Below are 72089 nucleotides of genomic sequence, written 5' to 3'. Positions count from 1 at the left end.
TTGAGCCCCCGCACCAACTAACGGTGCGGGGGAAGCAACTCCGTACCCCAGAGCTTACCAGCAAAAAGAAATCACATGTTAGCAAGCTGGACTAGACTCATCATACACAGAAATCATATTGCAGGCAGATGAGCAAAAAATATTCAAACAGAACTTAGCTTATCCTGAAGAGGCAGAAAACGAGATAATCAGGAGTAATCAGAATAGCACTGAATACATTGACAGCCGGCAACAAGTGGAAGTGAAGCAGAGCTAAATAGGAGCCTCCCTGGTGAATAACGAGGCAGCTGATCCAGCAGACCCGCAGGATAATAAACCAAACCACCAGGGGGAGCCAAAAAACCAAAGTCACACAATACCATCTGTGACCACAAGAGGGAGCCTGAAAACGGAGTTCACAACAGTACCCCCCCCTTGAGGAGGGGTCACCGAACCCTCATCAAAACCCCCAGGGCGATCAGGGTGAGCCACATGGAAGGCACGAACCAAATCGGCCGCATGAACATCAGAGGCGACAACCCAGGAATTATCCTCCTGACCATAGCCTTTCCACTTAACCAAATACTGAAGCCTCCGTCTAGAAATATGAGAATCCAAGATCTTCTCCACCACGTATTCCAATTCTCCCTCAACAAGCACAGGGGCAGGAGGCTCAACCGAAGGAACCACAGGCACCACATACCTCCGCAACAACGACCGATGGAACACATTATGAATAGCAAACGATGCCGGGAGGTCCAAACGAAATGACACAGGGTTAAGGACTTCCAAAATCTTATAAGGACCGATAAACCGAGGCTTAAACTTAGGAGAGGAGACCTTCATAGGAACAAAGCGAGAAGACAACCACACCAAATCCCCAACGCGAAGTCGGGGACCCACACAGCGACGGCGGTTGGCAAAGCGCTGAGCCTTCTCTTGTGACAGCTTCAAATTGTCCACCACATGATTCCAAATCTGATGCAACCTATCCACCACAACATCCACTCCAGGACAGTCAGAAGACTCCACCTGACCCGAGGAAAAACGAGGATGAAACCCTGAATTACAAAAAAAGGCGAAACCAAAGTAGCAGAACTAGCTCGATTATTAAGGGCAAACTCGGCCAATGGCAAAAATGTCACCCAGTCGTCCTGATCAGCAGAAACAAAACATCTTAAATAGGTTTCCAAAGTCTGATTAGTGCGCTCGGTTTGGCCATTCGTCTGAGGATGGAAGGCCGACGAAAAAGACAAATTAATGCCCATCTTAGCACAAAAGGTCCGCCAAAATCTAGACACAAACTGGGATCCTCTGTCGGAAACAATATTTTCAGGGATCCCGTGCAAACGAACCACATTTTGAAAAAACAGAGGAACCAACTCGGAGGAGGAAGGCAACTTAGGCAAGGGCACCAAATGGACCATTTTAGAAAAACGATCACACACAACCCAAATGACCGACATTCTCTGAGAGACAGGGAGATCTGAAATAAAATCCATGGAAATGTGCGTCCAAGGCCTCTTCGGGACAGGCAAAGGCAACAACAAGCCACTGGCACGAAAACAGCAAGGCTTAGCCCGAGCACAAATTCCACAAGACTGCACAAAGGAACGCACATCCCGCGACAAGGAAGGCCACCAGAAGGACCTAGTTACCAAATCTCTGGTACCAAAAATCCCAGGATGGCCTGCCAACACCGAAATAACTCTGCTGGTCCATCTATCCGGGACAAACAATCTCTCCGGTGGACAACGGTCAGGTCTATCCGCCTGAAACTCCTGCAGCACTCGTCGCAAATCAGGGGAGATGGCAGACAAAATCACCCCTTCTCTGAGGATACCAGCTGGCTCTGAATCACCAGGAGAGTCAGGCACAAAACTCCTAGAAAGAGCATCAGCCTTCACATTCTTCAAACCAGGCAGGTATGAGACCACGAAATCAAAACGAGAGAAAAACAATGACCAACGAGCCTGTCTAGGATTCAGCCGCTTGGCCGACTCGAGATAAATCAAATTCTTGTGATCAGTCAAGACCACCACACGATGCTTAGCTCCCTCGAGCCAATGTCGCCACTCCTCAAATGCCCACTTCATAGCCAACAACTCCCGATTACCAACATCATAATTCCGCTCGGCAGGCGAAAACTTTCTTGAAAAGAAAGCACATGGCTTTATCACAGAGCCATCAGAGCTTCTCTGCGACAAAACAGCCCCCGCTCCAATCTCAGAAGCATCAACCTCGACCTGGAAAGGAAGGGAGATGTCTGGCTGACATAAGACCGGAGCTGAAGAAAACCGGCGCTTCAGCTCCCGAAAGGCCTCCACAGCCGCAGGAGACCAATTAGTAACATCAGAACCCTTCTTGGTCAAATCCGTCAATGGCTTAACAACACCAGAAAAATTAGCGATGAAGCGACGGTAAAAATTAGCAAAACCCAAGAACTTCTGAAGACTCTTAACAGATGTAGGCTGAGTCCAGTCATGAATAGCCTGAACCTTGACTGGGTCCATCTCAATAGCAGAAGGAGAAAAAATGAAACCCAAAAAAGAGACCTTCTGGACTCCAAAAAGACATTTTGAGCCCTTCACAAATAAAGCATTGGCACGCAGGACCTGAAACACCATCCTGACCTGCTTAACATGGGACTCCCATTCATCCGAAAAAACCAGAATATCATCCAGATACACAATCATAAATTTATCCAGATATTCGCGGAAGATGTCGTGCATAAAGGACTGAAAGACAGAAGGAGCGTTAGAAAGTCCAAAAGGCATCACCAAGTACTCAAAATGGCCTTCGGGCGTATTAAATGCAGTTTTCCATTCATCACCCTGCTTAATACGCACAAGGTTATACGCACCACGAAGATCTATCTTGGTGAACCAACTAGACCCCCTAATGCGAGCAAACAGATCAGATAACAATGCCAAAGGATACTGAAATTTGACCGTGATTTTGTTTAGAAGGCGATAATCAATACAAGGTCTCAAGGAACCATCCTTCTTAGCCACAAAAAAGAACCCCGCACCAAGAGGGGAGGAGGAGGGGCGAATAAGTCCCTTCTCCAAAGACTCCTTTATATAACTCCGCATAGCAGCATGCTCCGGCACTGACAAATTGAAAAGTCGTCCCTTAGGAAACTTACTACCAGGAATCAAATTTATAGCACAATCACAATCCCTATGAGGAGGTAGAGAACTGAGTTTGGGCTCATCAAATACATCCTGGTAATCTGACAAAAACGCAGGGACCTCAGAAGGAGTGGATGAAGCAATTGACACCACAGGAGCGTCGCCATGAATTACCTGACAACCCCAACTTGACACAGACATTGCTTTCCAATCCAGGACTGGATTATGAGTGTTGTGAATTAGACTTTTTTGGCTCCCTCTAGTGGTTACTAGTGATATGACTCTGGGATTTCCTTCCCTCTGTTTGCACCCAGCTGGGTCGTTACTTCAGGGGTGTTGCTATATAAACCTCCTGGAACCTTAGTCCAGTGCCTGGCATCGGTGTTATCAGACACATTCTGTTTGCTCCTGTTTGCTGGTCCTGGTTCGTGCAAAATTTAGCTAAGTCTTGCTTCCTTGTTTTTTGGGTTATTTGTTTGCTATCATTTTTGTCCAGCTTGTACTAAATGTGATTCCTGACCTTGCTGGAAGCTCTAGGGGGCTGGTGTTCTCCCCCCGGGCCGTTAGACGGTTCGGGGGTTCTTGAATTTCCAGTGTGGATATTTTTGATAGGATTTTTTGCTGACCATATAAGTTATCTTTCTATATTCTGCTATTAGCTAGTGGGCCTCTCTTTGCTAAATTCCTAGCTCATTCTTATGTTTGTCTTTTCCTCTTACCTCACCGTTATTATTTGTGGGGGGCTTCTATCCAACTTTTTGGGGTATTTCCTCTGGAGGCAAGAAAGGTCTTTCTTTTCCCTTCTAGGGGTAGTTAGCTCTCCGGCTGGCGCGAGACGTCTAGGATCAACGTAGGAAAACGTTCCCCGGCTGCTGGTATTTGTGGTGCTAGGATTAGTTATATGGTCAGCCCAGTTACCACTGCCCTATGAGCTGGTTTTCTGTATTTACTGACTTAGCATTATTCCTGAGACCCTCTGCCATTGGGGTCATAACAGTATGCCAGGCCAATATTGAATGTTTAAAGCATTGCAGAAGTGGGATAATAAGAAAGGAAATTCTGAGGTTTTTTTTTTTTCCCTCCTTCTCTTCCTCCCCTTTACCTTTGAGTGGCGTGTGCTTGCTGCAGACATGAATGTGCAGACCTTAATTACAAGTGTTGACCAGCTGGCAGCTCGTGTGCAGGGTATACAAGATTTTGTTACCAGTAGTCCTATGTCTGAACCTAAAATACCTATTCCGGAATTGTTTTCTGGAGATCGATTTAGGTTTAGGAATTTCAAGAATAATTGTAAATTGTTTCTTTCTCTGAGACCCCGTTCATCTGGAGATTCTGCTCAGCAAGTTAAAATTGTTATTTCTTTTTTACGGGGCGACCCTCAGGATTGGGCTTTCTCGCTAGCGCCAGGAGATCCGGCATTGGCGAATATTGATGCGCTTTTTCTGGCGCTCGGATTGCTTTGCGAGGAACCCAATCTTGAAATTCAGGCAGAAAAAGCCTTGCTGGCTATTTCTCAGGGTCAGGATGAAGCTGAAGTGTATTGCCAAAAATTTCGGAAATGGTCCGTGCTTACTCAGTGGAATGAGTGTGCTCTGGCCGCAAATTTCAGAAATGGCCTTTCTGAAGCCATTAAGAATGTGATGGTGGGTTTCCCCATTCCTACAAGTCTGAATGATTCTATGGCGCTTGCTATTCAAACTGACCGGCGTTTGCGGGAGCGCAAAACCGCTAATCCTCTGGTGGTGTTGTCTGAACAAACACCTGATTTAATGCAATGTGATAGAATTCAGACTAGAAATGAACGGAAAAATCATAGACGTCAGAATGGGTTGTGTTTTTACTGTGGTGATTCTACACATGTTATATCAGCATGCTCTAAACGCCTAACAAGGGTTGTTAGTCCTGTCGCCATTGGTAATTTGCAACCTAAATTTATTTTGTCTGTGACTTTAATTTGCTCTTTGTCTTCTTACCCTGTTATGGCGTTTGTGGATTCAGGTGCCGCCCTGAGTCTTATGGATCTGTCATTTGCCAAGCGCTGTGGTTTTGTTCTTGAACCATTAGTAAATCCTATTCCTCTTAGAGGTATTGATGCTACGCCATTGGCAGAAAATAAACCGCAGTTTTGGACGCAGGTGACCATGTGCATGACTCCTGAACATCGGGAGGTGATTCGTTTTCTTGTTCTGCATAAAATGCATGATTTGGTCGTTTTGGGTCTGCCATGGTTACAGACCCACAATCCAGTCCTGGATTGGAAGGCAATGTCTGTGTCAAGTTGGGGCTGTCAGGGAATTCATGCTGATTCCCCGCCGGTGTCTATTGCTTCCTCTACTCCTTCGGAAGTTCCTGAGTATTTGTCTGATTATCAGGATGTATTCAGTGAGTCCAGATCCAGTGCTCTGCCTCCTCATAGGGACTGTGACTGCGCCATAGATTTGATTCCAGGTAGTAAATTTCCTAAGGGAAGATTATTTAATCTGTCAGTACCTGAGCATGCCGCAATGCGTTCATATATCAAGGAGTCTCTGGAGAAGGGGCATATCCGTCCATCCTCTTCCCCTCTTGGTGCGGGATTCTTTTTTGTGGCTAAGAAGGACGGATCTTTGAGACCTTGTATTGACTATCGGCTACTGAATAAAATCACTGTAAAATTTCAGTACCCTTTGCCTCTCTTGTCGGACTTGTTTGCCCGGATTAAGGGTGCCAAGTGGTTCACCAAGATAGATCTTCGTGGTGCATACAACCTTGTGCGCATTAAGCAAGGTGATGAATGGAAGACTGCATTTAATACGCCCGAAGGTCATTTTGAGTACTTGGTGATGCCTTTTGGGCTTTCTAATGCTCACTCAGTATTTCAGTGCTTTATGCATGATATTTTCCGGAAGTATCTGGATAAATTTATGATTGTTTATCTGGACGATATTCTGGTTTTCTCTGAAGATTGGGACTCACATGTGGAGCAGGTCAGGATGGTGTTTCAGGTTTTGCATGAGAATGCCTTGTTTGTTAAAGGCTCAAAGTGTCTCTTTGGAGTACAGAAAGTTCCCTTTTTGGGGTTTATTTTTTCCCCTTCTGCTGTGGAGATGGACCCAGTCAAGGTCCGAGCTATTCATGAGTGGACTCAACCCACGTCAGTTAAGAGTCTTCAGAAGTTCTTGGGTTTTGCTAACTTCTACCGTCGTTTTATCGCTAATTTTTCTAGCGTTGTTAAACCTTTGACGGATATGACCAAGAAAGGTTCTGATGTTGCTAACTGGGCTCCTGCAGCCGTGGAGGCGTTCCAGGAGTTGAAGCGCCGGTTTACTTCGGCGCCTGTTTTGTGCCAGCCTGATGTCTCACTTCCCTTTCAGGTCGAGGTGGATGCTTCTGAGATTGGGGCAGGGGCCGTTTTGTCACAGAGAGGCCCTGGTTGCTCGGTAATGAGACCATGTGCTTTCTTCTCTAGGAAGTTTTCGCCTGCTGAGCGGAATTATGATGTGGGCAATCGGGAATTACTGGCCATGAAGTGGGCATTTGAGGAGTGGCGTCATTGGCTCGAGGGTGCTAAGCATCGTGTGGTGGTCTTGACTGATCACAAAAATTTGATGTATCTCGAGTCTGCTAAACGCTTGAATCCTAGACAGGCCCACTGGTCATTGTTTTTCTCCCGTTTTGACTTTGTGGTCTCGTATTTACCAGGTTCAAAGAATGTGAAAGCTGATGCTCTTTCAAGGAGCTTTGTGCCTGACTCTCCTGGAGTCACAGAACCTGTTGGTATTCTTAAAGAAGGAGTTATTTTGTCAGCCATTTCTCCTGATTTGCGACGTGTGTTGCAGAGATTTCAAGCTGGTAGACCTGACTCTTGTCCACCCGACAGACTGTTTGTTCCTGATAAGTGGACCAGCAGAGTCATTTCCGAGGTTCATTCCTTGGTTTTGGCAGGTCATCCGGGAATTTTTGGCACCAGAGATCTGGTGGCTAGGTCATTTTGGTGGCCTTCCTTGTCACGGGATGTACGGTCATTTGTGCAGTCCTGTGGGACTTGTGCTCGAGCTAAGCCTTGCTGTTCCCGTGCCAGCGGGTTGCTCTTGCCCTTGCCTGTCCCGAAGAGGCCTTGGACACATATTTCCATGGATTTCATTTCTGATCTCCCGGTGTCTCGGGGTATGTCTGTCATCTGGGTGGTTTGTGATCGCTTTTCAAAAATGGTCCATTTGGTGCCTTTGCCTAAGCTGCCTTCCTCTTCCGATCTGGTTCCTGTGTTCCTTCAGAATGTGGTTCGTTTACACGGCATTCCTGAGAATATTGTGTCTGACAGAGGATCCCAGTTTGTTTCCAGGTTCTGGCGATCCTTTTGTGCTAGGATGGGCATTGATTTATCGTTCTCTCTGCCTTTCATCCTCAGACTAATGGACAAACTGAGCGAACTAATCAGACTCTGGAAGCTTACTTGAGGTGTTTTGTTTCGGCAGATCAGGATGATTGGGTGACCTTCTTGCCGTTGGCTGAGTTTGCCCTAAATAATCGGGCTAGTTCCGCTACTTTGGTTTCGCCATTTTTCTGCAACTCTGGTTTCCATCCTCGTTTTTCCTCGGGACATGTGGAGCCTTCTGACTGTCCTGGAGTAGATTCTGTGGTGGATAGGTTGCAGCAGATCTGGAATCATGTGGTGGACAACTTGAAGTTGTCACAGGAGAAGGCTCAGCGTTTTGCCAACCGCCGCCGCGGTGTGGGTCCCCGACTTCGTGTTGGGGATTTGGTGTGGCTGTCTTCTCGATTTGTTCCTATGAAGGTCTCCTCTCCTAAATTTAAGCCTCGCTTCATCGGTCCTTACAAGATATTGGAAATCCTTAATCCTGTGTCCTTTCACCTGGATCTTCCGGTTTCGTTTGCCATTCACAACGTGTTCCATAGGTCTTTGTTACGACGCTACGTTGTGCCTGTGGTTCCTTCTGCTGAGCCTCCTGCTCTGGTGTTGGTTGAGGGCGAGTTGGAGTACGTGGTGGAGAAGATCTTGGATTCTCGTCTCTCCAGGCGGAGGCTTCAGTATTTGGTCAAGTGGAAGGGTTATGGTCAGGAGGATAATTCCTGGGTGGTTGCCTCTGATGTGCATGCTGCCGATTTGGTTCGTGCCTTTCACGCTGCTCATCCTGATCGCCCTGGTGGTCTTGGTGAGGGTTCGGTGACCCCTCCTTAAGGGGGGGTACTGTTGTGAATTAGACTTTTTTGGCTCCCTCTAGTGGTTACTAGTGATATGACTCTGGGATTTCCTTCCCTCTGTTTGCACCCAGCTGGGTCGTTACTTCAGGGGTGTTGCTATATAAACCTCCTGGAACCTTAGTCCAGTGCCTGGCATCAGTGTTATCAGACACATTCTGTTTGCTCCTGTTTGCTGGTCCTGGTTCGTGTTAAATTAAGCTAAGTCTTGCTTCTTTGTTTTTTGGGTTATTTGTTTGCTATCATTTTTGTCCAGCTTGTACTAAATGTGATTCCTGACCTTGCTGGAAGCTCTAGGGGGCTGGTGTTCTCCCCCCGGGCCGTTAGATGGTTCGGAGGTTCTTGAATTTCCAGTGTGGATATTTTTGATAGGATTTTTTGCTGACCATATAAGTTATCTTTCTATATTCTGCTATTAGCTAGTGGGCCTCTCTTTGCTAAATTCCTAGCTCATTCTTATGTTTGTCTTTTCCTCTTACCTCACCGTTATTATTTGTGGGGGGCTTCTATCCAACTTTTTGGGGTATTTCCTCTGGAGGCAAGAAAGGTCTTTCTTTTCCCTTCTAGGGGTAGTTAGCTCTCCGGCTGGCGCGAGACGTCTAGGATCAACGTAGGAACGTTCCCCGGCTGCTGGCATTTGTGGTGCTAGGATTAGTTATATGGTCAGCCCAGTTACCACTGCCCTATGAGCTGGTTTTCTGTATTTACTGACTTAGCATTATTCCTGAGACCCTCTGCCATTGGGGTCATAACATATGAGTCTGCAACCATGGCAGGCCCAACACGAAAACATCATGCAAATTATGCAATACAAGAAAGCGAATCACCTCCTGATGAACAGGAGTCATGCACATGGTCACTTGTGTCCAGTACTGAGGTTTATTCGTAGCCAATTGTGTAGCATCAATTCCCCTTAGTGGAATAGGGAATTTTAACCCCTTCCCGACCTGTGACACAGCGTATGCGTCATGAAAGTCGGTGCCTTCCCGACCTGTGACGCATATGCTGTGTCACAGAATGATCGCGTCCCTGCAGATCGGGTGAAGGGGTTAACTCCGATTTCACCCGATCTGCAGAGACAGGGGGAGTGGTACTTCAGCCCAGGGGGGGTGGCTTCACCCCCCCGTGGCTACGATCGCTCTGATTGGCTGTTGAAAGTGAAACTGCCAATCAGAGCGATTTGTAATATTTCACCCAAAAAAACGGTGAAATATTACAATCCAGCCATGGCCGATGCTGCAATATCATCGGCCATGGCTGGAAAACCTAATCTGCCCCCACCCCACCCCACCGATCGCCCCCCCCAGTGCTCCGGTGCGCAATCCGCCCCCCTAATTCGTTCTGTCCGCTCCTCCGTCCTCCTGTCCGCTCCCCTCGTGCTCCGGTCCCCCCCCCTGTGCTCCGGTCCCCCCCCGTGATCCGATCACCCCCCCTTCATACTTACCGGGCCTCCCGATGTCCGTCCGGCTTCTCCATGGGCGCCGCCATCTTATAATATGGCGGGCGCATGCGCACTGCGCCCGCAGAGTCTGCCGGCTGGCAGATTCATTTCAGAAGTATTTTGATCACTGCGATATAGCCTATCGCAGTGATCAAAATGAAAAAAAAGTAAATGACCCCCCTTTATCACCCCCATAGGGACAATAATAAAAATAATTTTTTTTTTTTTTTTTTTTCTGCTAGGGTTAGGGTTAGAACTAGGGTTAGAATTAGGGTTAGAATTAGGGGTAGGGTTAGGGTTAGGGGTAGGGTTAGGGCATGTGCACACAGTGCGGATTTGGCTGCGAATCCGCAGCGGATTGCCGCGGATCCGCAGCGGATCCGCCACGGATCCGCCGCGGATCCGCAGCGGATTGGCCGCTGCGAATTCGTAGCAGTTTTCCATCAGGTTTACAGTACCATGTACACCTATGGAAAACCAAATCTGCTGTGCCCATGGTGCGGAAAATACCGTGCGGAAACGCTGTGTATTTTCCGCAGCATGTCAATTTTGTGCGGATTCCGCAGCGTTTTACACCTGTTCCTCAATAGGAATCCGCAGGTGAAATCCGCACAAAAAAACACTGGAAATCCGCTGTAAATCCGTAGGTAAAACGCAGTGCCTTTTACCTGCGGATTTTTCAAAAATGGTGCGGAAAAATCTCACACGAATCCGCAAAGTGGGCACATAGCCTTAGGGTTAGGGTTGGAATTAGAGTTAGGGTACCGTCTCACAGTGGCACTTTGATCGCTACGACGGTACGATCTGTGACGTTCCAGGGATATCCATACGATATCGCTGTGTCTGACACGCAGCAGCGATCAGGGACCCTGCTGAGAATCGTACGTCGTAGCAGATCGTTTGGAACTTTCTTTCGTCGCTGGATCTCCCGCTGTCATCGCTGGATCGTTGTGTGTGACAGCTATCCAGCGATGCGTTCACTTGTAACCAGGGTAAACATCGGGTTACTAAGTGCAGGGCCGCGCTTAGTAACTCGATGTTTACCGTGGTTACCAGCGTAAAAGTAAAAAAAAAAAAAAAAAAAAACGTACATACTCACATTCCGGTGTCCTTCAGGTCCCTTGCCGTCTGCTTCCCGCTCCGACTGCCGGCCGGAAAGTGAGAGCACAGCACAGCAGTGACGTCACCGCTGCGCTCTGCTCTCACTGTACGGCGGCACTCAGTCAGAGCGGGAAGCAGACGGCAAGGGACCTGAAGGACACCAAAATGTGAGTATGTACGTTTTTTTTTTTTACTTTTACGCTGGTAACCACGGTAAACATCGGGTTACTAAGCGTGGCCCTGCGCTTAGTAACCCGATGTTTACCCTGGTTACCCGGGACTTTGGCATCGTTGGTCGCTGGAGAGCGGTCTGTGTGACAGCTCCCCAGCGACCACACAATGACTTTCCAACAATCACGGCCAGGTCGTATCGCTGGTCGTGATCGTTGGTAAATCGTTATGTGAGACGGTACCCTTAGGGTTGGAATTAGGGCTAGGGTTGGAAATAGGGTTAAGATTAGGCTTGTGGTTAGGGTTAAGGATAGGGTTAGGGTTGTGTTGGGGTTACAGTTGTGGGTAGGGTTGGGATTAGGGTTAGGATTAGGGTTGGATTTAGGGTTACGGGTGTGTTGGGGCTAGGGGTGTGTTGGGGTTAGGGTTGTGATTAGGGTTATGGCTACAGTTGGGATTAGGGTTAGGGGTGTGTTGGGGTTAGTGTTGAAGTTAGAATTGAGGGGTTTCCACTGTTTAGGCACATCAGGGGTCTCCAAACGCAACATGGCGCCACCAATGATTCCAGCCAATCTTGCGTTCAAAAAGTCAAATGGTGCGCCTTCCCTTCCAAGCCCCGACGTGCACCCAAACAGTGGTGTACCCCCACATTTGGGGTACCAGCGTACTCAGGACAAACTGGGCAACAACTATTGGGGTCCAATTTCTCCTGTTACCCTTGCAAAAATAAAAAATTACTTGCTAAAACATAATTTTGAGGAAAGAACAATTATTTTTTATTTTCACGGCTCTACGTTATAAACTTATGTGAAACACTTGGGGGTTGAAAGTGCTCACCACACATCTAGATAAGATCCTTTTGGGGTCTAGTTTCCAAAATGGGGTCACTTGTGGGGTGTTTCTACTGTTTAGGCACATCAGGGGCTCTGCAAATGCAACGTGACGCCCGCAGACCATTCCATCAAAGCCTGCATTTCAAATGTCACTACTTCCCTTCCGAGCCCTGACGTGCGCCCAAACAGTGGTTTACCCCCACATATGGGGTACCAGCGTACTCACAACAAACTGGGCAACAAATATTGGGGTCCAATTTCTCCTGTTACCCTTGTGAAAATAAACAATTGCTTGCTAAAACACCTTTTTTGAGGAAAGAAAAATGATTTTTTATTTTCACGGCTCTGCGTTGTAAACTTCTGTGAAGCACTTGGGGGTTGAACGTGCTCACCACACATCTAGATAAGTTCCTTGGGGGGTCTAGTTTCCAAAATGGGGTCACTTTTGGGGGGTTTCTACTGTTTAGGCACATCAGGGGCTCTGCAAACATAACATGATTCCCGCAGACCATTCCATCAAAGTCTGCATTCCAAATCGTCACTACTTCCCTTCCGAGCCCCGCCATGTGCCCAAACAGTGGTTTACCCCCACATATGTGGTATCAGCGTACTCAGGAGAAACTGGACAACAACTTTTGGGGTCAAATTTTTCCTGTTACCCTTGGGAAAATTAAAAAATTCTGGGCTAAAAAAATATTTTTGAGGAAAGAAAACACATTTTTTATTTTCATGTCTCTGCGTTATAAACTTCTGTGAAGCACTTGGGGGTTCAAAGTGCTCACCACACATCTAGATAAGTTCCCTTGGGGGTCTAGTTTCCAAAGTGGGGTCAATTGTGGGGAGTTCCTACTGTTTAGGCACATCAGGGGCTCTGCAAACGCAACGTGACGCCCGCAGAGCATTCCATTAAAGTCTGCATTTCAAAACGTCACTACTTCCCTTCCGCTCCCCGACGTGTGCCAAAACAGTGGTTTACCCCCACATATGGGGTATCAGCGTACTCAGGAGAAACTGCACGACAACTTTTGGGGTCCAATTTCTCCTGTTACCCTTGGGAAAATAAAAAATTGTGGGTTAAAAAATCATTTTTGAGGAAAGAAAAATAATTTTATATTTTCATGGCTCTGCGTTATAAACTTCTGTGAAGCACTTGAGGGTTCAAAGTGCTCACCACACATCTAGATTAGTTCCTTGGGAGGTCTAGTTTCCAAAATGTGGTCACTTGTGTGGGAGCTCCAATGTTTAGGCACACAGGGGCTCTCCAAACGCGACATGGTGTCCGCTAATGATTGGAGCTAATTTTCCATTCAAAAAGCCAAATGGCGTGCCTTCCCTTCCGAGCCCTGCCGTGTGCCCAAACAGTGGTTTACCCCCACATATGGGGTATCATCGTACTCAGGACAAACTGGACAACAACATTTGGGGTCCAATTTCTCCTATTATCCTTGGGAAAATAAAAAACTCCGGCCTAAAAATCATTTTTGAGGAAAGAAAAATATTTTTTTATTTTCATGGCTCTGCGTTATAAACTTCTGTGAAGCACCTGGGGGTTTTAAGTGCTCACTATACATCTAGATTAGTTCCTTGGGGGGTCTAGTTTCCAAAATGGGGTCACTTGTAGGGGAGCTCTAATGTTTAGGCACACAGGGGCTCTCCGAACGCAACATGGTGTCCACTAACGATTGGAGCTAATTTTCCATTGAAAAAGTCAAATGGCGCGCCTTCCCTTCCAAGCCTTGCCGTGCACCCAAACAGTGGTTTACCCCCACATATGAGGTATCGGCGTACTCAAGAGAAATTGCCCAACAAATTTTAGGATCCATTTTATCCTGTTGCCCATGTGAAAATGAAAAAATTGAGGCTAAAAAATTTTTTTTGTGAAAAAAAAGTACTTTTTCATTTTTTACGGATCAATTTGTGAAGCACCTGAGAGTTTAAAGTGCTCACTATGCATCTAGATAAGTTCCTTGGTGGGTCTAGTTTCCAAAATGGGGTCACATGTGGGGGAGCTTCAATGTTTAGGCACACAGGGTCTCTCCAAACGCGACATGGTGTCCGCTAACGATGGAGATAATTTTTCATTCAAAAAGTCAAATGGCGCGCCTTCCCTTCCGAGCCTTGCCGTGCACCCAAACAGTGGTTTACCCCCACATATGAGGTATCGGCATACTCAGGAGAAATTGCCCAACAAATTTTAGGATCCATTTTATCCTGTTGCTCATGTGAAAATGAAAAAATTGAGGCTAAAAAAATTTTTTGTGAAAAAAAAGTACTTTTTCATTTTTACGGATCAATTTGTGAAGCACCTGGGGGATTAAAGTGCTCACTATGCATCTAGATAAGTTCCTTGGTGCGTCTAGTTTCCAAAATGGGGTCACTTGTGGGGGAGCTCCAATGTTTAGGCACACGGGGGCTCTCCAAACGCGACATGGTGTCCGCTAAAGATTGGAGCCAATTTTTCATTGAAAAAGTCAAATGGCGCTCCTTCGCTTCCGAGCCCTGCCGTGCCCACAAACAGTGGTTTACCCCCACATATGAGGTATCAACGTACTCAGGACAAATTGGAAAACAACTTTTGTGGTCCAGTTTCTCCTTTTAACCTTGGGAAAATAAAAAAATTGTTGCTAAAAGATCATTTTTGTGACTAAAAAGTTAAATGTTCACTTTTTCCTTCCATGTTGCTTCTGCTGTTGTGAAACACCTGAAGGGTTAATAAACTTCTTGAATGTGGTTTTGAGCACCTTGAGGGGTGCAGTTTTTAGAATGGTGTCACTTTTGGGTATTTTCAGCCATATAGAACCCTCAAACTGACTTCAAATGTGAGGTGGTCCCTAAAAAAAATGGTTTTGTAAATTTTGTTGTAAAAATGAGAAATCACTGGTCAAATTTTAACCCTTATAACTTCCTAGCAAAAAAAAAAATTCTTTCCAAAATTGTGCTGATGTAAAGTAGACGTGTGGGAAATGTTATTTATTAACTATTTTGTGTCACTTAACTCTCTGGTTTAACAGAATAAAAATTCAAAATGCGAAAATTGCGAAATTTTCAAAATTTTCGCCAAATTTCCGTTTTTTTCACAAATAAACTCAGAAATTATCGACCTAAATTTACCACTAACATGAAGCCCAATATGTCACGAAAAAACAATCTCAGAACCGCAAGGATCCGTTGAAGCGTTCCTGAGTTATTACCTCATAAAGGGACACTGGTCAGAATTGCAAAAAATGGCAAGGTCATTAAGGCCAAAATAGGCTGGGTCATGAAGGGGTTAAAGGCTCCAAAACAAAACCACAGCGCCTGGCAAATGACAAATCCATCAGACTCAGGGCAGCACCTGAATCCACAAAAGCCATAACCGGGTATGATGACAGGGAACAAATCAGGGTAACAGACAAAATAAACTTAGGCTGTAAAGTACCGATGGTGACAGATTTATCAATCTTTTTTGTGCGCTTAGAGCATGCTGAGATAACATGAGCTGAGTCACCACAGTAAAAGCACAACCCATTTTGCCGTCTATAATTTTGCCGTTCACTTCTGGTCAGAATTCTATCACATTGCATAGACTCAGGAGTCTGTTCAGAAGACACCGCCAAATGGTGCGCAGGTTTGCGCTCCCGCAAACGCCGATCAATCTGAATGGCCAGAGTCATTGACTCATTCAGACCTGCAGGCATAGGGAACCCCACCATGAAATTCTTAATTAGTGTTGAGCGATACCGTCCGATACTTGAAAGTATCGGTATCGGAAAGTATCGGCCGATACCGGCAAAGTATCGGATCCAATCCGATACCGATACCCGATACCAATACAAGTCAATGGGACTCAAGTATCGGACGGTATTCCTGATGGTTCCCAGGGTCTGAAGGAGAGGAAACTCTCCTTCAGGCCCTGGGATCCATATAAATGTGTAAAAGAAAGAATTAAAATAAAAAATATCGCTATACTCACCTCTCCGACGCAGCCTGGACCTCAGCGAGAGAACCGGCAGCGTTGTTTGTTTAAAATTCGCGCTTTTACTTGGTTACGTGAAGTCCCGGCTTGTGATTGGTCAGGGCGGCCATGTTGCCGGGACGCGGACCAATCACAGCAAGCCGTGACGAAATTACGTCACGGCTTGCTGTGATTGGTCTGCGTCCCGGCAACATGGCCGCCATTAACCAATCACAAGCTGGGACGTCACGGGAGGCTGGACACGCGCCCATTTTAAAAAGCGCGCGTGTCCAGCCTCCCGTGACGTCACGGCTTGTGATTGGTTGCGTCTCCCATGTGACTGCGACGCAACCAATCACAAAGCCGGGACGTAATTTTAAAATCCTTAAGGACCTGAAATTACGTCACGGCTTGCTGTGATTGGTTGCGTCGCCCATGTGACTGCGACGCAACCAATCACAACGCCGGAACGTAATTTTAAAATCCTGAAGGACCTGAAATTACGTCACGGTTTGCTGTGATTGGTTGCGTCCTGGTCACATGGGCGGCACGCAACCAATCACAAGCCGGGACTCACGTAAAGGAAAGAAAAGCGCAAATTTTAAACAAAGAACGCTGCCGCTTCCCTCGGTAAGGTGCAGGCTGCGTCGGAGAGGTGAGTATAGCAATATTTTTTATTTTAATTCTCTCTTTTACACATTTTTACATTAATGTTGTTTCGATACCGATACCCGATATCACAAAAATATCGGATCTCGGTATCGGAATTCCGATACAGCAAGTATCGGCCGATACCCGATACTTGCAGTATCAACATGCTCAACACTATTCTTAATGGCTTCAGAAAGACCTTTTCTGAAATTTGCAGCCAGGGCACACTCATTCCATTGAGTAAGCACCGACCATTTCCGAAATTTCTGGCAGTACACCTCTGCATCATCTTGCCCCTGAGAGAGGGCCAACAACGCTTTTTCAGCCTGGTTCTCAAGATTAGGTTCCTCATAGAGCAATCCAAGGGCCAGAAAAAACGCATCCACACTAAGCAATGCAGGATCCCCTGGAGCCAATGCGAAAGCCCAATCTTGAGGATCGCCACGCAAGAAAGAAATAATAATCTTAACTTGCTGAACAGAATCCCCAGAGGAACGAGGTTTCAAAGAAAGAAACAACTTGCAATTGTTCTTAAAATTCAGGAACCTAGATCTATCTCCAGAAAACAACTCCGGAATAGGTATTCTAGGCTCTGACATAGGACTGTGCACAACAAAATCCTGAATACTTTGTACCCTTGCAGCAAGATGATCTACACTGGAGGCTAAACTCTGGATATCCATATCAGCAGCTGAACTCAGAGCCACACGAAGATTAAGAGGAGGAGAGAAGCCAGACACACAGCAGCTAGACACACGGCAGCAAAAAAAAAAAAATATATCTCCAAGCTTCTTTTCTCCTGCTTCTGCCAAGCAATTAACACTTTATAGGCCGGCTGTACTGTTATGATCCTAGTGGCAAGGATCACAGGTCGGACTAGCTAAGTAACTGAACAGACTACTAGCTCTGGGGAAGTGGTAACTAGATTGACCGCAACCTGATCCTATCCGCAAACAACTATAGGCAGCCGTGGAACGTTACCTAAAAATCCTAGAGGTCTCGTCACGGCCTGAGAAACTGACTATTCCTGGAGGGAAAGTAAGTCCTCACTTGCCTCAGCGGAAGACCCCAAAGATATAGAATAGCCCCCCACAAATATTAACGGTGAGTTAAGGGGAAAGCACAAACGCAGAGATGAAATCAGATTTAGCAAATGAGGCCCGCTAATACTAGATAGAAGAAAATAGGAAGGAAACTGTGCGGTCAATAAAAAACCCTATTCAAAATATCCACGCAGAGATTGCTCGAGCCCCCGCACCAACTAACGGTGCGGGGAAAGCAACTCCGTACTCCAGAGCTTACCAGCAAAAAGAAATCACATATTAGCAAGATGGACTAGACTCATCATACACAGAAATCATATTGCAGGCAGATGAGCAAAAAATATTCAAACAGAACTTAGCTTATCCTGAAGAGGCAGAAAACGAGATAATCAGGAGTAATCAGAATAGCACTGAATACATTGACAGCCGGCAACAAGTGGAAGTGAAGCAGAGCTAAATAGGAGCCTCCCTGGTGAATAAGGAGGCAGCTGATCCAGCAGACCCGCAGGATAATAAACCAAACCACCAGGGGGAGCCAAAAAACCAAAGTCACACAATACCATCTGTGACCACAAGAGGGAGCCTGAAAACGGAGTTCACAACAGGTAACTGAGAATGTTCCGGTGCTTGTGGAGCAGGAGTCAATTTGGTGGATGCTCATTTTGTCCAGGCACATGGCCTGATAAGTAGGTCGCTAGCTAGACCTCTAAGTGTCCAGGCCATTGACTCTGTGCCGCTCAGCCAGGGGAGCATTACCCAAGTCGTAGACAATATACATCTGCATATAGGGGCTTGTCATGAAGAGTCCCTGTCATGCTACATCTTGGAGGGCATACCAACTCCCATGGTCTTAGGTCTCCCTTGGTTGAAAAAACACAACCCGGTCATAGACTGGCGGTCCAGAGAAGTAGTCAGCTGGGGTCAGTCATGTGAGGACTGCTGCCCGGGAACTACAATCTCTGCCATCCTTCTACAACCTACTACCCAGTGGGGGCAGTAGAGGTGCTTGAAGGGAGTAGGGGAAAGACTCCTACATTCACTACCCTCACTACATTCTAACCCGGTATGTCAGAGACCTCTTAGGAGGAGGGGTCAGAGGAGGGTGGTGGTTCCCTCGATGCATAGTGGGGGAGTGAGTTTGGCGACACAGGGGGATGCCTCTGTTGTCAGTTCTGTAAAGAGTTCACCATCTTGTGGCAAACACATGCGTGAAAATAAACGTTCAGGTCCGGACCTGTGTGTGAATGAGTACGTATGGGTGTCCACCAAAAACATCAGGTGGAAGTGTGCAACTGGGACCTGGAGTTCCAGGGTTATTGAGCCATATTGGGTGTTGGCCATTCTCAGCCCAGGGACTTTTCAGTTGGAGTTACCCCCAGTTATGCATGTACACAACTCATTCCCCAGGTCGGCGCTCTGGAGATTTGTGGTGCCTCCGGAGCCTACGTTGCTGGCATTTTCATCAGGCCGCGTTTGCCATAAACCTGAGAGTCAGGTGACTGCTGAGGTGAACTCTGGTGGATTGAGGCGTCCTCACTAGGGTTGAGCGAAACGGGTCGGCAATTTTCAGAAGTCGCCGACTTTTGGCAAAGTCGGGTTTCATGAAACCCGACCCGACCCCTGTGTGGGGTTGGCCATGAAGTCGGCGATCTTCTGAATCTGGAATCGGAATTCCGATACCGATTCCCGATATGTTTAAGATATCGGGAATTGGTATCGGAATTCAGATTTAAGTGTAAAATAAAGAATTAAAATAAAAAATATCGCTATACTTACCATCTGATGCGCCCTGGTACTAACCGGGAACCTTCCTTCCTTAGAATCAGCCTTCCAGGACCTTGCGGTGACGTCGCGGTGACATCGCGGCTTGTGATTGGTGCGCAGCCGCCCATGTGACCGCTCGCGTGACCAATCACAAGCCGCGATGTCACCGTGACGTCACCGAAGGTCCTGGAAGGGCTGATTCTTAGGAAGGAAGGCTGCCGGAACGAAGCCGAGGGTGAGTATATTCCTATTAGGTATATACTCACACTCGGACATGCCCTGCTTCTTTCCGGCAGCCTTCCTTCCTAAGAATCAGCCCTTCCAGGACCTTCTGTGACGTCATGGTGACGTTGCGGCTTGTGATTGGTCGCGCGAGCGGTCACATGGGCGGCCGCGCACCAATCACAAGCCGCGACGTCACCGCGACGTCACCGCAAGGTCCTGGAAGGCTGATTCTAAGGAAGGAAGGTTCCCGGTTAGTACCAGGGCCCGTCAGAGGATAAGTATGGCGATATTTTTTATTTTAATTCTTTATTTTACACTTAAATATGGATCCCAGGGCCTGAAGGAGAGTTTCCGCTCCTTCAGACCCTGGGAACCATTGGAAACCCAATGCACTGCATTGGGTTTCGAGTTTCGGCCGACCCCGACCCCGACTTTTTTATAGGATCGGCCGATTTCACTCGACCCGACTTTTGAAAAAGTCGGGTTTCGTGAAACCCGACCCGATCCTATAAAAGTAAAGGTCGCTCAACCCTAGTCCTCACCGTAGGTAAGTTTGGTGAGGTCTGATGTTGAGTGTCCAGAGGCCACTCATTGAAAGGGGGTACTGTCACGATCCATGTTTGGATCTGTGGCAGATCTGGTTTACCTCTGATTTAAACCTTTTTTCCTTTCTGGTCATCGGGGGTTAATGCAGTTCTCCCCCAGGTGGCCACTGGTGTTATTGCATTGCATTACTGCTGGGTCAGCTGATGTTTGTGACCACTCCCACCATCCTTTATAAGGTCACCTGGTGCATCAGCTGACTGTTGGTTATACAGGTCCTTCTGGAGATCAACCTCGCAGTAGCAGCTCCCTGGTGTCAGCCAAGTCTGGTGTTTGGAGCTCAGTTGCTGTACTTTCTGTGTTGTGGAGTCTGCAGCGGCGTGCACAAGCTAAGTTCTGAGTTTTGTTACTTTGTAGTTTGTGCATTCACCTTTTTGTATTGTGTTCCCCTCACTCTCATATTGTTTGTTCCTGTTTATTGCTTTGTTGTGCTGTTTACACTGTTCACCTCTTGGGGTGGGGGTTTAGTTCAGGGTTTATTAGGAGACAGGGACAGGTCGGTGACTTGGGCCTCCCTACCTTCAAGGGTACCCCCAAGTTAAGGAAAGACAGGGCTTCCCTTAGCCTGAGGGGCAGTTCAGGGGCCCAGATTCCTCATCTTCTGTTTTCCTGTTTCTGCCCCGTGACATTTGCCTTGTGGCTAAGCAGTACTGTACAGCACATATGCCACATTTGGCAACTGTACATATTTCCCCATGTAAAAATGTGAAATTTAGGGCTAAAACAAAATTTTTGTGTTAAAATATAATTATTTTTTCCTCACTGTCCATTGGTATAAAATTTTGTGACACGTCTTGTGGTGTCAATATGATCACTGCACCCTTAGATGAATTCATTGAGAGAAGTTTGTAAAATAGAGTCACTTATGGGGGGTTCCCTTGTTCTGACACCTATTACTACTTTTGACATTTTAAACCTTGGGGCCAGAGCAAAATTTTAATGGAAAAAATAGTCATTTTCATTTACTCAGTCCAATGTTATACAATTCTGTGAATTGCGTAAGGGTTAAAAATGCTCAATACATCCCTAAATGAATTCCTCGAGAGGTGTAGTTTACAAAATAGTGTCATTTGTTGCCATTTCTGCTGTTTTTGCACTCCTTGAGCAGCACGTCCATGTTGAACTTCCCTCTCCCTTTGCATTTAACTCTCTCTTCGACAACCTACAATCTGGCTTCTGTCCCCACCATTCCACTGAGACCGCCCTGACCAAAATTACTAAAGACTTACTTACAGCCAATGCTAACAGACAGTTCTCTATACTCCTCCTTCTAGACCTGTCCTCTGCCTTCGACACAGTTGACCACTGCCTCCTACTACAGATCCTCTCTTCCTTTGGTGTCAAAGACCTTGCCCTATTTTGGATCTCCTCATACCTTACCAACCGCACATTAAGCGTTTCCTACTCCCATACTACCTCTTCATCTCACCCCCTCTCTGTTGATGTCCATCAAGGCTCTGTCCTTGGGCCCTTACTCTTCTCAATCTATACACTCGGCCTTGGACAACTCATAAGGCCCTATGGCTTCCAGTAACATCTATATGCTGATGACACTCAGATCTACCTCTCTGGCCCAGATGTCACCTCTCTGCTCTCCAGAATCCCAGAGTGCCTATCAGCCATATCCTCCTTCTTCTCCTCTCGCTTCCTCAATCTCAATGTAGTCAAATCTGAACTAATTATCTTTCCTCCATCTCGCATATCTTCCCTACCTGATCTAGCTATCAAAATAAAAAACAGGCTCAGGGCTGAGGGGTTAAAAGGCACCACTTATTACATTTGGCACCTCCTAGTCAAGAGCACTCTCTGTCAAGACTGATTTGCAAAATGCCAGTCTTGATGACTAAGGGCATTGATGAAGGAACCTGTAGACTCGAAAGCTTGCAACTTGTTACCATCTTTTCAGTTAGCCATTAAAATATATAAACCACTGAGGACTCTCTAATTTTAATATTTTTAAGTAACCACTAACTTCCTGGTATTGAAATTCACTCTAATATCTTTGCAGCAAATCAAAATATTTGGGAAAATTCTGTGGTTCTACAAATTCAATATTTCTAACAATTCGTTCATCTCCATTAAGCTCTAAAAACTATTATTCGTGAGAGGATGTGTGCTTAATTTATGTTAAACAGTTCCTCATTGGCTTGAATTTTTAAAAGACGTTAAATATTTTTCAGGTAGATACCAACTTTAGATTAATATCTCTAGAAAGATATTTTTGAAGTTATGGGCACTAGATTCTGCAGATGGGTCTTTGATCGAGAGATTTATTGTGATTGCACTATTTGTGCAGGACTTTTCATCCTACATCCTACATCCTTCCATGGTGAAGTTGTCATTGGCCACATAGGGATTTTTTATTTTCCTTAGGCCGGGGTCCCACTTGCGAGTGCGATGTGAGAAACTCGCGAGAGTCTCTCGCATCAATACCCGGCACTGCCGCCGGTACTTGGAACGGAGCATGCGGCTGCATAGAAATACATGCAGCCACACACTCCGGTCGGAGTGTCGGTGGCAGTGCTGGGTATTTATGCGAGGGACTCACATGAGTTTCTCGCACCACACTCGCAAGTGTGACCCCGGCCTTAGATTAACAATATATGATGTTTTGTTGATCCAGCTTTTTTTTTCAACCTTAACAACCATGTAACTACTTACGAAATTGTAATCTCACTATTGGCCTTCTTATATCTTATATCCAATATGCATTGACATTTTTATTGTGCGTCTATCACTGTAAATCTACAATTTTTTATGAAATTCACAAACATCTAAACATTGTAGATTTTTTTTTCTCCCACTGATATATGAGGGTAATTATATTAGTATATTAGTTGACAACGCAAGTTCCATACAAAGCAATGTTTTGGGTCATTATCTTTTTTCATCTTTCCGCCTAAATGTCACAAATCAGGAGCTGCATGTAGGAAGAGCAAGTTTCTGTATTCCACAATTAATGGCACAAGTTGCTTCAGTCATGCAATCAATTAGGTTATACAAATTAAATTATCTTCATCTGTATGATATGCTCTGCCGACACACAATAGTCACTCACCACGTGTACAGGAAAGTCTTATTCATGCAATCATCCTAGTAATGAAAGAAATGTTAGCCGTTCTTCACTAGAGAGAAGCCAAGTAACAGCAGCAAAGCCAATTCTTAGTCAACACCTGTGCTTAGACGTGTGAATGATTGCAGCAAATTATTTGTGAAATTGCTTTGTCTCTTGTTCTCAGAAGTTTTCGCAATTAATTTTTTAGTCATATGAAGGTTTGGTTTGTGTAACCTATTACATTATGGTAATTTCATAGACAACGCTGTAGTGCTCAGCTACTGTTTCAAATAAATAACTTTTTAACACATTTAGATTGGAATACATTTTTTCATAATATAAAGTAATACTCAGGGAACTGGTTATAATAACATATTACTAAAAAGCGAAATGTATACAAAAGCCAATTTTGTCTGCAGCAGCTTTGAGAAGCAGATAAAAATAGGTTTATCACTGTACCACATTAGTAATGCCCAGACAGATAATGTCGGTCTCATTTAGATTTTCTTAAACAATCCACAAAATAGGGTTTCAAATTCTACATTTTTGCTGGAAACCAACAAAATCATAGACTCCCAAATACTAAGATTGGCATACTTTATGTCAAAGAGGAAAAGGTCGTTGCATAAGTTTTTATTTAAAAGGTGCATACTTCTTGAGCCTTTGACAACGTTGCGATTTTCTGTTTTGTGCTTTCGTTTTTTGCTCACCTTCTTCCCAGAGCCATAACTTACAGCTTTTTTTTTGCGGGACTAGTTGTACTTTTGAAAGACACCATTCATTTTGCCATATAATGTATTGGAAAATGGAAAAATTTCCAAGTGAGAGGAAATTGCAAAAAAAAGTGCAATCCAACAATTGTTTTTTATTAATATTTACAATGCTCACTAAATAGTAAAACTAACCTGGTAATGTGATTTCCCAGGTCAGTACGAGTTCACAGATACAAAATATTTATATCTTTTATCTAATATATAATTGCCTAGAGTACTACTTCCTGCAATTTGTGCCAACTTCCATGGCTTTGTCCGGAGCTAATGTCCGGAGATAATGTCTGGAGATAATGTCCGGAGCTAATGTCCGGAGCTAATGTCCGGAGCTAATGTCCGGAGCTAAGTGACGTCACCAGTGTCCTACACCCAGGCAGAGCACAGTGGCCCCAGGCAGCATATGGGGCCCCAGGCAGAGCACAGTGGCCCCAGGCAGAGCACAGGGGCCCCAGGCAGCATAAGGGGCCCCAGGCAGAGCACAGTGGTCCCAGGCAGAGCACAGGGGCCCCAGGCAGCTTATGGGGCCCCAGGCAGAGCACAGTGGCCCCAGGCAGAACATGGGGCCCCAGGCAGAGCACAGTGGCCCCAGGCAGAGCACAGGGGCCCCAGGCAGAACATGGGGCCCCAGGCAGAGCACAGGGGCCCCAGGCAGAGCACAGGGGCCCCAGGCAGCATATGGGGCCCCAGGCAGAGCACAGTGGCCCCAGGCAGCATATGGGGCCCCAGGCAGAGCACAGGGGCCCCAGGCAGAGCACAGTGGCCCCAGGCAGAGCACACACCAAATCGGAGGCCGAGGGGCCCCGCCAACCAAATCGGAGGCCGAGGGTCCCCGCCCACCAAATCGGAGGCTGAGGGTCCCCGCCCACCAAATCGGAGGCCGAGGGTCCCCGCCCACCAAATTGGAGGCCGAGGGTCCCCACCCACCAAATCGGAGGCCGAGGGTCCCCGCCCACCAAATCGGAGGCCGAGGGTCCCCGCCCACCAAATCGGAGGCCGAGGGTCCCCGCCCACCAAATTGGAGGCCGAGGTGCCCCGCCAACCAAATCGGAGGCCGAGGGGCTTCGCCAACCAAATCGGAGGCCGAGGAGCCCCGCCCACCAAATCGAAGGCCGAGTGGCCCTGCCCACCAAAGCGGAGGCCGAGGGGCCTGGCCTCGCCCACCAAAGCGGAGGCCGAGGGGCCCCGCCCACCACATCGGAGGCCGAGGGGCCCTGCCCACCAAATCGGAGGCCGAGGGTCCCCGCCCACCAAATCGGAGGCCGAGGGTCCCCGCCCACCAAATTGGAGGCCGAGGGTCCCCGCCCACCAAATCGGAGGCCGAGGGTCCCCGCCCACCAAATCGGTGGCCGAGGGTCCCCACCCACCAAATCGGAGGATAAGGGGCCCCGCCCACCAAATCGGAGGCCGAGGGGCCCCGCCAACCAAATCGGAGGCCGAGGAGCCCCGCCCAACAAATCGAAGGCCGAGCGGCCCCGCCCACCAAAGCGGAGGCCGAGGGTCCCCGCACACCAAATCGGTGGCAGAGGGACCCCGCCCACCAAATCGGAGGCCGAGGGTCCCCGCCCACCAAATTATTCTTACATTTGAATAAATAAAGTATATATGGATTCTAGACTCCCGATTCTTTAGAATCGGGCTGCCATCTAGTATGGTATATTTATATATTTATATCTTTTTTTGCTGAAGTTGTGAAAAAAAACAAAATTTGTAATAAAAACAAAATTTGTTCATGTCTCCATTTTCCGCGACCCATAGCATCTATATTTTTTTGTGATCTGGGGCAGTGTGATAGCTTATTTTTTATCTCCCAAGCTGATATTATTAATGATACCATATTGGCATAGGTACGGTGTTTTGATCGCCCGTTATTACATTTTATTGCAATGTTGATGTGGCCAAAAAACCTGGGGTCTAAGGGGTATCGTTTCTCCTTATGGAGAGTGACATACCATCTCTGGCTTGTCAAGGTAAGGAGGCTTATTTGCCGTACAATGCTCCTCTGGGAATTTAAATATGCAAATTGCCTCTTCTGAGAAAAAGAGGACTACAGCCCGAAACACCGTGTCTGCGAATTGAGATACTGATTTGGCTTTTATCCTAAGTCATATTGCACGACTCGTTAAAGGGTTGATTGTGACTTGTAGGATCGCTACTTCCAATAGGTGGCGCTGTAGAGTTTAAGCCAAAAAACCTGTAATTCTGGCATTTTTATTTTTTTTTTGTCTTTACGCCTTTACTAATCTGATTAATTTACTTTATATTTTGATAGACTAGACATTTCTGAATGCAGCAACACCAAATATGTGTATTTTTGTTAATTGTTTTATTTTCAATTGGGCAAAAAGATGGTAGTTTGTACTTTTGTGGATTTTTTTTACTTTTTACTGGTTTCAATGGTCCCTTTAGGAGACTTGGAGCTGCAATTATCCTATTGCCTGTGCTACACATAGCAGGGCTTCAGCTCTGCTATGTGTAACAAAAATCACGATCTCTTATGAATGCTAGTCACAAGCTGGCATTCATCGTAGATTCACAATGACAGGCACAGGAGTCTTCTGCAGATCCTCAGCTGTCATGCCAATGCATAACATGAAAGGGGAGCCAATGGGTGGGTCTTGTGACAAGCTTACACCCGCGCGTGTTAAATGCTGCTTTCAGTGATTGACAGCAGCATTTATCTAGTTAACAGCCGATTGTGACCCAGATCAACCATCATGTGTGGGGAAAGAGGTGGGCTCAGCATTGGAGCCTGCATCAAAGACCGGGACAACACCATTGACGTTCGTATATGTTAAATGTCATGAAGAGGTTAAAGGGAATCTATCATGAGGTTTTTGCTAATTATTCTGAGAACAGAAAAAAACCCAAGAAAAGAAAAAATAATTAGCATGTGCCCTACAGCAAGCAAATAATTAAATAGCAATAGTGCATGTAAATAACATAGTCAACTTAGTTAATGCTATTTTGATCAAAATGCATAAAAGCAATTTCATCACGACAAATTGAACCCATGAGGAAGCCTTTATTCACATTGACGTCTGCTCTGCCCTTATTCACTTTGATGTTGTTTAACACATGGTAAGGTTGTAATACTAGACAGGTTAAAATCATCCCAATGTAGACATCTTGTCATGGTGGGATGGCGTTTATGCTATTTTGATCAAGAAAACATTAATTAAGTACCCTATGTTATTTACATGTAATGTTACTATTCACTTATTTACCTGGTAGGTTACATTTACATGCTCACTGTAAATTTGTGCCACTTCTTTTTCTCCACTTTTTTCACCTCTTTTCTTTTTATCCATTGCCTAATTATGACCAAAAAATATTCCTATTGTTTTTCAAACTGTTGGCTAAAAATATATCCATTTTGATACCACTTAACATTTCATGATTAACAGAAAATTATGCAAATTTGGAGTATGTTCCAATATAACCCTCCAAAAAGCTAAGATAAATTCATAAATTTTAGTGTTCTATAATTTTTATGATTTTTTTTAATAAAGAAGACTATAATTAAACTTTTAAAAAAGTACCATATCTACATCCTTCATCACTTAGAAAGAACATCAAGGATTTGAAGCGGTGTTGGAAAAATGCATGATTGCTGTAGGTGAAGATCTCCCCAGATACAGTGGGGAAACTAAGTATTTGATACACTGTCGATTTTGCAAGCTTCCCCACCTACAAAAGAATGTCTCTTAAGTACATTTCAACTGTGAGAAACAGAATCTAAAAATAAAAAACAGAACATTTTTAAATAATTAAATTGCATATTATTGCATGAAATAAGTATTTGATCACCCACCGACCAGAAAGAATTCTTGCTCTCACAGACATGTTAGTTTTTCTTTAAGAAGCTCTCCTACTCTGCACTCATTACCTGTATTAATTGCACCTGTTTGAACTCATTACCTGTATAAAAGACAAGGATGAGTGCAACCCCAAGAACAGAGTCCCTTCCATGAAGCATGGTGGGGGAAACATCATACTTTGGAGGTGCTCTTCTGCAAAGGGGACAGGATGACTGCACCGTATTGAAGGGAGGATGGATGGTGTCATGTATTGCAAGATGCTGGCTAACAGCCTCCTTCACTCGGTAAGAGCTTTGAAGATGGGTCATGGCTGGGTCTTTCAGCATGACAATGACCCGAAACACATAACCAGGACAACTAAGGAGTGGCTCTGTAAGAAGCATTTCCATGTCCTGTAGTGGCCTAGCCAGTCTCCAGACCAGAACCCAATAGAACATCTTTGGAGGGAGCTGAAACTGAGTGTTGCCCAGCAACAGCCTCGAAACCTGAAAGATCTGGAGAAGATCTGTATGGAGGAGTGGGCCAAAATCCCTGCTGCAGTGTGTTCAAACTTGGTCAAGAACTACAGGAAACATCTGACCTCTGTAATTGCAAACAAATATTTCTGTACCAAATGTTAAGTTCTGTTTTTCTATTGTATCAAATACTTCTTTCAGGCAATAAAATGCAAATTAATTATGTAAAAATCAAACGATGTGATTTTCTGTTTTTTATTTTTAGATTCTGTCCCTCACAGTTGAATTCTACCTGCAATAAAAATGACAGACCTCTCCATTCTTTGTAGGTGGGAAAATTTTCAAAATTGTCAGTGTATCAAATACTTATTTTCCCCACTGTATGCTTTTTGTATGTGGCTGTCTTGTGTGGATCTACCACCATCATCATCATTTACTGATTGATTGCTCCATTACTCAATTCTCATTTCTTTAGATTAGATAATGGAGGGCAATTTATGTCTTTATTTAGTGCCTTTTCCATTTTTGTTATACCCCTTGAGATTTTGATATTGTTGATTGTCAGTGTGTGTGTTGTACATTTGCGGAATGTTAATGAGAACCCAACTGTATGATGGTTACAAAGTAATATGGTGCAATTAATGCGTCTAGTATTAGCTATGTCATCAGCTAGTGTAAGTTCTCGCATCTAATATCACATAGCATTTTGTTCTATCATGGCTGATGTTGATTTTATTTCTTTCACATAAAATAGACAGTAATCAACAATTATACTGCAGGTAAAAGTAGAAAAAGAAAGAAGTAGACAGCTACAAGCCAGTCTAATTATGTCATACATACATACAGTAAAACAACCTAATATAGCTCTTTTGTAACATAGGAACACCAAAATACAGTGATCAAAAGTAGATTTTTAACATTGAAATGATTAATTGTACTAAATAAATAAGTGCAAAGTGCATTTATCCTTTGGACATACACGTGAAGCAATCTATTCGGCCAGCAAATAAATGCAGACAGCTGGATGGAAGCACAGAATAATGCAGCATGATCAATCATAGTTATCCAAAAAATAGAAACGGAAAAAAAACATTATGAATAATTTATGTTTCTACAGTAACATTCACTCATCAATTAAACCAAAAAGGACTCAATGAAGATGATGAGTGAACTGTGGGAATAATTCACATGGAGAATTAGACAAGGTATAAAATAAGACTTAAAGGTAACAAATTGTCTCAATGTTATCCACACAATTAGAGATGATCGAATCTTTTGAATTCTGAATGTGCCAGGTTCTGCAAATTTTCCTTAAAAAAGTCCATTTCCTGTCAATCTATTGCTGCTTCTCACAATACTGCAAATCCTCCAGTTACACATAAAACACATGTGTGTAACACCCTAAAGTCTCCTAAGGCCTCTTCCACACGTCTGTATAAAAACCGGTACCTGAAAAAACAGTACAGGTCTCATCAGTCTTTTGGATGAGTGTTTTTCTGGTATGGATAAAGCAAGAATTAAATTACATAGCTTCTTTAATTTGCAATGTTAAACCCGTACAGGACACAGATGGCTCACGGATTCATCGTCTGCCGTATGTGTTTTACACGGACCCATATACTTGTATTGGCCCTTGCCACATCTCTGTATGGTTCACAAGTGTGAAAACAAGGACTTGTGAAGTTCACCATAGGTTCTAATGGGTACGTGTGGTATCTGTGAAAAGAACACATGCCATATGTACCGTAAACACGTACATGTTAAGGGGGCCTAAGACTGCATCCAACTCATTTCAAGCACTTTAACATAAGCACAGCCTTAATGACCTAACCATAGAAATGGCTGGCAATCCAGTAGTAACCAACAGCTGACGTACAGGGAATATTTTACCAAGTTTTTGTTACCCCATCAGAAAACATCATAATGCACTTCAGATAGCCTGATTCAAGTGATGTGTCACTTATTAAGCTGCTTGAGATCATTTTGATGTTTTATCTGCAGCATATTGAGCCCTGTATAACCCTGCTCCCACAAATGATTGGCAGCTTTCTGCCCATGTACAGTGTACAGATAAAGCTGCCAGTGTTGGGGGCAAGATTATACCAAGTTCAAGAATGTTTGACTACATGGCAACAGGTTTACTTCTCCTCTAGTGATTATTTCCTGCTGCTAAAACAGTGATTTTTATCAATACTACACTAAGCAGCCCAGTAAGTGACACATCACTGAAATTATGAACTCTTCCCGTACATTATGCTGCTATTAGATTAGGTCGAGAAAACTTGTTAACATGACCACACTGTATGTTCTTCATCCTAGAAAAACCGTCCGATTATGCTAATCAGGCTCTGATCAGAGTTTGCTCTGCGTGGAATCCATTTTTCTCAGCTGTGGAGAATAAAAAAAAAATAATTTTTCTTCTCCATTCTGTCAGTCTGTGAAAATCGGGCCGCACTCAGTTGTTATTGGAGTGTGGTCTGATTTTCTTCACGGACCCATTGGCTTGAACAGATGAGTGCGATCCGACGGAGGCAAATCGTGCATGCTGTGATTTTTTTTCTTGGACCACTCGGCCTGAGGAAAAAAAATGGATATGTGGATGGCGTCCTTGAATAACAATGGTCCAAGTGTGATCCAATGTTTCGACTGATTGCCCTCGGACCAAAACTATGGTCGTCTGCACGAACCCTAACACAGAGTACTGACAGACTTGTGATGATTTTAAAATTAAATGTGGAGCTGCGTAGATATGCAGTTAAATGTCTACATTTGTATTTATTTTTTTATTTTCATAATAAAAATCAACCCTCTTCTTAAAAAATACACAATAAGAAATAAGGAGGTACACATTCACAAAGCAAGCACATCCAAAAGAGTGAAGTATTGGTGTGGTGCAACATTTGACAAGTAAAACAGGTGCAAAAATTGTTTGCAACTCACACTTTGTGACGTAAAATCTTCCAGTTAAATGTTTGGATTTTGGGGAGTTTTCTATTGTATTTAAAAAAAACAATTATTCCCCCTTTCAGTAAAAGAATTGCACACTAAATGTAAAAATTCAATACTGTACTGTGATAAGCAGGCACACTTTTACTGACCGACACTGATTTCAGATTTTTTTTTTTTCTGTAAAAAATATTGTGATGACTTGCTGCTGCCTGGTGCAATTAGAATAAAGAAAAAATGTGTAATTGATATTCAAATGCAGCAGCAAAGATCTTAATAACATCATATCACTGATCAACCACACTGAGTCTGACACTGCTCCTGCTATTATCTCTCACCTCCAATGAATTAAAACTCTGTATGATTCATAGACTACTACACGCTTCTACTTCAGTAATGCAGTTGTACAATAGACACATTCATAAACAACATGCTGCTAAACACCATCCACATCGATACTGTGTTGTTTTTTTTCTATTGTCTGCTATTTGGACTACATACTGTAGGTTACTTTCTTAGGATAATTTAGCACAACATGTATATAAAGAAAACATACAGATAAAAGTCATACCTTTGCTGAAGAAATTCCCGTTGTGGTTCTCCTTTAACCCCTTCCCGACCCATGACGCCACGTAGGCGTCATGAAAGTCGGTGCCAATCCGACACATGATGCCTATGTGGCGTCATGGAATGATTGCGTCCCTGCAGATCGGGTGAAAGGGTTAACTCCAATTTCACCGGATCTGCAGGGACAGGGGGAGTGGTACTTCAGCCCAGGGGGGGTGGCTTCACCCCCCCGTGGCTACGATCGCTCTGATTGGCTGTTGAAAGTAAAACAGCCAATCAGAGCGATTTGTAATATTTCACTATGAAAACTGGTGAAATATTACAATCCAGCCATGGCCGATGCTGTAATATCATCGGCCATGGTTGGAAACCCTGATCTGTCCCCCCCACCGCCACCGATCTCTTCCCCAGTCCTCCATCCTGTGCTCCGCTCCCCTCCGTCGTCCTGTCCGCTCCCCCGTACTCCTGTCCGCTCCCCCGTGCTCCGATCTCACCCCCATGATCTGATCCCCCCCCTCATACTTACAGAGCCTCCCGGTGTCCGTCCGTCTCCTCCACGGGCGCCGCCATCTTCCAAAATGGCGGGCGCATGCGCAGTGCGCCCGCCAAATCTGCCGGGCGGCAGATTTGTTCCAGCTACATTTTGATCACTGTGATAAAATCTATCACAGTGATCAAAATAAAAAAAATAGTAAATGAAACCCCCCCTTTATCAGCCCCATAGGTAGAGACAATAATAAAATAAAGAAATTTTTTTTTTCCCACTAGTGTTAGAACTAGGGGTAGGGTTAGGGTTAGGGGTAGGTTTAGGGTTAGGGGTAGGGTTAGGGGTAGGGTTAGGGTTAGGGTTAGGGTTAGGGGTAGGGGTAGGGTTAGAACTAGGGTTAGCGTTAGAATTAGGCTATGTGCACACGGTGCGGATTGGCCGCTGCTGATTCATAGCAGTGTTCCATCAGGTTTACAGTACCATGTAAACCTATGGAAAACCAAATCCGCTGTGCCCATGGTGCGGAAAATTCCACGCGGAAATGCTGCATTGTATTTTCCGCAGCATGTCAATTCTTTGTGCGGATTTCGCAGCGTTTTACACCTGTTCTTCAATAGGAATCTGCAGGTGAAATCCGCATAAAAAACACTGGAAATATGCGGTAAATCTGCAGGTAAAACGCAGTGCCTTTTACCTGCGGATTTTTCAAAAATGGTGCGGAAAAATCTCACATGAATCCGCAATGTGGGCACATAGCCTTAGGGTTGGAATTAGAGTTAGGGTTGGAATTAGGGCTACGGTTGGAAATAGGGTTAAGAATAGGCTTGTGGTTAGGGTTATGGTTAGGGTTAGGGGTGTGTTGGGGTTAAAGTTGTGGTTAGGGTTGGGGTTAGAGTTGGGATTAGGGTTAGGGTTGGGATTAGGGTTAGGGTTGTGGTTAGGGGTGTGTTGGGGTTAGGGTTGTGATTAGGGTTATGGCTAGAGTTGGGATTAGGGTTTGGGGTGTGTTGGGGTTAGTGTTGGAGTTGGAATTGAGGGGTTTCCACTGTTTAGGCACATCAGGGGTCTCCAAATGCAACATGGCGCCACCATTGATTCCAGCCAATCTTGCGTTCAAAAAGTCAAATGGTGCTCCCTCCTGGGGTATCAGTGTACTCAGGACAAACTGGGCAACAACTGTTGGGGTCCAATTTCTCCTGTTACCCTTGTGAAAATAAAAAATTGCTTGCTAAAACATAGTTTTTGAGGAAAGAAAAATGCTCTGCGTTGTAAACGTCTGTGAAGCACTTGGGGGTTCAAAGTGCTCAACACACATCTAGATTAGTTCATTGGGAGGTCTAGTTTCCAAAGTGGGGTCACTTGTTGGGGGTTTCTACTGTTTAGGCACATCAGGGGCTCTGCAAACGTGACATGATGCCCGCAGACGATTTCAACAAAGTCTGCATTCCAAAACGTCACTACTTCCATTCCGAGCCCCGGCATGTGCCCAAACAGTAGTTTTCCCCAACATATGGGGTATCAGCGTACTCACGAGAAACTGGACAACAACTGTTGGGGTGAAATTTCTCCTGTTACCCTTGGGAAAATTAAAAAATTCTGGGCTAAAAAAATATTTTTGAGAAAAGAAAAATTATTTTTTATTTTCATGGCTCTGCATTATAAACTTCTGTGAAGCACTTGGGGGTTCAAAGTGCTCACCACACATCTAGATTAGTTCCTTGGGAGGTCTTTTTTCCAAAATGCGGTCACTTGTGGGGGAGCTCCAATGTTTAGGCACACAGGAGCTCTCCAAACGCGACATGGTGTCCACTAATGATTTGAGCTAATTTTCCATTCAAAAAGCCAAATGGCGTGCCTTAAATTCCGAGCCCTGCTGTGCGCCCAAACAGTGGTTTACCCCCACATATGGGGTATCATTGTACTCAGGACAAACTGGACAACAACATTTGGGGTCCAATTTCTCCTTTTACCCTTGGGAAAATAAAAAATTCCGGGCTAAAAATCATTTTTGAGGAAAGAAAAATGATTTTTTATTTTCACGGCTCTGCGTTGTAAACTTCTGTGAAGCACCTGGGGGTTTAAAGTGCTCACTATGCATCTAGATAAGTTCCTTGGGGGGTCTAGTTTCCAAAATGGGGTCACTTGTAGGGGAGCTCCAATGTTTAGGCACACAGGGGCTCTCCAAACGCGACATGGTGTCCGCTAACGATTGGAGCTAATTTTCCATTCAAAAAGTCAAATGGCGCGCCTTCCCTTCCGAGCCTCGCCGTGCACCCAAACAGTGGTTTAGCCCAACATATGAGGTATCGGCATACTCAGGAGAAGTTGCCCAACAAATTTTAGGATCCATTTTATCCTGTTGCCCATGTGAAAATGAAAAAATTGAGGCTAAAAGAAATTTTGTGTGAAAAAAAAGTACTTTCATTTTTACAGATCAATTTGTGAAGCACCTGAGGGTTTAAAGTGCCCACTATGCTTCTAGATAAGTTCATTGGGGGGGTCTAGTTTCCAAAATGGGGTCACTTGTGGGGGAGCTCCAATGTTTAGGCACACAGGGGCTTTCCAAATGCGACATGGTGTCCGCTAACGATGGAGATAATTTTTCATTCAAAAAGTCAAATGGCGCTCCTTCCCATCTGAGCCTTACCATGTGCCCAAACAGTGGTTTACCCCATGTCAGGTATCGGTGTACTCAGGAGAAATTGCCCAACAAATTTTAGGATCCATTTTATCCTGTTGCCCATGTGAAAATGAAAAAATTGAGGCTAAAATAAATTTTGTGTGAAAAAAAAGTACTTTTTCATTTTTACGGATCAATTTGTGAAGCACCTGAGGGTTTAAAGTGCTCACTATGCTTCTAGATAAGTTCCTTGGGGGGTCTAGTTTCCAAAATGGGGTCACTTGTGGGGGAGCTCCAATGTTTAGGCACACAGGGGCTCTCCAAACGCGACATGGTGCCAATTTTTCATTCAAAAAGTCAAATGGCACTCCTTCCCTTCCAAGCCCTGTCGTGTGCCCAAACAGTGGTTTACCCCCACATATGAGGTATCACCGTACTCAGGACAAATTGGACAACAACGTTCATGGTCCAGTTTCTCCTTTTACCCTTGGAAAAATAAAAAAAATGTTGCTAAAAGATCATTTTTGTGACTAAAAAGTTAAATGTTCATTTTTTCCTTCCATGTTGCTTCTGCTGCTGTGAAACACCTGAAGGGTTAATAAACTTCTTGAATGTGGTTTTGATCACCTTGAAGGGTGCAGTTTTTAGAGTAGTGTCACTTTTGGGTATTTTCAGCCATATAGACCCCTCAAACTGACTTCAAATGTGAGGTGGTCCCTAAAAAAATGGTTTTGTAAATTTTGTTGTAAAAATGAGAAATCACTGGTCAAATTTTAACCCTTATAACTTCCTAGCAAAAAAAAATTTTGTTTCCAAAATTGTGCTGATATAAAGTAGACATGTGGAAAATGTTATTTAATAACTATTTTATGTCACATAACTCTCTGGTTTAACAGAATAAAAATTCAAAATGTGAAATTTGCAAAATTTGCAAAATTTTCGCCAAATTTCTGTTTTTTTTCACAAATAAACTCAGAAATTATCGACCTAAATTCACCACTAACATGAAGCCCAATATGTCACGAAAAAACAATCTCAGAACTGCTAGGATCTGTTGAAGCGTTCCTGAGTTATTACCTCATAATGGGACACTGGTCAGAATTGCAAAAAACGGCCAGGTCATTAAGGCCAAAATAGGCTGAAGGGGTTAATCAACTTTTGAAGTTTTCTACATCTTAGATTTCTGTGCACAAGGGCCGGACTGTACACGCGGTCTTCTCCTTTTTTATTCTCCGGTTCCTCTGTTGCCTCTGGTCTTTGATTGACCTGTTTCCTCTCTTTGAAATCTCAACAGTGACCTGTCATTCAAAAATAGGAGGAAGGCAGAGGGGCAGGAATCACAGGCAGGAAGGCGAAGACCCTATTTATAGTCTAACCAATATGGAACAAAATCAAATTCACAGAAAACTTCAAATGGCAAGGAAGAACCACACAGCAAATTTCTTCCCCCACTGTATAATAGCCCCCACATAACTGCGTACTACTAAGACATTATATAGGGTAAAAACCTGATTAGCTACAATGATCTAGGCTTCTGCATATTCAACCATTGCCCTAGTGTTCAGCGCTGGTAACAAAGCTGGAATATAGACATAATTAGTGTGGATTGATAATAATTAGCAGGTGGATGAACACAAATGTCCCATTCATGTAAAACAATTTGACATCAGATGCACCAATTACCATAATTGCTCTTACCTAGATACAGTGGGGGAAAAAAAGTATTTAGTCAGTGACCAATTGTGCAAGTTCTCCCACTTAAAAAGATGAGAGAGGCCTGTAATTGACATCATGGGTAGACCACAACTATAAGAGTTAAAATGAGAAAACAAATCCAGAAAATCACCTTGTCTGATTTGGCAAGATTCATTTTGCAAATTATGGTTGAAAATAAGTTTTGGTCATTAACAAACGATCATCTCAATATTTTGTTATATATTCTTTATTGGCAATGACAGTGGTCAAATGTTTTCTGTAAACATAGATTGGCACACACTGTTGGTGGTATGTTGGCCCATTCTTCCATGCAGATCTCCTCTAGGGCAGTGATGTTTTACGATACGATACGATACGATACACTTTATTGATCCCGTGGGAAATTATGGTATCACAGCAGCACAACTTACATCATAAGAATCATAAAATGAATTACATAATTGACATGACAGTTTGTTGACAGAAGGACATTATACATTAGAATAGGACAAACACAGCGGGTGAACTGAAAAGTAGAAGAAATAAAGTAGACAATCCCCTTTATGATTTAACCCTAATGTTATTGTTGTACATCCCCATAGCAGTTGGCACAGACAATTTCCTAAATTTTTCCTTCTTACACCTCAGAAGTATTAGCCGGTTACTGAAGGTGCTCTTCTGTCTCATGAATAGCTCATATAGTGGATGTGCATTATTGTTCATGATTGCCATACACTTTTTCAGAGTTCTTCTCTCCACTACCTCCTCAAGAGAGTCCAGATTGCAGCCGACAGCAGAGCTTGCCTTTTTGATAAGCTTATTGGGCCTGTCATTGGGCAACACAGACTTTCAACTCGCTCCAAAGGTCATCTATGGGGTTGAGATCTTGAGACTGGCTAGGCCACTCCAGGACCTTCATATGCTTCTTAAAAAGCCACTCCTTCATTGCCCTGGCAGTGTGCTTGGGATCATTATCATACTGCAAGACCCATCCATGTTTCATCTTCAATGCCCTTGCTGCTGGAAGGAGGTTTGCACTCAAAATCTCATGATACATGGCCCCATTCATTTTTTCATGTACACGGATCAATTTTCCAGGTTCCTTTGGAGAGAAACAGCCCCAAAGCATGATGTTGCCACCCCCATGCTTCACAGTGTGTTCTTTGGATGCAACTCAGCATTCTGTCTCCTCCAAACATGACGATTTTTGTTTCTACCAAACAGTTCTACTGTGGTTTCATAAGACCATATGACATTCTCCCATATGCTCTCTAGCAAACTTTAGATGGGCCCGGACATGTACTGGCTTGAGCAGGGGGACACCTCTGGCACTGCAGGATCTGAGTCCCTGGTGGAGTAATGTGTTACTGATGGTAGCCTTTGTTATGGTGGTCCTAGCTCTATACAGGTCATTCACTAGTTCCCCACATGTAGTTCTGGGATTTTTGCTCACTGTTCTTGTGATCATTTTTTACCCAGGGGGTGAGATCTTGCTTGGACTCACTGATCGAAGGAGATTATCAGTGGTCTTGTATGTCTTCCATTTTCTTATTGTTGCTCCCACAGTTGATTTCATCACACCAAGCTGCTTGCCTATTGCGAATTCAATCTTCCCAGCCTGGTGCAGCGCTACAATTTTGTTTCTGGTGTCCTTCGACAGCTCTTTGGTAGTGTTGAGCATTCCGATACCACAAGTATCGGGTATCGGCCGATACTTGCGGGTATCGGAATTCCGATACCGAGATCCGATACTTTTGTGGTATCGGGTATCGTTATCGAAACAACATTAATGTGTAAAATAAAGAATTAAAATAAAAAATATTGCTATACTCACCTCTCCGACGCAGCCTGCACCTTACCGAGGGAACCGGCAGCGTTGTTTGCTTAAAATGCGCGCTTTTACTTCCTTCCGTGACGTCACGGCTTGTGATTGGTCGCGTGCCGCCCATGTGGCCGCGACGCGACCAATCACAGCAAGCCGTGACGTAATTTTCAGGTCCTCAATGCCTAATTCTAGGCATTCATGATTTTAAAATTACGTTCCGGCTTGTGATTGGTCGCGTCGCGGTCACATGGGCGACGCGACCAATCACAAGCCGTGATGTCACGGGAGGCAGGAGACGCGCGCATTTTTAAAATTATGTCATGGCTTGTGATTGGTTGCGTGCCGCCCATGTGACCGCGACGCGACCAATCACAGCAAGCCGTGACGTAATTTCAGGTCCTGATGCCTATTTCTGCATTCAGGACCTGAAATTACATCACGGCTTGCTGTGATTGGTCGCGTCGCGGTCACATGGGCGGCACGCAACCAATCACAAGCCGTGACGTAATTTTAAAAATGCGCGCATCTCCTGCCTCCCGTGACGTCACGGCTTGTGATTGGTCGCGTCGCCCATGTGACCGCGACGCGACCAATCACAAGCCGGAACGTAATTTTAAAATCATGAATGCCTAGAATTAGGCATCCAGGACCTGAAAATTACGTCACGGCTTGCTGTGATTGGTCACGTCGCGGCCACATGGGCGGCACGCGACCAATCACAAGCCGTGACGTCACGGAAGGAAGTAAAAGCGCGCATTTTAAGCAAACAACGCTGCCGGTTCCCTCGGTAAGGTCCAGGCTGCGTCGGAGAGGTGAGTATAGCAATATGTTTTTATTTTAATTCTTTATTTTACACATTAATATGGATCCCAGGGCCTGAAGGAGAGTTTCCTCTCCTTCAGACCCTGGGAACCATCAGGATACCGTCCGATACTTGAGTCCCATTGACTTGTATTGGTATCGGGTATCGGTATCGGATTAGATCCGATACTTTGCCGGTATCGGACGATACTTTCCGATACCGATACTTTCAAGTATCGGACGGTATCGCTCAACATTACTCTTTGGTCTTCGCCATAGTGGAGTTTGGAGTATGACTGTTTGAGGTTGTGGACAGGTGTCTTTTATACTGATAACAAGTTCAAACAGGTGCCATTACTACAGGTAATAAGTGTAGGACAGAGGAGCCTCTTAAAGAAGAATACCAAATACTTATTCTCCACCAGATTTTGCAAAATAAATCTTGCCAAATCAGACAAGTTGATTTTTTGGATTTGCTTTCTCATTTTGACTCTCATAGTTGTGGTCTACCTATGACATCAATTACAGGCTTCCCTCATCTTTTTAAGTGGGACAACTTTCACAATTGGTTGCTGACTAAATGCTTTTTTTCCCCATTGTATATCTATTAAAGTGATGTGATGTCAGTTGACTGCCCAATTCATTACACACATAACGTGCAGCAGTGAGCTCGAAAGGCTTATCTATATTGGAACACTCCCTTGGGAATGCATAGTACCAGTCGCTCATGTTGATTACATCACTTCTGGTATGATGTATGACAGGGTCACTGTGCTAGAAGTGGAACTTAAAAGGCTCTGAAGTGTTTCTATTTTTTTATACTTCCTGTATTCACTATGAATTCTTGTTCCAGACTTAGGAGATAGATGGATTCTTCTCAATGCTGTCAGATATATCTTCAAGAGGTGGTGACTAGTGAGCCTTTGTAATTGTTTAATCATTTTGATAACGCCAAACCTGTTGTGTATACCCCAAAATTGGTAATTTTTCAATCCCATTTAGAATCTATTACTTATGCAGTTTTCAAACAGCAATCTCGTTGTTGCTCTCAAAAAAGGAATGGATGGCCACAGCTTTTTCATTTTCCAAATAAAAAACCTGTTGGAATTCTTGAAAAATTAATATTTTTTTTGCCTATTAATTGTCATAAAGCCACACCTTCTTTATTTACGCTGCTGTGTAAAAACACCAGCAAGGCAAGCATCTGCTCTCAAAGAGGTATAGTCTTTGGACCATTTATGTAATTTAAGTCAAAAGATTGTTACTGTGCAGTGTTGGTTATCATCGGTTTCCTCCTAGCCTGATAGTTTGAGGTTAGTAAGACTGTGTTTGCATTTGTGGTAGAGTGGCTCACTTGGCTGGACACAGAGGTATAACTGGAACACTGTCTCTTTAAGAAAATGCTTGGTTTATTGTAGACATCATAAACCAAGTTTGGGAAAATAAAGACGGCCCTCTGGGCATGGTTCAGATTTAGCACACACTTTCCTAGAGTGCTCCTTCTCCAGGCACACACTGAAAAAGCTCTGGCAGTCAGCCATTTAAGCCCAGACCATGATCACATGATCCTGACTTCACACAGGTCCTGTAAGGACTCTGCAGGTGACGATACATGGTCATCCTCCCACCCGCTCCATGGATGTCCACTGAAACCAGCCCATAACATAACTTTAATTTTATCTTCCCATTACGTAGTGTGCTGGAGGAAACTACTCTGGTTTTACATCACTGACACCATCACGTGCAGTGACATGAATCTCCCCTCCATCACTTCACCAGTGACTGTGTCACATTTTCCCCCCTTCTGCCCAAAACTGGGGGTTTTGGCACCATTACTCGCTAAACAGGGGAGTCTGGACAGGCCATCTGAGTTTCCATGCAGTTACCTTGGCCTGTGCTTGACATGAAAATTAAATTCTGCAGTGCTAAAAACCATCCAGTCACCAGGGCAATCTTACCCTTCCTTTCCTTCACCTATCTCAGGGATGCATGATCTGATACTAGCCTGAACTTACAGCCTAGCAGGTAGTACCTCAGGGTTTCAATCGCCCTTTTGATGGCCAAGCACTCTTTCTTCACAATGGCATAGTTCTTCTCACAGAAGGATAGTTTCCTACTTAGGTACAGGACTGGGTGTTCATTCCTTTCTATTTACTGGGACCGCACAGCTCCTAAACTGATGAGTAGGCATCCGTCTTAAGCACAAACTCCTTAGTGAAATCTGGTGCGACCATTACCCTTTCTTTAGGTCCTGGGTAGTGTTGAGCGATACTTTCCGATATCGGAAAGTATCGGTATCGGAAAGTATCGGCCGATACCGTCACAGTATCGGAATCCAATCCGATACCGATACCCGATCCCAATGCAAGTCAATGGGACGAAAATATCGGAATTAAAATAAACCCTTTCTTTCCTTGTAGGTTAATTCTACATGAAGGAAAACAACTAAGAATAATGTAGGATGTATTGGGGGAGGTGGCGGAGACATTAAAGGCACAGGGGTTTATCCCAATCAAATAGAATAGCAGTATTTTTAATTTTTTTATGACGTTCGGCGTTAGAAAGAATTTGACTATGTTAATTTTTTATTTATTTTGTCAGATATTGATGTTTCACTACTTCCACGCCCTTCACCCTATTTTTTACTTCTCCCACACTTTCTTCTTCATTATCCTCATCATCAGCTTCTGTGACATCAACTTCTTCACCTTATTCATCTTCTTCTTTTCTACGTATATATATATATTTTTTTTTACATTGTTCATATTCTTTTTATTTAACTATTATCTTTTTTATATTCAACTTCTTCATCATATTCTTATTTGTGACAGGCATTCCCGTAGTTGTTATCTATAAAAGTTTGAAGATTACACCTTCCGTTCTGCCTGTCACAAAACAGTTACATTTGTCCGCGTTCAGTTTGGCCTGCAGCATCAGGCTTTATCCAGGGGCACCACGAGGAGGAACGGACTCACCCCCATACACTGCTTAGTCTTCTTCTGCTTATAATTTAGATAATATCTTTTGCTCTGATATTTAGTCTTATGCTTAATGTTCTTCTGCTCTTTGTTCTGCAGCCTCTTGTTCTTCTGCTTCTCGGTCTTCCAGGTTGTCGTCGTCATCTCCAGGGTCGTCATCTCCAGGGTCGTCGTCATCGGGGTCGTCGTCATCGGGGTCGTCGTCATCGGGGTCGTCTTCAGGGTCATCGTCTCCAGGGTCGTCGTCATCTCGGTGGTTGTCGTCTCTGGTGTCGTCATCATCTTAGGGGTGGTCTTCCGGGTCATCGTCTTTCGGGTCTTGAACTTGGAAATGTAGCAGAAGGTACAAGAAGGCTGAGAAAATGCCGAGAAACAGCTGATGGAACTGGAACTCGGATGGCTACCCGAAGGTCCAAGAGCCAATGGAACTACCGAGGACCAGCTGACGTTACTGGAACCCGGTTACTAAGCAGGAGGTACCCGTGCCTGAAAGCACTACCAAGGACCACCTGACGTTGGTGGAACTCGGATACCCAGAGGGAGGCATCTAAGCCAAAGGCTCTGCCCGGAACCAGCTGACGGTACTGGAACCAGGATGGGGAGCAGAAGGTACAAGAGCAAAAGACACTGCCGAGAACCAGCTGACGGTACTGGAACCCGGATGGGTAGCCGAAGGTCCAAGAGCCAATGGAACTACCGAGGACCAGCTGACGTTACTGGAACCCGGTTACTAAGCAGGAGGTACCCGTGCCTGAAAGCACTACCAAGGACCACCTGACGTTGGTGGAACTCGGATACCCAGAGGGAGGCACCTAAGCCAAAGGCTCTGCCCGGAACCAGCTGACGGTACTGGAACCAGGATGGGGAGCAGAAGGTACAAGAGCAAAAGACACTGCCGAGAACCAGCTGACGGTACTGGAACCCGGATGGGGACCTATTCAAGCTTGTCTTCCTAGGGCCCCAACTGGCGGTGTGTTAGAGCCCAGGGACAGCAGGAGGAGGAGCAGGGGGAGGGGAGTGTAGGCCGAAGCCTGCACTGGCGGCAGCTTTGGGTGTGTTGTGTCTGCGTGGCTTTTGCAGGACACGTTGCCGGCTACACAGCAGGGGAACAGCTGGCGGTGCTGGACCCCACTGACACATTGGCGAGGTGTTTGGCTCTGTGCAGCCAGCACTTCCGGACAGCAACTAGCGTTGTTGGAGCCCGGGCTCTGCAGGTGGAGCAGAGTGTAGGCCGAAGCCTAATTGAACCGATTTCAAAAGTCACCTTTAACCCCCCCTCAGGGGTTACAAAGTAGAAGAGCCACAGCTTATGCAGCAGCAGTGCTGCGCAAGTCAAAGGTTGCTCTTGTAATTTTTCTCCTTGCACACGCTGAATGGAACACGTATAACATTTAGCCCTTTATACAGTCAAACTGTGTAATGGAGGCGAGAGTTCCCTTTGTAATGAGACGCAGCACAGGTGTCAAGAATCCCACCTTGGTGCTGGGTGCAGCCTCCCGAGCGTTGTTATTTGCTGTACAGGAGTCTGCGCTGTCGTGTTATCCCCTGGCCTAGCGCCGTTAGCGCTGCCCATCTTCTGGCATCATGTAATGTCGGCCGGTGCGGTTCGCGATGCCCATGAATCCCAGCCCCGCAGTGTCTTAACATTGTTAAAACACTGCGGGGCTGGGATTCAGGGCCTGGCGCAGCACATATGTTCGCCTCTCACACTCGGGTCCTTACACCCGCTTCAGACTGTGCGGCGTCATCTGATCCCTTATCGCATGCCACGGCCATGAAGCCGCACAGTCCGAAGAAGGCGGAAGGAGAGGAGGGACAGGCGAACTGATGCACTGATCCTGCCCATGAATCACACCCTCGCAGTCCCAATAAATAAGACACCGAGGGGCGTTGTGTGGGTCAGGGCGGCCGCAGAGGCGCAGCCAGCCAAACAATGATGCCAGAAGACGGGCAGCGCTACCAAGGGGGTTGCAGCGTGTCATTACAAAGGAAAGTCACACCACCGGGACGGTTAAATGGTCACACAGAGGACACATTTCAGACGTGTTTTCAGTTCCACATGTGCGAGGAGAATACGTTTCTGAGCCACCTTGCACACATGCAGCATTACCGCTGTACAAGGTGGCTGGATAACGTAAAAACGCCTGGGGGAGGGGGGACAGGTTCCCTTCAATTTCAGTTCTTGTGTCTGCGTGGCTTTTGCAGGACACGTTGCCGGCTGCACAGCAGGGGAACAGCTGGCGGTGCTGGACCCCACTGACACATTGGCTGGTGTTTTTCTCTGTGCAGCTAGCACATCTGGGCCCCAACTGGCGGTGTGTTAGAGCCCAGGGACAGCAGGAGGAGGAGCAGGAGGAGGAGGAGCAGGGGGAGGGGAGTGTAGGCCGAAGCCTGCACAGGCGGCAGCTTTGGGTGTGTTGTGTCTGCGTGGCTTTTGCAGGACACGTTGCCGGCTACACAGCAGGGGAACAGCTGGCGGTGCTGGACCCCACTGACACATTGGCGAGGTGTTTGGCTCTGTGCAGCCAGCACTTCCGGACAGCAACTAGCGTTGTTGGAGCCCGGGCTCTGCAGGTGGAGCAGAGTGTAGGCCGAAGCCTAATTGAACCGATTTCAAAAGTCACCTTTAACCCCCCCTCAGGGGTTACAAAGTAGAAGAGCCACAGCTTATGCAGCAGCAGTGCTGCGCAAGTCAAAGGTTGCTCTTGTAATTTTTCTCCTTGCACACGCTGAATGGAACACGTATAACATTTAGCCCTTTATACAGTCAAACTGTGTAATGGAGGCGAGAGTTCCCTTTGTAATGAGACGCAGCACAGGTGTCAAGAATCCCACCTTGGTGCTGGGTGCAGCCTCCCGAGCGTTGTTATTTGCTGTACAGGAGTCTGCGCTGTCGTGTTATCCCCTGGCCTAGCGCCGTTAGCGCTGCCCATCTTCTGGCATCATGTAATGTCGGCCGGTGCGGTTCGCGATGCCCATGAATCCCAGCCCCGCAGTGTCTTAACATTGTTAAAACACTGCGGGGCTGGGATTCAGGGCCTGGCGCAGCACATATGTTCGCCTCTCACACTCGGGTCCTTACACCCGCTTCAGACTGTGCGGCGTCATCTGATCCCTTATCGCATGCCACGGCCATGAAGCCGCACAGTCCGAAGAAGGCGGAAGGAGAGGAGGGACAGGCGAACTGATGCACTGATCCTGCCCATGAATCACACCCTCGCAGTCCCAATAAATAAGACACCGAGGGGCGTTGTGTGGGTCAGGGCGGCCGCAGAGGCGCAGCCAGCCAAACAATGATGCCAGAAGACGGGCAGCGCTACCAAGGGGGTTGCAGCGTGTCATTACAAAGGAAAGTCACACCACCGGGACGGTTAAATGGTCACACAGAGGACACATTTCAGACGTGTTTTCAGTTCCACATGTGCGAGGAGAATACGTTTCTGAGCCACCTTGCACACATGCAGCATTACCGCTGTACAAGGTGGCTGGATAACGTAAAAACGCCTGGGGGAGGGGGGACAGGTTCCCTTCAATTTCAGTTCTTGTGTCTGCGTGGCTTTTGCAGGACACGTTGCCGGCTGCACAGCAGGGGAACAGCTGGCGGTGCTGGACCCCACTGACACATTGGCTGGTGTTTTTCTCTGTGCAGCTAGCACATCTGGGCCCCAACTGGCGGTGTGTTAGAGCCCAGGGACAGCAGGAGGAGGAGCAGGAGGAGGAGGAGCAGGGGGAGGGGAGTGTAGGCCGAAGCCTGCACAGGTGGCAGCTTTGGGTGTGTTGTGTCTGCGTGGCTTTTGCAGGACACGTTGCCGGCTACACAGCAGGGGAACAGCTGGCGGTGCTGGACCCCACTGACACATTGGCGAGGTGTTTGGCTCTGTGCAGCCAGCACTTCCGGACAGCAACTAGCGTTGTTGGAGCCCGGGCTCTGCAGGTGGAGCAGAGTGTAGGCCGAAGCCTAATTGAACCGATTTCAAAAGTCACCTTTAACCCCCCCTCAGGGGTTACAAAGTAGAAGAGCCACAGCTTATGCAGCAGCAGTGCTGCGCAAGTCAAAGGTTGCTCTTGTAATTTTTCTCCTTGCACACGCTGAATGGAACACGTATAACATTTAGCCCTTTATACAGTCAAACTGTGTAATGGAGGCGAGAGTTCCCTTTGTAATGAGACGCAGCACAGGTGTCAAGAATCCCACCTTGGTGCTGGGTGCAGCCTCCCGAGCGTTGTTATTTGCTGTACAGGAGTCTGCGCTGTCGTGTTATCCCCTGGCCTAGCGCCGTTAGCGCTGCCCATCTTCTGGCATCATGTAATGTCGGCCGGTGCGGTTCGCGATGCCCATGAATCCCAGCCCCGCAGTGTCTTAACATTGTTAAAACACTGCGGGGCTGGGATTCAGGGCCTGGCGCAGCACATATGTTCGCCTCTCACACTCGGGTCCTTACACCCGCTTCAGACTGTGCGGCGTCATCTGATCCCTTATCGCATGCCACGGCCATGAAGCCGCACAGTCCGAAGAAGGCGGAAGGAGAGGAGGGACAGGCGAACTGATGCACTGATCCTGCCCATGAATCACACCCTCGCAGTCCCAATAAATAAGACACCGAGGGGCGTTGTGTGGGTCAGGGCGGCCGCAGAGGCGCAGCCAGCCAAACAATGATGCCAGAAGACGGGCAGCGCTACCAAGGGGGTTGCAGCGTGTCATTACAAAGGAAAGTCACACCACCGGGACGGTTAAATGGTCACACAGAGGACACATTTCAGACGTGTTTTCAGTTCCACATGTGCGAGGAGAATACGTTTCTGAGCCACCTTGCACACATGCAGCATTACCGCTGTACAAGGTGGCTGGATAACGTAAAAGCGCCTGGGGGAGGGGGGACAGGTTCCCTTCAATTTCAGTTCTTGTGTCTGAGTGGCTTTTGCAGGACACGTTGCCGGCTGCACAGCAGGGGAACAGCTGGCGGTGCTGGACCCCACTGACACATTGGCTGGTGTTTTTCTCTGTGCAGCTAGCACATCTGGGCCCCAACTGGCGGTGTGTTAGAGCCCAGGGACAGCAGGAGGAGGAGCAGGAGGAGGAGGAGCAGGGGGAGGGGAGTGTAGGCCGAAGCCTGCACAGGTGGCAGCTTTGGGTGTGTTGTGTCTGCGTGGCTTTTGCAGGACACGTTGCCGGCTACACAGCAGGGGAACAGCTGGCGGTGCTGGACCCCACTGACACATTGGCGAGGTGTTTGGCTCTGTGCAGCCAGCACTTCCGGACAGCAACTAGCGTTGTTGGAGCCCGGGCTCTGCAGGTGGAGCAGAGTGTAGGCCGAAGCCTAATTGAACCGATTTCAAAAGTCACCTTTAACCCCCCCTCAGGGGTTACAAAGTAGAAGAGCCACAGCTTATGCAGCAGCAGTGCTGCGCAAGTCAAAGGTTGCTCTTGTAATTTTTCTCCTTGCACACGCTGAATGGAACACGTATAACATTTAGCCCTTTATACAGTCAAACTGTGTAATGGAGGCGAGAGTTCCCTTTGTAATGAGACGCAGCACAGGTGTCAAGAATCCCACCTTGGTGCTGGGTGCAGCCTCCCGAGCGTTGTTATTTGCTGTACAGGAGTCTGCGCTGTCGTGTTATCCCCTGGCCTAGCGCCGTTAGCGCTGCCCATCTTCTGGCATCATGTAATGTCGGCCAGTGCGGTTCGCGATGACCATGAATCCCAGCCCCGCAGTGTCTTAACATTGTTAAAACACTGCGGGGCTGGGATTCAGGGCCTGGCGCAGCACATATGTTCGCCTCTCACACTCGGGTCCTTACACCCGCTTCAGACTGTGCGGCGTCATCTGATCCCTTATCGCATGCCACGGCCATGAAGCCGCACAGTCCGAAGAAGGCGGAAGGAGAGGAGGGACAGGCGAACTGATGCACTGATCCTGCCCATCAATCACACCCTCGCAGTCCCAATAAATAAGACACCGAGGGGCGTTGTGTGGGTCAGGGCGGCCGCAGAGGCGCAGCCAGCCAAACAATGATGCCAGAAGACGGGCAGCGTTACCAAGGAGCTTGTTGAGTGTGTCAATACAAAGTCAAATCACACCTGAGGGACGTTTTAATGGTCACAGAGGACACATTTTAGACGTGTTCACTTCAACATGGGCAAGGAGCATAAGTTTCTGAGCCACCTTGAACACATGCAGCATTACTGCTGTTCAAGGTAGCTGTAAAACATAGAAACACCTGGGGGAGGGGGGACAGGTTCCCTTCAATTTCAGTTCTTGTGTCTGCGTGGCGGTCGCAGGACACGTTGCCGGCTACACAGCAGGGGAACAGCTGGCGGTGCTGAACCCCACTGACACATTGGCTGGTGTTTTTCTCTGTGCAGCTAGCACATCTGGGCAAAAACTGGCGGTGTTAGAGCCCAGGGTCAGCAGGAGGAGCAGGGGGAGCGGAGTGTAGGCCGAAGCCTGCACTCGAGCAAGTTGAAAGGAAACCTTTAACCCCCCCCCCCCCCAGGCGTTTGCAGCTGAAAGAGCCATTGTGTACAGCACTAATGCTGGAAAAGGTAAACTTAGCTCTTTTAATTATGGTCCTTGTACATGCGGAACCTAACATTTATGAAATGTGTCTCCTCACAGCGTTAAACCGTCCGGTAGGTGGAACTTTCCTTTGTCGTGTGACGCAGCACAGCCATCATTTTTACCCCCTTGGCGCCGTGCGCCGCCTCCTCAGCGTTGTTTGAATCTGTCCCGGAGCCTGCGCTGTTAGGTTAGCCCTTGGCCATGCACACATGTTGCGCTGCCCGTCTTCTGACCTCATTTGGTGTCAGGCTGGCTGCGCCTGTGCGGGTGCGCTGGCCGAGATCCCGCCTCGCAGTGTCGTCTAATGTAATCCCACCGCGGGCCTGTGATCCGTGCCCGTGCGCAGTGCATATCCTCTCCTCTCACTCCCCTCCCTACGGCTTTTTCAGACTGTGCGGTGTCACGGCCGTGGCATGCTATTAGGGACCAGCTGACATCGCACAGTCTGAAGAAGCCGTAGGGAGGGGAGTGAGAGGAGAGGATATGCACTGCGCACGGGCACGGATCACAGGCCCGCGGTGGGATTACATTAGACGACACTGCGAGGCGGGATCTCGGCCAGCGCACCCGCACAGGCGCAGCCAGCCTGACACCAAATGAGGTCAGAAGACGGGCAGCGCAACATGTGTGCATGGCCAAGGGCTAACCTAACAGCGCAGGCTCCGGGACAGATTCAAACAACGCTGAGGAGGGGGCGCACGGCGCCAAGGGGGTAAAAATGATGGCTGTGCTGCGTCACACGACAAAGGAAAGTTCCACCTACCGGACGGTTTAACGCTGTGTGGGGACACATTTCATAAGTGTTTGGTTCAGCATGTGCAAGGAGCATCACGAAAAGAGGCACTTTTTCCCTTTGCATCATTACTGCTGCACAAGGTGGCTCCTTCAGTAACAAACGCCTGGGGGGGGGGGGGGTCAGGTTCCCTTACATTTAACTTGTTGTGCCTGCGTGGCGGTCGCAGTACACGTTGCCGTATACACAGCAGGGGAACAGCTGGCGGTGCTGAACCCCACTAACACATTGGCGAGGTGTTTGGCTCTGTGCGTACAGCACTTCTGGACGGCAACTAGCGGTGTTGGAGCCCAGGGACAGGTGGAGGAGGAGGAGGTTGGAGGAGGTTGGAGGAGGTAGGAGGGATTGCCACACACACAGCAGGGGAACAGCTGACGTTACTGAACCCCAATAACAGAGGAGGGACTGTTGACTGTGCGTACAGCACTTCTGGACGGCAACTGGCGGTGTTGGAGCCCAGGGACAGGTGGAGGAGGAGGAGGTTGGAGGAGGTAGGAGGGATTGCCACACACACAGCAGGGGAACAGCTGACGTTACTGAACCCCAATAACAGAGGAGGGACTGTTGACTGTGCGTACAGCACTTCTGGACGGCAACTGGCGGTGTTGGAGCCCAGGGACAGGTGGAGGAGGAGGAGGTTGGAGGAGGTTGGAGGAGGTAGGAGGGATTGCCACACACACAGCAGGGGAACAGCTGACGTTACTGAACCCCAATAACAGAGGAGGGACTGTTGACTGTGCGTACAGCACTTCTGGACGGCAACTGGCGGTGTTGGAGCCCAGGGACAGGTGGAGGAGGAGGAGGTTGGAGGAGGTTGGAGGAGGTAGGAGGGATTGCCACACACACAGCAGGGGAACAGCTGACGTTACTGAACCCCAATAACAGAGGAGGGACTGTTGACTGTGCGTACAGCACTTCTGGACGGCAACTGGCGGTGTTGGAGCCCAGGGACAGGTGGAGGAGGAGGAGGTTGGAGGAGGTTGGAGGAGGTAGGAGGGATTGCCACACACACAGCAGGGGAACAGCTGACGTTACTGAACCCCAATAACAGAGGAGGGACTGTTGACTGTGCGTACAGCACTTCTGGACGGCAACTGGCGGTGTTGGAGCCCAGGGACAGGTGGAGGAGGAGGAGGTTGGAGGAGGTAGGAGGGATTGCCACACACACAGCAGGGGAACAGCTGACGTTACTGAACCCCAATAACAGAGGAGGGACTGTTGACTGTGCGTACAGCACTTCTGGACGGCAACTGGCGGTGTTGGAGCCCAGGGACAGGTGGAGGAAGAGGAGGTTGGAGGAGGTTGGAGGAGGTAGGAGGGATTGCCACACACACAGCAGGGGAACAGCTGACGTTACTGAACCCCAATAACAGAGGAGGGACTGTTGACTGTGCGTACAGCACTTCTGGACGGCAACTGGCGGTGTTGGAGCCCAGGGACAGGTGGAGGAGGAGGAGGTTGGAGGAGGTAGGAGGGATTGCCACACACACAGCAGGGGAACAGCTGACGTTACTGAACCCCAATAACAGAGGAGGGACTGTTGACTGTGCGTACAGCACTTCTGGACGGCAACTGGCGGTGTTGGAGCCCAGGGACAGGTGGAGGAGGAGGAGGTTGGAGGAGGTAGGAGGGATTGCCACACACACAGCAGGGGAACAGCTGACGTTACTGAACCCCAATAACAGAGGAGGGACTGTTGACTGTGCGTACAGCACTTCTGGACGGCAACTGGCGGTGTTGGAGCCCAGGGACAGGTGGAGGAGGAGGAGGTTGGAGGAGGTAGGAGGGATTGCCACACACACAGCAGGGGAACAGCTGACGTTACTGAACCCCAATAACAGAGGAGGGACTGTTGACTGTGCGTACAGCACTTCTGGACGGCAACTGGCGGTGTTGGAGCCCAGGGACAGGTGGAGGAGGAGGAGGTTGGAGGAGGTAGGAGGGATTGCCACACACACAGCAGGGGAACAGCTGACGTTACTGAACCCCAATAACAGAGGAGGGACTGTTGACTGTGCGTACAGCACTTCTGGACGGCAACTGGCGGTGTTGGAGCCCAGGGACAGGTGGAGGAGGAGGAGGTTGGAGGAGGTTGGAGGAGGTAGGAGGGATTGCCACACACACAGCAGGGGAACAGCTGACGTTACTGAACCCCAATAACAGAGGAGGGACTGTTGACTGTGCGTACAGCACTTCTGGACGGCAACTGGCGGTGTTGGAGCCCAGGGACAGGTGGAGGAGGAGGAGGTTGGAGGAGGTTGGAGGAGGTAGGAGGGATTGCCACACACACAGCAGGGGAACAGCTGACGTTACTGAACCCCAATAACAGAGGAGGGACTGTTGACTGTGCGTACAGCACTTCTGGACGGCAACTGGCGGTGTTGGAGCCCAGGGACAGGTGGAGGAGGAGGAGGTTGGAGGAGGTTGGAGGAGGTAGGAGGGATTGCCACACACACAGCAGGGGAACAGCTGACGTTACTGAACCCCAATAACAGAGGAGGGACTGTTGACTGTGCGTACAGCACTTCTGGACGGCAACTGGCGGTGTTGGAGCCCAGGGACAGGTGGAGGAGGAGGAGGTTGGAGGAGGTTGGAGGAGGTAGGAGGGATTGCCACACACACAGCAGGGGAACAGCTGACGTTACTGAACCCCAATAACAGAGGAGGGACTGTTGACTGTGCGTACAGCACTTCTGGACGGCAACTGGCGGTGTTGGAGCCCAGGGACAGGTGGAGGAGGAGGAGGTTGGAGGAGGTAGGAGGGATTGCCACACACACAGCAGGGGAACAGCTGACGTTACTGAACCCCAATAACAGAGGAGGGACTGTTGACTGTGCGTACAGCACTTCTGGACGGCAACTGGCGGTGTTGGAGCCCAGGGACAGGTGGAGGAGGAGGAGGTTGGAGGAGGTTGGAGGAGGTAGGAGGGATTGCCACACACACAGCAGGGGAACAGCTGACGTTACTGAACCCCAATAACAGAGGAGGGACTGTTGACTGTGCGTACAGCACTTCTGGACGGCAACTGGCGGTGTTGGAGCCCAGGGACAGGTGGAGGAGGAGGAGGTTGGAGGAGGTAGGAGGGATTGCCACACACACAGCAGGGGAACAGCTGACGTTACTGAACCCCAATAACAGAGGAGGGACTGTTGACTGTGCGTACAGCACTTCTGGACGGCAACTGGCGGTGTTGGAGCCCAGGGACAGGTGGAGGAGGAGGAGGTTGGAGGAGGTTGGAGGAGGTAGGAGGGATTGCCACACACACAGCAGGGGAACAGCTGACGTTACTGAACCCCAATAACAGAGGAGGGACTGTTGACTGTGCGTACAGCACTTCTGGACGGCAACTGGCGGTGTTGGAGCCCAGGGACAGGTGGAGGAGGAGGAGGTTGGAGGAGGTAGGAGGGATTGCCACACACACAGCAGGGGAACAGCTGACGTTACTGAACCCCAATAACAGAGGAGGGACTGTTGACTGTGCGTACAGCACTTCTGGACGGCAACTGGCGGTGTTGGAGCCCAGGGACAGGTGGAGGAGGAGGAGGTTGGAGGAGGTTGGAGGAGGTAGGAGGGATTGCCACACACACAGCAGGGGAACAGCTGACGTTACTGAACCCCAATAACAGAGGAGGGACTGTTGACTGTGCGTACAGCACTTCTGGACGGCAACTGGCGGTGTTGGAGCCCAGGGACAGGTGGAGGAGGAGGAGGTTGGAGGAGGTAGGAGGGATTGCCACACACACAGCAGGGGAACAGCTGACGTTACTGAACCCCAATAACAGAGGAGGGACTGTTGACTGTGCGTACAGCACTTCTGGACGGCAACTGGCGGTGTTGGAGCCCAGGGACAGGTGGAGGAGGAGGAGGTTGGAGGAGGTTGGAGGAGGTAGGAGGGATTGCCACACACACAGCAGGGGAACAGCTGACGTTACTGAACCCCAATAACAGAGGAGGGACTGTTGACTGTGCGTACAGCACTTCTGGACGGCAACTGGCGGTGTTGGAGCCCAGGGACAGGTGGAGGAGGAGGAGGTTGGAGGAGGTAGGAGGGATTGCCACACACACAGCAGGGGAACAGCTGACGTTACTGAACCCCAATAACAGAGGAGGGACTGTTGACTGTGCGTACAGCACTTCTGGACGGCAACTGGCGGTGTTGGAGCCCAGGGACAGGTGGAGGAGGAGGAGGTTGGAGGAGGTAGGAGGGATTGCCACACACACAGCAGGGGAACAGCTGACGTTACTGAACCCCAATAACAGAGGAGGGACTGTTGACTGTGCGTACAGCACTTCTGGACGGCAACTGGCGGTGTTGGAGCCCAGGGACAGGTGGAGGAGGAGGAGGTTGGAGGAGGTAGGAGGGATTGCCACACACACAGCAGGGGAACAGCTGACGTTACTGAACCCCAATAACAGAGGAGGGACTGTTGACTGTGCGTACAGCACTTCTGGACGGCAACTGGCGGTGTTGGAGCCCAGGGACAGGTGGAGGAGGAGGAGGTTGGAGGAGGTTGGAGGAGGTAGGAGGGATTGCCACACACACAGCAGGGGAACAGCTGACGTTACTGAACCCCAATAACAGAGGAGCGACTGTTGACTGTGCGTACAGCACTTCTGGACGGCAACTAGCGGTGTTGGAGCCCAGGGGCAGGTGGAAAAGCAGAGGAACACAATGTAGGCCGAAGCCTGAGAAAGTCGAAAGGGAACCTTTAACCCCCCCCCCAAGGCGTTTGTAGCTGAAAGAGCCAGCTTGTGCAGCACAAAAGATGCAAAAGGAAAAGGTGGCTCTTTTCATCATGCTCCTTGCAAACACAGAACTAAACACTTTTAAAATGTGTCCCCTGAAGCCGTGAAACCGTCCCGGAGGTGGGACTTTCCTTCGTAATATGACGCAGCACAGCCATCATTACTACCCCCCCGCCGCCGTGCCCCGGCTCCTCAGCGTTGTTTGATTCCGTCCCGGAGCCTGCGCTGTTATGTTATCCCGTGGCCAGGCACACTTAGCGCTGCCCATCTTCTGACATCATTTGGTGTCAGGCTGGCTGCGCCTGTGCGGCCGCGCTGGCCGAGAGCCCGCCTCGCAGTGTCTTCTGATGTAATCCCACTGGGGGCCTGGGATCCATGGCCATGCGCAGTGCATATCCTCGCCTCTCACTCCCCTCCCTACGGCTTCTTTTTCAGACTGTGCGGTGTCACGGCCGTGGCATGCTATTAGGGACCAGCTGACACCGAACAGTCTGAAGAAGCCATAGGGAGATGAGTGAGAGGTGGAGGTTCAGATATGCACTGCGCATGTCCATAGATCCCAGGCCCCCAGTGGGATTAAATCAGAAGACACTGCGAGGCGGGCTCTCGGCCAGCGTGGCCGCACAGGCGCAGCCAGCCTGACACCAAATGATGCCAGAAGACGGGCAGCGCTAAGTGTGCCTGGCCACGGGATAACATAACAGCGCAGGCTCCGGGACGGAATCAAACAACGCTGAGGAGCCGGGGCGCGGCGCCGGGGGGGTAGGAATGACGGCTGTGCTGCGTCATATTATGAAGGAAAGTCCCACCTCCGGGACGGTTTTACGGTATCAGTGGACACATTTTATAAGTGTTAAGTTTTGCGTGTGCAAGGAGCAAAACCAAAATAGCTACCTTTTTCCTTGTGCAGCATTACTGCTGCACAAGGTGGCTCTTTCAGTAACAAACGCCTTGGGGGGGGGGACAGATTCCCTTACATTTCAGTTGTTGTGTCAGCGTGGCGGTCGCATGACACATTGCCGGCTACACAGCTGGGGATCAGCTGACGTTACTGAAACCCAATAACACTGGGTCGTATGTTTTGACTGTGCAGACGGCACATCTGAGCCTCAACTGGCGGTGTTGGAGCCCAGGAATTTAAGTTCAGGTGGTAGAAAGATGAACACAACAGGAGACCTGGATAACGTATACAGTGACCTAATTATTTAATCAGGAGGAGGAGTGGCAAATTCCTGCGAGATCCAGGCCTTGTTCATTTTCAGGAAAGTAAGCCGGTCAACGTTATCGGAGGATAGTCGCATGCGACGGTCAGTTAGTACACCACCTGCAGCACTAAAGACACGTTCCGATAATACACTGGCCGCAGGGCAAGACAGCACCTCCAATGCATACTGGCTTAGCTCTGGCCATGTATCCAGCTTTGAGACCCAAAACTTGAAAGGGGAAGAGCCGTCTGGGAGTACAGCAAGAGGGCAAGACATGTAGTCTGTCACCATCTGACGGAACCGTTGCCTCCTGCTGACTGGAGCCGTCTGTGATGGTGTAGACTTTTGTGGCGGGCACAGAAAACTGTGCCACAGTTCGGCCATACTGGTCTTGCCTTGGGCAGAGGCACTGCTTCTGCTCCCTCTTTGTGCAGAGCCTCCACCACTGCCTGGACGCACTGAGCTGCTTTGGAATGCACTAGCAGCACTTCTCTCAGTTGGAATGGAGAAGATGATGGAACTGACCAGTGTGTCTTGGTACTCCCGCATTTTTCGCTCCCGGTTCAACGGTGTGATGAGGCTTTCTACGTTGTCCCGGTAGCGAGGATCGAGGAGGGTGAACACCCAATAATCAGACATGTTGAGAATGTGGTCGATGCGGCGGTCGTTTCTCAGGCACTGCAGCATGTAATCCACCATGTGCTGCAGACTGCCAACTGCCCAAGAAACGCTGTCCCCAGCTGGAGGCGTGATCTCTGCCCGCTCGTCATCACCCCACCCTCGCTGTACACACTGAGTACTGGACAATTCGGGAACTCCCTCCTCTGGACGGATGTCTTCCTCCTCCATTGACTCCTCCTCATCCTCCTCACAAACTGTCCCCTGCCTACGCGTTTGTGAGGAACCACGTGGCGCTGACTGTCCAGAAGATGATGGAAGTGGTGAATCCTCATCCTCCACCTCTTCCACAACATCATCCCTTAGCGCTTGCAGTGATTTTTCAAGCAGGCAGATAAGGGGGACAGTCATGCTGACTAGTGCATCATCTGCACTCGCCATCCGCGTGGAATAATCAAAGGGACGCAAAACCTGGCAGACATCCTTCATAGTGGCCCACTCTGTGGTTGTGAAGTCTGTACGGCGCTGACTGCGACTTTTTTGCGCCTGATACAGCTGGTACTCCATTACAGCTTGCTGCTGCTCACACAACCGCTCCAACATATGTAACGTGGAATTCCACCTGGTAGGTAGGTCACATATGATGCGATGTTCCGGCAGGCGGTGTCGGCGCTGCAGAGCCGCAATGCGCGCTTTTGCCGTGCTGGAACGCAAGTGAGCACACTCTAGGCGGACCTTGTGCAGCAGTGCATCAAGATCCGGATAGTCCCTCAAAAAACTCTGCACGACCAAATTGAGCACATGTGCCAGACATGGGATGTGAGTGAGGTTGCCGAGGCCCAGGGCTGCCACCAGATTTCGGCCATTATCACACACTACCATGCCTGGCTGGAGATTCGCTGGCTCAAACCACACATCGCTCTCCTGCTTGATGGCATTCCAGAGCTCCTGCGCTGTGTGGCTACGATTCCCCAAAAAAATTAATTTCAAGACGGCCTGTTGACGTTTGGCCACGGCTGTGCTCATGTCGGTCGTAACAGGTACACGTTCATCACGGGTCCATGTGGAGGTGGACTGTGACGGCTCCTGCAGCGATGATTCTGAGGAACTGGTGTAAGAGGAGGAGTCAATGCGTACAGAATGGATTCCTGCAATCCTTGGAGTGGGCAGGACACGTCCTGCGCCACTCGCACGGTCTGTACCCGGCTCAACGACATTAACCCAATGGGCAGTGAGGGAAAGGTATCGCCCCTGTCCATGTTGACTGGTCCACGCATCGGTGGTGAGGTGGACCTTGCTACTGACGGCGTTCAGTAGCGCGTGTTTTATGTGTCCCTCCACATGCTTGTGCAGGGCAGGGACGGCTTGCCTGCTGAAGTAAAAGCGGCTGGGCACACTGTACTGTGGGACTGCCAATGACATCAAGTCACGGAAGCTGTCAGTCTCCACCAGCCTGAATGACAGCATTTCCAGTGACAGAAGTTTGGCAATGCCTGCAGTCAGAGCCTGTGCTCGTGGGTGGTTTGACGAGAAAGGCCGCCTTTTCTCCCATGCCTGTACTACCGATGGCTGTAGACTGGGCTGGGAGTGTGTGGTTGACTGGGAAAGTGGTGCTGCGGGTGGAATGACAGCGGGTCTCTGGACAACAGGGCCAGAGGTTCTTCCACGGCGATCCTGGGAGGAAGCCGAACCAGCTGCGTGTGAGCTAGAGGAAGAGGCAACACGAGCTGAAGAGGTGGTAGCTGCCGCTGTTGGTTGGCCTAGCTCTTCAGTGTGTTTGTCTAACTCCGCCGGGTGCCTGTTGCGCACATGTTTCCACATGTTGGAGGTATTGAGGTTGGCGACTTTTTGACCTCTTTTGATTTTTTGATGACACACCTTGCATCTGACATAGCAAATGTCATCTGCAACTGTGTCAAAAAAGGACCAGGCACTGCAAGTCTTGGGAGCCCCCCTTTTGACTTTTGGAAGAGACATGCTCCTTACGGGTGCCAAAGCGGAGGCTGCAGGATCCGCAGTCTTCCCCCTCCCTCTCCCTCTTTGGGCCGTACGGGGAATCTCTTCCTCAGAGCTGCTCCCACCACCTTCCTGTCCCTGACGCCAAGATGGGTCAAGGACCTCATCATCTACACTACCCTCTGCCCCCAACTGCTCCTCCTGGGTAGTCTCAGCAGCAGAGCACGCACCAGTAAGTGGCACCTGAGTGTCATCATCAGCTGATGCGGCCTGCGAGGTGGTGACCGGAGCCACTGGCCCACCCGCCTCTTCAGAGGAAGACAGAAAAAGCTGTTGGGCATCACTGCACCCTGCCTCTTCTTCCATTTCTCCAATGCTGCTTGGCTGGCCCCCTGTTTCCAAGCCAAGAGATGATTCAGAGAACAGAAGTAGAGACTGCTCCTGTCCTGGGATCTCTGTCTGCCTGGGCAATTTTGCAGGTGGTGAAGAGACAGATGGCTGCTCTCCAGTGCTCTGTGTCTGAGAGGATGTGGCACTAATGGAAGTTGATGCATTAGCTGCCATCCATCCCACAACGGCTTCAATTTGGTCTTCACGCAGCAGCGGTGTACGGCGCTCGGCGACAAAGCTGCGCATGAACGACTGTTCCCTTGTGAAAGTGGGTGCTGATGACTCACCGGTGCCCGCAGCAGGCACAGAATCCCCACGTCCCCTCCCTGCTCCGCGCCCACGCCCACGCCCACGTGCCTTACTCACTGCCTTCTTCATCTTGGTTGACTGATAAAGATAAGCAGAAAAGTACTAACGGCTTTGTGTGCTTATTCCTGAGCAACTCCTCCTAACAGGTATAAGACACACTAATTTTCTAAAGTGTGGACTAGACTTGAATATGAGCTAATGTGGCCTACACAAATGTAAAGTGGTGTAACTGGTGTGTTTGGTGAACTTTATTATTTATTTATTTTTTTGGGGCTGAACTGACAACGGATAGAGCTGCAATCACACGGAGACCGTGCAGACAGCCGTAAACGGCGCTGCAAGGCCCAAAAACCCTCCTCTACTTTATCCTATGTAGTGTTTTTCCACAAATTAGCTGGAGACGGGTGGAAAGACACTAATAGGATTTTTTAAAATAAATTAGCAGCAGACTACACTACTTTGAAAAAAAAGAAAATTGATTTGGCGGTATGACGCAGTGAAAAACCCTGAGCTGCAGACAACCAGGCTACGGCTGCTCACAGACTACAGGGCGAGCTGCAGTCACACGGAGACCGTGCAGACAGCCGTAAACGGCGCTGCAAGGCCCAAAAACCCTCCTCTACTTTATCCTATGTAGTGTTTTTCCACAAATTAGCTGGAGACGGGTGGAAAGACACTAATAGGATTTTTTAAAATAAATTAGCAGCAGACTACACTACTTTGAAAAAAAAGAAAATTGATTTGGCGGTATGACGCAGTGAAAAACCCTGAGCTGGAGACAACCAGGCTATAGCTGCTCACAGATTACAGGGCGAGCTGCAGTCACACGGAGACCGTGCAGACAGCCGTAAACGGCGCTGCAAGGCCCAAAAACCCTCCTCTACTTTATCCTATGTAGTGTTTTTCCACAAATTAGCTGGAGACGGGTGGAAAGACACTAATAGGAATTTTTGGAAAGAATGTGCAGCAGCCTGCACTACTTAAAAAAAAAAAAAAAAAAGGACAGTATGAGGCAATGAACCACCCTCCCTGAACTGAATACAACCAGCTATGGATGGCCTATGTGGCTGCACTCAGACTAGAGAGTGGGCTGCACTCACACACACACACACACAGAGAGACCTTGCAGATCGCTGTGAAAACAGCGCTACAAGGCAAAAGGAAGGTGAATAGTAGGTGAACACAGCGGTTGCTAAATTAGCCTTTGGAAAGCACAAAGAAGCAAATCGCTATCTCTAAACTGTCCCTCAGTCAGCAAACAGCGTCCTGTCACTAACTGAATTCACAGCAGAGTGATCGCAAAATGGCGCCAGCGACTTTTAAACTGCATCATGACATCATTTCAGCAGCCAATCACAGCCTTGCCAGTAGTTTCATGCCCTCCATGCTAAACAGGATGTGCCCACACTTGGAATCTTTCTCATTGGCTGAATTTCTGAATTTTGAATCATTGAACTTCCGATTCCGGTATCCGATACGCGCCAAGTATCGGAATCCCGGTATCGGAATTCCGATACCGCTAGTATCGGCCGATACCCGATACTTGCGGTATCGGAATGCTCAACACTAGTCCTGGGTAGTGATGTATCTGGCTGACCATAGCCTCTCAATGAGCTCATCAACCTGGGGCATTGGATGCGCATCAAATTTAGACAACTCATTTAGCTTCCTGTAATATTTAAAAAAGCACCACTCTCCATCAGGTTTCAGCACAAGGACAATAGGGCTGGACCAACCACTCTTTGACTCTTTAATAATGCCCAGGCTAAACATTCTCCTCACCTCCTTGAAGATCAACACACGGTCGGCTTCAGAAATCTGATACAGCTTCTGATTCACCCTCACATGTGGTTCCTTCAGGATTTCGTACTCCACAAACTGTGTACAAACTGGTAGCTCCGTAAACAGGTCCCAGTTCCTCTGAAGCAGCTCAAGTCACTGTTGCTTCAGGGCCGGTGACAGTGTCTCTGCCATTGTGACATCCCTGACCCTGGCTTCAGGACTGGCTCCAAGACATGCAGCTTCCCCGAGATCCTGGTCTCATCATGGTTTAAGCGGTGTTGATCCGGTACACTTGGTAAGGCTTTCTTCTCACTGATTGGTGGACCTTGTAGTTGACATCATTCAACTTCTCGACCACCTCATAGGGCCCTTGCCACTTTGCAAGGAATTTATTCTCTATGGTGGGAATCAACACCAACACCTGGTCTCCAGGGCTAAACTCTCTCAGCCTTATGGCTTGGTTGTAGACCCTTGCCTGGGCTTCTTGTGCCTGAAGGAGGCTTTCCTTCACAGTCGGCATCACCCTTGTGATCTGGTCCTGCATTATGCTCGATATCGCTCCAGTGGGGTTTAACTTCTGCTTCCTAGGTCTCCTTATATCTCCTTATATTATGTCTTGCTATTGGTTCTATCCCAAAGTTTGGCTTTGACATTGCACCAAACATTAATGTTTTACCTCTAGATTTTTTTAAATAAAATTTTAAGGATATTTTACATAAAACAAAAAGGTTACTTATATTTGATATCCTCTTTTATCTATATTTGGGATCCACGTTTCTAAAAGAGGAAAACTTATTTAAGTGCTCTCTGATGTATACTTTTTAGATGTTAAATCTTTGCCTTATTCTTGTAGGAGCCCAGATGGGTCTGCTCGTTATGGATACTTTACTATATGTAATCGTAACTGTGTTAGATGTGATCATGGCTTGGAAACCACACTGGCAGGTGGTGTTTACAACTAGCATTACTCCAGTGATGTCACCTGCTCCTATTTTCAAGCCAAAGTATCATCCTTAGAAGCATCATATAGAAGCACTATCCTTATCACGGAAGACTTTAGCTCCTGCATTGTCTCCTTTTGTAGAAAGTTGGAGAACCCATCTCAATCGAGTTATCTATTTTCACAGAACCTGATTAATCCTAGTGAACTCATTTAAATCTCAAGACAATATTTATAAATATTAGACATTATGTATCTTGATAAAACATAAGTTTTTAGTTTTTAGTGATGTTAAATAAACATGAATAAAGATTTATGTTTTAGTAAGGATGAATATCATCTTGAGAATTAAATAGGTCCACTAGGATTAATCATCTTTGTGAAGATAGATAGCTCAGTTCAGATCATTGCTCCAGCTTGCTGTAAATGAAGGCAAGGTGAGATCTGAAGATTGAAGAAAGAAAGTGCTTCTTTCAGAAATTTATAGATATTATTTTCTTAACAAGATTCTGTACTTTCAGGTGACATTGTAAGAAAAGCGGTAGCTGTTACCTGCAGTGAGACATCACCTGCCAGTGCGCTCTTAAAACCCCTTCCCGACATGTGACGTAATAGTACGTCACATGTCGGGACCCCCGCTTTGATGTGCGCTCCGGCGGTGAGCGCACATCAAAGTCGCGACATGTCAGCTGTTTTTTACAGCTGACATGTGCGCGCAATAGCGGCGGGTGAAATCGCGATCACCCGCCGCTATTAACTAGTTAAATGCCGCTGTCAAACTCAGACAGCGGCATTTAACTACCGCATCCGGCCGTGCGGCCGGATATGAGCGCATCGCCGACCCCTGTCACATGATCGGGGGTCGGCGATGCTTGTGCATTGTAACCATAGAGGTCCTGGAGACCTCTATGGTTACTGATTGCCGGTGGCTGTGAGCGCCCCCCTGTGGTCGGCGCTCACAGCACACCTGCATTTTAGCTACATAACAGCGATCTGATGATCGCTGTTATGTAGCAGAGCCGATCGGGCTGTGCCTGCTTCTAGCCTCCCATGGAGGCTATAGAAGCATGGTAAAAGTTAAAAAAAAAAGTAAAAAAAAATGTGAAAAAAATAAAAAAAATATAAAAGTTTAAATCACCCCCCTTTCGCCCCAATCAAAATAAATCAATAAAAAAAAAGCCCAACCTACACATATTTGGTATCGCCGTGTTCAGAATCGCCCGATCTATCAATAAAAAAAAAGCATTAACCTGATCGCTAAACGGCGTAATGAAAAAAAAAATCGAAACGCCAGATTTACGTTTTTTTGGTCGCCACGACATTGCATTAAAATGCAATAACGGGCGATCAAAAGAACGTATCTGCACCGAAATGCTATCATTAAAAATGCCAGCTCGGCACGCAAAAAATAAGCCCTCACCCGACCCCAGATCACGAAAAATGGAGACGCTACGGGTATCGGAAAATGGCGCAATTTTATTTATTTATTTTTTTGCAAAGTTTGGAATTTTTTTTCACCACTTAGGTAAAAAAGAACCTAGTCATGTTTGGTGTCTATGAACTCGTACTGACCTGGAGAATCATAATGGCAGGTCAGTTTTAGCATTTAGTGAACCTAGCAAAATAGGCAAGCAAAAAACAAGTGTGGGATTGCACTTTTTTTGCAATTTCACTGCACTTGGAATTTTTTTCCCGTTTTCTAGTACACGACATGGTAAAACCAATGATGTCGTTCAAAAGTACAACTCGTCCCGCAAAAAATGAGCCCTCACATGGCCAAATTGACAGAAAAATAAAAAAGTTATGGCTCTGGGAAGGAGGGGAGCGAAAAACGAAAACGGAAAAACGGAAAAAGCTCCGGGGGTGAAGGGCCACGACCACATGTAACAGTTAGGTCTCTGTCAGACATCCATGATCTTCAGTCATCAGGCTGTGATTATCAGTTTGATCTTGGATCACAATTCACAGACTAGCTACGTGTCTCCCTATCTGAGTTTGACAATTTCATATATTTCTATGATGATGTCTAAATGAGCCCTAATAAGTACTGATAATCAGACATTCATATCAGTGGACTCATCTGGACTTCTACAATGCCAAAGGACATGCAACAATTCAGCATTTCCAAGATAAACAACAGAGATTAATCGAAGTCAGTGCAAATGCACAAAATAAGATGGTAGTGGTGCACAATACAAGGTAGGAAACATATGCTGTAAGATTAATTTTTTTAGTTTTATTATTGGGACCGGCTGTTAGTATTGCTGAATCAAGACCATGTGATAGAAAGCTATTTAGCATAGACAAACTGTAATTACTGTGTGTTACCGTTGTTTCTTCTTATTGTGGTAGCAGATAAACATTGATCTCACCTGTAGTTTAGGTATATATTTTTTTAAGTAGGATCACTGGTATGATTTTCTTTTTACATCTAATGTGTTTACTTTTAGATTTCTGCAGAAGCAGCCATCACCTGCTCATTTATTCTAACTGGTGTTTTGCTTTGCTGACCTTCCCTGTTTGGTTTTAAAGTTTGATCTAAGCTGTATCTTTTCTGGACAATTATTTGTTATGTTCTGCATCAAGGAGTATTTCATAGGAGGAATGTATCTCCAGCCAACGCTATGAAAACAAGAATGTTTTTACCCATTGCCACAAGAGACCTTGAACATCTCAGGACTCTGATCACATATCCATTTAAGTTTTGAGTTTGTCTGTATCATTTAGAGAAAAGAAACAGAATAGACAAACAGAATTAGCATCAGGGACATGACGTGCGAATGCAGCGGGTGGGGGGCCTGCCCACGCAAACACAAATGTCAACTGGATGTGAGTCCTCGAACACACATCCAGTTAAAATGTATTACGGCACACAAACCCATTGGGTCCGTGCATGGCAATGCATGCTGCTAGCCAATCAGAGGCCAGTAGCTGACGTTGGAGTGCACGTGACTAAGGGTGCATGACAGTGACAACATGCGCTCCTGACTCTTGCATCCTGAAGTCAGCTTCCATCTTCAAAAGAGGATGTGATGTGGCAAGGGAACAGATGAAAGGTGAGTAGTGATGGGCAGACAAGTGGATGTTTGTGTCTGTTGGGTTTGGCCAAACTTTTTTAAAAGTTTGGCTTGGGTACCAGAACTCGAACTCGAACCCAGACCCCATTCAACTGAATGGGAGGCTCGAATATCTGGCGTTTCACACACTGTCATTTGTATGACCTTTCAAGCTACCGCCGGTCAGAGCTTTCACACAGATGAAAGCATGTGAGCCAGCATCTATGACCGTGGTGAAAACTCCCATCAGCCTACACCTGGTCTCGCCGCTAGCAAAGAGAGCAGGCGAGGCTGATGAGAGTATTCACCAGCCGGTGCCTGTCGATAGTAATAAATATGTCAGTCCGATAATTAGTGCAGTGCATGTGTAGCTTACTGCACATACAGTGGGTGCGGAAAGTATTGAGACCCTTTAAATTGTTCAGTCTTTGCTTCATTGCAGCCATTTGGTAAATTCAAAAAAGTTCATTTTTTAACATTAATGTACTCTGTACCCCATCTTGACTGAAAAAACAGAAATGTAGAGATGTTTGTGCACATTTAACAAAAAAGAAAACTGAATTATCACATGGTCAGAAGTATTCAGACCTTTTTCTCAGACACTCATAATTACGTCACATGCTGTCCATTTCCTTGTGATCCTCCTTGAGATGGTTTTACTCCTTCATTGGAGGCCAGCTGTGTTTAATTAAACTGATAGGACTTGATTTGGAAAGGCACACACCTGTCTATATAAGACTTCACAGCTCACAGTGTATGTCAGACCAAATGAGAATCATGAGGTCAAATGAACTTGCCAAGGAGCTCAGAGACAGAATTGTGGCAAAGCCCAGATCTGGCTAAGGTTACAACAGAATTTCTGCAGTATTCAAGGTTCATAATCCTTAAATCCATAATCCTTGACCTGGTGTGGTGAAAAGTAAGGAAACAGTTTTTGAAGTTGCTGTCAGCTGTTTTATGTCCACTGACATAAGACTAGGGGTTAGTAATGAAGAGGTTGAGAGTAAGAACGTGGCCGTAGTGTCCGGCGGTAACCTTAATAACGTCACTGCCGGTCTCACTGCCACCTCGTTCTCACGCTCAGCTTAGTTTGTCTCACAGATGATGTGGTGAGAGATTATATCACTGATATGACCGCTCACCAACCCATCCAGATCACCGTGGAACATGGACATTAATGGGTTATTGGAAAGGTGAGTTTAACTTAGCTTTTATAATTTTTTATTTTGTAGAATAAATAGGTGAAAGAGGATCGGGGAGTTTTTATTTCAAATAAAGGACTTTGCTCCTGCGTTTGTCTTTATTGCATTTGAATCTGGGGTTTGTAAAGAGGGTGTCTTGTAGATGGGTCTTAATTACTAGACTGGGCTTGATGTTAGCGGCCATAAAACAGCTTCAATCAACCCCATTACTTTACTTGCCACAGCACCAGGGCAAATGGGAAGAGGCAGGAAAAGCGCCATAATTGGTGCATCTATTGGATGCACTTTTTCTGGAGCAGCTGCAGGCTGATATTTTTAGGCTGGGGAGGGCAAATATCCATGGCACCTTCCAATATCCATGGCCCCTTCCCAGTTTGAGAATCCCAGCCCCCAGCTGTACACTTTAGCTTGGCTGTTTAACAAAAATAAGGGGACCCCACGCTGTTCTTTTAATTATTTATTTAAATAATTTTTAAAAAATGGCACCGACCCCTCTATTGTTTATATCCAGCCGAAATAAAGCTGACAGCTGGGGGCTGCAGCCCGCAGCTATCAGTTTTGCCTGCATTGGCTATCAAAGATAGATGAAGCCCCACTTTTTTTTACATAGGGTGGTGACCAATCACAGCCATGACAATACTTGACATGGCTGTTATTGAGCCGGAAGTTCCCACACAGTAAGATTGTTAATTGATAGCTTTTCAACAAGCTTTGATTGGGCTGCCGAAGCTGAACAGTAACAAAAACTTCTGAAAGAAGTCCATGTTTGGGGTCCATGAGCGGACACTAGGTGTTGGGTACAAACCTCAAACATTACCATTTGGGTTTGTCCATCTCAAAAGGTGACTTTATTTATTTAAATCAGTGAGTACACAGTGGCCATACTGCTACATGGACTACCTCTTGAAGCTCATCAAGAGAATGCCAAGAGTAAGCAAAGCAGTCATCAAAGCAAAAGGTGGTTACTTTGAAGAACCTAGGATATAAGATATATTTTCAGTTGTTTCACACTTTTTTGTTAAGTATATAATTCCACATGTGTTAATTCATAGTTTTGATGCCTTCAGTGTGAATTTACAATTTTCATAGTCATGAAAATACAGAAAAATCTTTAAATGAGAAGGTGTCCAAACTTTTGGTCTGTACTGTATATATCCGGATGGGGTATGTGATAAGGTACATTTACCAGGATGGGGGATATATATCCCATGGCTTCCAGTACCACCTGTATGCGGACGACACTACCTCTCTGGCTCAGATGTCGCCTCTCTTCTGTCCAGAATCCTGGTGTCTGTCAGCCATATCCTCCTTCTTCACCTCTCACTTCCTAAAACTCAATGCAGACAAAACCGAACTCATCATCTTTCCCCCATCTAACGTATCCCCTCTACCTGATCTATCTATTATGGTAAACGTTATCATGTTCTCTCCCGCACCAGAAATCCGCTGCCTCGGGGTAACTCTCGACTCTGCCTTGTCCTTCAAACCGCACATTCAAACTCTTGCCACCTCCTGTAGCCTCCAACTCAAAAATATTGCCAGAATCCGTCCCTTCCTCACCCCACAATGTACTAAGACTCTTGTGCATGCCCTTATCATCTCCCGCCTCGACTACTGCAACACCCTCCTCTGTGGCCTCCCCGCTAACTCTCTTGCACCAATCCAGTCTGTCCTCAACTCTGCTGCCCGGCTAATCCACCTCTCTCCTCGCTACTCCCCTGCTTCTCCCTTTTGCAAATCCCTCCACTGGCTCCCAATTCCCCAACAAATCCAGTTCAAACTACTAATACTGATCTACAAATCCATCCACAACCTGTCCCCTCCCTATATCTCTGAACTAATCTCCCAATACCTTCCCTCACGTAATCTCTGATCCTCCCAAGACCTCCTACTCTCCTCCACACTTATTTGTTCCTCACACAACCGCCTCCAAGAATTCTCCCGAATATCCCCATCCTCTGGAATTCCATGCCTCAACACATCTGATTATCCACCACCCTCGGATCCTTCAGACGGAACCAGAAAACCCATCTCTTCAAGAAAGCCTACAGCCTGCAATAACCATTCTGCCGCCTCACCATCGCCAGACCAGCCGCCTCACCACCGCCAGAGCTGCTGCACCTCCGACCTTCTGTCTCTTCCCCACAATCCCAAAGAATGTAAGTCCGCAAGGACAGGGTCCTCTCCCCTCTGTACCAGTCTGTTACTGTAAACTTTTTTTTACTGTAAACGATATTTATAACCCTGTATGTAACCCCTTTCTCATGTACAGCACCATGGAAATAATGGTGCTATATAAATAAATAATAATAATAATATATATCAAGATGGGACCGGGGATAAGGGACATATATCAGGATGGGGTATATATATCAGGATGGGAACCAGGATAAGGAACATATACCAGGATGGGGCATATATCTATAAGGATGGGGCCCAAGGCAAGGGACATATGTCAGAATGGGGGATATATATATATCAGGATGGAGGGCATATATGTGTCCTTTCAGGATCAACGTTGGGGTCTCTTGGCTCCATTTCAGTTTATTTTTAAAACTAAAGAAAAAGTTATTTTTTTAGTTTTAAAAAACTAGCACAAAATGGAAACCAGATGGAACAAATAGAAACCAAAGCGGGCCCCTCTGATTCCCTTTGAAACCGGTATGCACAAGCAGGGGTGGATTAAGGGTAGCCAGGGCCCTGGGCTATTCAGACACTGTGGGCCCCTCCCGGTCATGTGACGGGGGTCATGTGACGGGGGTCATGTGATACCTGAACCAGATTATTCCAGAAAAATGGCCGGGCCCTACTCTACTGTAACCTATTAAATATTTGTTAAAATATCCAATACAATTTAGGTATATTTGGATTTATTTTTCAATTTTTAAAATGACCAATATCACATACAAGGAACAAATACCACCGCACCATGAACAGACAACAAATTACAACCACAGTGATCGAATAATATCACATACAAGGAACAAATATCACCGCACCATGTCAAGACCACATATTACCACCACTTGGTGACCAAATAGCATATACAAGGGACAAATACCGCAACACCATTTCCAGACCACATATTACCACCACATAGTGAATGAATACTACAATACTGATCAGTAATAAAAAAACCAACACAATACTATCACCATAAGTGCCAGTATTCGCAGGAGATCTGTACTTAGTATGCAGTGTCTGTGTAGAGGTAATACAGAGATCACTGGTGGTATTATACACAGGAGCTCTGTATATAATGTATAGGTAATACAGTGATCACTGGTGACATTGTACACAGGACCTCTGTATATAGTATACAGTGTATAGTGTCAGTGTATAGGTAACACTGACTCACCAGTGACGTCTCTAGGTGAAGTCCTTCATCTTTCATCCAGCACAGACCGCCATCATTTCTTCCAGCCAGGACTCGTTTCTGCAGGAAATAACACAGTTATCTCGAGCTCCGCTTGCAGAACACATTACTCAATTTTTCCCAAATTCTACATTACACCACATGAAGAAAAAAAGGCGACAGTGTCACTCTGCACAGTAACAGGACCGCCCCCCCATTTAAAACAGTATACTCAAAAAATAAAATAAATACATCACTGCAGTAATAATATCCCTTAATTAGCCCCTATGTCCAGCATTGCCCCCAGACAATGTGTTCAACAATCTGCCCCAGTATGTCCAGCATATTGCCCCCAGAGTGTCCAGCATTGCCCCCAGTGTGTCCAGCAATCTGCCCCAGTGTGTCCAGCATATTACCCCAGTGTGTCCAGCATATTACCCCCAGTGTGTCCAGCATATTACCCCCAGTGTGTCCAGCAATCTGCCCCAGTGTCTCCAGCATTGCCCCAGTGTCTCCAGCATTGCCCCAGTGTGTTCAGCAATCATCTGCCCCAGTGTGTCCTCCAGCATTACCCCCAGTGTGTCCAGCAATCTGTCCCAGTGTCTCCAGCATTTCCCCAGTGTCTCCAGCATTGCCCCAGTGTCTCCAGCAATCTTTCCCAGTGTCTCCAGCATTGCTCCAGTGTCTCCAGCATTGCCCCCAGTGTTCAGCAATCTGCCCCAGTGTCTCCAGCATTGCTCCAGTGTCTCCAGCAATCATCTGCCCCAGTGTGTCCAGCAATCTGCCCCAGTGTCTCCAGCAATCTGCCCCAGTGTCTCCAGCATTGCCCCAGTGTCTCTAGCATTGCCCCCAGTGTCTCCAGCAATCATCTGCCCCAGTATGTCCTCCAGCATTTCCCCCAGTGTGTCCAGCAATCTGCCCCAGTGTCTCCAGCATTGCCCCAGTGTCTCTAGCATTGCCCCAGTGTGTCCAGCAATCTGCCCCAGTGTCTCCAGCATTGCCCCAGTGTCTCCAGCATTGCCCCCAGTGTCTCCAGCAATCATCTGCCCCAGTGTGTCCTCCAGAATTGCCCTAAGTGTGTTCAGCAATCTGCCCCAGTGTCTCCAGCATTGCCCCAGTGTCTCTAGCATTGCCCCAGCGTGTCCAGCAATCTGCACCAGTGTCTCCAGCAATCATCTGCCCCAGTGTGTCCAGAAATCATCTGCCCCAGTGTGTCCAGCAATCTGCCCAAGTGTCTCCAGCATTGCCCCCAGTGTCTCCAGCATATTGCCCCGGGTCCCCCAGATTACCGTTAGCAAAAAAAACCCCCAAAAAACGAGTTCTCTGCACCTGACCAGTGCTCCAGGCGGCAAGCTCCCTCCAGCAACGTGGACTCGCCGGCGAATGACAATGACGTCAGATGCCGGCGACGTGTGCGCTGCACCTGTGGCCGACTTCAGCTGCCAGCCTCCAATTGGCTGGCAGCTGCTGTTAACTATTGACGTGCGGGCGTGCGCCCGCACGTCAATAGGAAACCGCCGCAGTGCCGGTAGGGGCCCGGTGAGCAGATGAGACGGGGCCCGATGCGGGCCCCCTCTCTCTGCCCACCGGGTCCGGGCCTATAAATGATATGCCCGTCTGACAGGGGCACATGCAGTAATGCCCTGATGGTGGTGGCTGGCGGGCAATCTGTGCGGTAGCCCAGGGCCCCCCCACACCACTGGGCCCTGGGCTACCACCCAGATTGACCCTCTTATAATCCGCCCCTGTGCACAAGATACTAATTCCGTTTATCTATTTAGTTTGTCTTTTCTAATAGTTTTCTAATGGTTTATTCTAAAATGAATAGACAAATGGAAAGCATAAACAGACATGTTGGCTGTATGAGAAAGTTCTATATTTGTGTGCTATAATATAATTAGACATTGGACCAGGTTCAAGATCAGCGTTGTTGGCGATGGTGAATATTCATGAATCATGAGCACCAGACATGTGGCGTACACTTCTCTGTGCCCCTTACCCCAAATTCAACTCCAGTCCTTGCTGAAGTAAGATTTGTGGAATGGCGAATGCCATCGCTCATCATGAATTTGACAAGCAGTGGTCACCACGCCCCATACCAACACTCTCCACTTGGTTGGAGCTTTGTGACAATAATGTAAGAACATCAAAAGTGACAAAATATTATTGCAGCCTCAAGTTGCACCAAAACTGTGTGACTTTTCAATGCTTTTTAGAATACTGGCGTACAAGTTTTAATAAATCGGACCCATTATTTACATAAGACTGGGCAGCACCATCAAAGAGTAGCTGCCACAAAGCTGGTAATGATGGTAATGTATTTCTATCAATTAACAAATTGTGAATGATGCACATGTATTTTCCAAAGATTCAGTTTTAATTATATAAATACATCCTTAAAGGTGGTTTAACAACCTCTTAATGCATCTAAAGAGTCAATTACCATAATAAGTAGTGTTGAGCGATACCTTCCGATATTCAAAAGTATCAGTATCGGATTGGATCGGCCGATATCCAAAAAATATCGGATATCGCCGATACCGATACCCGATACCAATACAAGTCAATGGGACACAAATATCGGAAGGTATCCTGGATGGTTCCCAGGGTCTGAAGGAGAGGAAACTCTCCTTCAGGCCCTGGGATCCATATTCATGTAAAAAATAAAGAATAAAAATAAAAAATATGGGTATACTCACCCCTCCGACGGACCCTGGACCGTAGCGGTGCAACCGGCAGCCTCTGTTCCTAAGAATGCAGTGAGTGAAGGACCTTAGATGACATCGCGGTCACGTGAGTGGTCACGCGACCAATCACAAGACTGCGACGTCATCGCAGGTCCTGTACACTCACTGTATTCTTAGGAACGGAGGCTGCCGGTTGCACCGCTAAGGTCCAGGGTCCGCCGGAGGGGTGAGTATATCCATATTTTTTATTTTTATTCTTTATTTTTTACATGAATATGGATCCCAGGGCCTGAAGGAGAGTCTCCTCTCCTCCAGACCCTGGGAACCATACACTGGGAACTTCCGATTCCGATTTCTGATATCACAAAAATATCGGAACTCGGTATCGGAA

This window comes from Ranitomeya variabilis, chromosome 6 (assembly GCF_051348905.1).
Source record: "Ranitomeya variabilis isolate aRanVar5 chromosome 6, aRanVar5.hap1, whole genome shotgun sequence".
NCBI lineage: Eukaryota > Metazoa > Chordata > Amphibia > Anura > Dendrobatidae > Ranitomeya > Ranitomeya variabilis.
Note: the sequence above shows the minus strand (reverse complement) of the source record.